The sequence below is a fragment of the Chiloscyllium punctatum genome, chromosome 44 (genome assembly GCF_047496795.1).
Source record: "Chiloscyllium punctatum isolate Juve2018m chromosome 44, sChiPun1.3, whole genome shotgun sequence".
Taxonomy (NCBI): Eukaryota; Metazoa; Chordata; class Chondrichthyes; order Orectolobiformes; family Hemiscylliidae; genus Chiloscyllium; species Chiloscyllium punctatum.
In genome coordinates this window covers 59,328,494-59,383,832 of record NC_092782.1, presented here as the reverse complement: position 1 = coordinate 59,383,832, position 55,339 = coordinate 59,328,494, and the positions used below count along the sequence as shown (strand labels likewise).

The window sequence follows — 55,339 nt, the reverse complement described above, 5'->3', positions numbered from 1 at the left end:
TATAGTTTTTAAAAAGTACTTGGATGACCACTTGAAATGGCATCCTAATGGAGGCTATGGGCCGAGTGCTTCAATGGCAGATGTGGGAATGAAGACAGGCTTAGCTATGATGCCTACTGTAGTCGAATTGCCAGGAACACTGGCTGATCCAAAGGGTATGAGAGTGTATATGTGTGAGAGAGTGTGGGGAATGAATGTATGTTTTAAACAGGGTGGACCAAAGCAGCAGTTCGAGGGTGAACACAGTGTGGAGTGTGGGATGAAGAGGCTGCTCAGGGGGAGGGGAGTAGCTGCAGGTTGTAGGGATTATGTGGGGAGGGGGTGGGACCGTTTGTGCGGCGGGGCCGCTCCATGTTTCCCCCCGGAGCCGCGAGGTGGACGGACCCCGGACTCCGGCTTCCGGTGAGCGGCCGCCGCGCTCAGGGCCTCGCGGGGCAAAGGGACAACAACAACCCCCCCCACCCTCACCCCCTGGGGGGGACAGACACAGACACAGACCCAGACAGAGAGGGAGCGGTAGCACCCGGTGGGTGAGGGCCAGCGCGCGGCTCCGGGGGTGGGGAGCGGCTGGAACTTTCCGCCCGGGCCTCAGGCCTCAGCGCGACCCGCGTCAGACCGACCCCAACCCCCCCCCCAACCTTCATAAACTTACCCCCCCTCCCCCTCTGTCCCCCCCTCCTCGATTCCCCCCTCCCCCCCTCATCGATTCCCCCCTCCCCCCCTCATCGATTCCCCCCCCCCTCATCGATCCCCCCCTCCCCCCTCATCGATCCCCCCCCTCCCCCCTCATCGATCCCCCCCTCCCCCCTCATCGATCCCCCCCTCCCCCCCCATCGATCCCCCCCTCCCCCCCCCTCATCGATCCCCCCCTCCCCCCCCTCATCGATCCCCCCCTCCCCCCTCATCGATCCCCCCCCTCCCCCCTCATCGATCCCCCCCTCCCCCCCTCATCGATCCCCCCCCTCCCCCCCTCATCGATCCCCCCCTCCCCCCTCATCGATCCCCCCCCTCCCCCCTCATCGATCCCCCCCCTCCCCCCTCATCGATCCCCCCCCTCCCCCCTCATCGATCCCCCCCTCCCCCCTCATCGATCCCCCCCTCCCCCCCTCATCGATCCCCCCCCTCCCCCCCCTCATCGATCCCCCCCCTCCCCCCCCTCATCGATCCCCCCCCTCCCCCCCCTCATCGATCCCCCCCCTCCCCCCCCCTCATCGATCCCCCCCCTCCCCCCCCTCATCGATCCCCCCCCTCCCCCCCCTCATCGATCCCCCCCCTCCCCCCCCTCATCGATCCCCCCCCTCCCCCCCCTCATCGATCCCCCCCCTCCCCCCCCTCATCGATCCCCCCCCTCCCCCCCTCATCGATTCCCCCCTCCCCCCTCCCCTTCATCTATTTCTGCCTCCCCCCTCATCGATTTCTCCCCTCCCCCTTCATCGATTTTTCCCCCCTCCCCTCTTTCCATTGATCCTTTCCCTCCTCCCTTTCATTAATCCCCCCTCTCCCTTCCTTCATCCCTCTGCCCTTATTGATTTCCTCCCAATCTACTCCTTCCCAATACACCACCTCTCATCATCTAGCCCGTACCTGACTTAACCCCTCTCGATAACATTTAAAACCCCTATTAGTCCACCTCCTGTTCCTCAAACTACCCCCAGTGCTGTCTCCCTCGCTAATCCTTTTTCTTTTGTGTGGATGTTTTGAATAAAAAACAACTTACCTATTATTTACTATCTATGCTACTTAACGATGTGATCTGCCTGTCTTGCTGGCAAGGCAAAGCTTTTTACTGCGCCTCGGTACACATGGCAGTAAATTCAATTCAATTCAATTCTTAACTACTGAGAAAACTGACGTTTTCTTTATTTTTAATCTCAAATTGTACAACCCGTTCGCTATATCTGAAAATGATTGAGATTGCAGGTGTCAGTAAATCAACTAACACTTGTAGTTTTTATTGCTTTGAGTGCAGTTACTGAGTGTTGTAGAGAATTATCTGCTTGGGTGATATGGTTCCAGACGGGCCTTGAAACCAAGACTTTGTGATCTGGGACAAGTGCTTCCCATTCCAAGTGCTTATTTCCCCCTTTAACTCTTTTGATTCTCTGCTTCTCTCTAGTTGTGTATGCACTTCATTTCTAACCTGTAACTTTTTTCTGATTCCCACCATAACAATTTCTGTGCTATTCTCCATTTGTGCTCGTGGTATTTTCTCTCCCTCCTCCTCCTCTTAGTCCTGATGTTCCTTTTAATGTTTTTTGTTTGTAATGTGTTTCAGTTCAGGTTGTTGGTGAAAGCTCAGCTAACTTTGATTAGTTTGACCAATCGCCTTAATTTGTTGGATGTCTCTAAGGCTTTGTGTTTTTTTTCAGATTTATAGCAAATATTACTTTTCCTTCGTGTTCTCATCTTCCCTCAACCAGTCAGTAATGAATTGACTCCTGCTGATATGCGCTGTTCTTTTCCACACCAGTAAATGTTAACCATAAATAAACTCTTCCTTTCTCTAGGGCCAGAAACAGATCACTTGAATTTGTAGGAGGGGAATAGAATGTGAAATGCTGCCCTGAATGTTGAAGTATTGCTTTAAAAAAACCCTGAACGTGCCAGATTTGCTGGCTTGCTTGCTTACTTGTTGAATTTGTCATTTGATGAAAGTGTAACTTTTATATTCTGTTTATTGCAGTTGTGAAGGGAAGGTAAAATGTCCCTGTACGACGATTTGGGTGTTGAGACCAGTGACTCAAAGACGGAAGGCTGGTCAAAAAATTTCAAACTCCTTCAGTCTCAGCTGCAGGTGAAGAAAGCGACACTTACACAAGCAAAGGTAAAACTTTTTATTTTTCACCTGTTTATGTACAAGCTAGGCTAGAAGTGCAGCAAACTCCTGTTGCTGTTGCTAGATAGTGAAAGATTGGTGGCACACTCCCTCAGAGATATTGTTCTTAACCTTCCTGTGTTGTGCACCTTCCTTGTCTGAGCAGGGAACCTCTCCTGCATTCAGCTTTCAAGATCTTCTCCAGTTAAAATGTGCTGCAACTCATTGTAGATTCTTTGTCCTTCTCTTGTAACTAATGCCCACTCAACACTCGATACAACCGCTCAGGTGAAACCACAATGTGAGCTGAACCCTGTGTGGTTTGGCTCACAAAGTTCCACACTCTGGTGCCCGATCTTCATCAGCACTTTGCGATTGAGATGAAGGGAAAGTTAACATCAGTTTGGCAGAATGTTGGCTGCTCCTCTGACCCCTCCTTTTGTGTCAGGAGCAAGGTGCATAACATTATTGAAGGGTGAAGAGAATCAAAAATTATTTTAAAAAGCAAAATGATGCGTTTGTGATAAATCACTTTTATCACTTACCAGTTATTCACACAATTTATTGTTTGTGAAGTTCTGTTTCTGATAATGTTTATCAGCAGAAGGTATGTTACCGTTGAGATATTGTGGGTGGAATAATTTATTAAAGATTTATTTTCTTTTTGAGTTTGCCGTCTTTTCAGTTGGAAGACTTTGTTCTTTTGGCAGGAAGTGACACTGGTTCTAATTCATGTTTGCTATTGTTTGTAGACCCAGCGCTCAAAGCAGAGCACAGTTTTAGCTCCGGTAATAGACCTCAAGAGAGGCAGCTCTGGAGATGACAGGCAGATTGTTGACACACCACCACATATAGCATCCGGTTTAAAGGTAAGAACCTCTTCAGCGTTTCATGAATTGTGTTGTTGTTTGGTTTTGAATATTTTATTTGCTGACTGTTTTGGTCTTGTGTTTACCAGGACAGAGGCAAGAAGGCAGTTTGACTATGGCTGCTCAACAGGTTGTCAGAGTATGCACTGGGGAATTATTGTTCATTTAGGAAAAGGTGCAACATGTGGGCATGTTCTTTTTGCTTCCGGGATAGTGGTCTCTGTGTATGAACATATCTAACTTCTAGCAAGTCTAAGTGAGCACTTTGAGACAAACTCAGAGAATGCAGGAGAAACTCGGCAGGTCTGGCAGCATCTGTAGGGAGAGAAGCAGAGTTAACATTTTAAATCTCAGCGGTTGGAATGTGTGACTTAAATTCTTGGCATTGCATCTACCATTCTGAGTCTACTTGCTAGCCAACCCGCCCCTTTCTTATGCAGGATAAAATGTCAGTCCCTTTGAAATCTGGCATTCTTGTGTCTATCCTGATGACTGTAAGATGCAAAATTCAACACCATGTCTATTTCTGTTTTAGTAGTATTCAAATTCAGTTTGAGCAAGTGGCATTTGATACTTTCATTCCTGATTCCTGTGGTTGTCTTTGCTGGAATTATGGTGATGGCAGATATACTGCCCTAGTCTACAAATCTGTGGGATCTCTCTGGTGATTACCAAGGCCACGACTAATTCAGCTGGATGGCAATTGGAATCAACGCTGTCAGTAATGATTGGTCCATCTTTAGGCATTCAGCATAAATTCAGCAATCTGGCTCACAACCAATAGAGAGTGATTGCGTTACATTCTACTTTGAGTTGAAGTCAAGAATTGTGCATTAGTTTCTTTGATTTCCCTACTTAAGGTTTACCTGTAAGCTGCAACTGCGGGTTACATGGTAACAGTTTAGTGAATGGTTTGAGTTTAAAAGGAAAATCAAAAATTCTGGAAGTCAGAATTCATACTGAAAGGTCTGGAAGTGGAGGATGAGGTCATGCAGCATGTAATTGCGACAAGTTATACCGTCACTTATAACAACTAGAAATGATCTGGCATTTCACTTTATAGAACTGAAACGTTTGTAAAAAAACGATTGCTTGAAACATAATCAGTGGCAGTAATTAAAGGTGTAGCATTTCTGTTCAAAAATCGAAAAGTATTCTTTCCATAATGATGTTACTACCAGAGTGATCTTGATCCCAGCAGGTGAATTGGGATATTCATTGAACATTTCTTTTTTATGTATGTCAGGGGGTTCTGCTGTGAAGGCTTTGACTCTAGCTCCAAGGTGGTTGTGTTCAGCAAGCTGTCATCAGCCCACCAGGATAATCTTGGTTAAATGATGTAGACGATGGTGTAAAGGGTGGAATTTTAAAACTTGTAGATGACACAAACTTTGGAAGTATTGTGAATTCTGAGGGGGATAATGTTAAATTGTAAAAGATTTCATGGATGCCTTGGTTGGCAATTATCAGCTGAAATGTAATGCAGAGAAGTGTGAAGTGATTCCTTTTAGTAGGAAGAAAATGGAGGGAAATATAAAATCAGGGATATAGTTCTAAAGAGGGTGCAGGAACTGAGAGACCTGGGGGTATATTGATACAAATTATTGACGGTGGTAGGGCAAATGAAGAGTGTAGTTACTACCTAAATGTGCTTTATAGATGGACATTAAGAACAAAAACAAGGAAGTTACAATAAATCTCTAGATAAGGCACTTAGGCTGAACCAGTGTTTTATCATGAGCTAGAAAGCTTTGTTAATGTCTGAGCTCCACACTTGAGGTAGCTGGAAAGCATTAGAGAGAGAGTGTGTTGAAAAGACTCATGAGAATAGTCTCACAAGTAATGAGGATCAGTTACAGCTATTTTGCTCGAAGAGAAGATTTGATGGTGATATTCAAATATCAGACGGGGTCAGGGCAGAGGTTGATGGGGACAAACAGCTCCCGTTGTTAGAAGAATCGAGAACCAGAAGATGCCAACCTAAGGTGACTGGCTAAAGAAGCAATAGCAATATGAGAAAGAACCTTCACTTACTGAGTGGATAGGGTCTCGAATGCACCATCTGAGAGCATGGTGCAGGCAGAATCAACCATGGCTTCCAAAAGAGTTTTTAATCCTAATCTAAGGAGGAAATATTTGAGGGTTAAGGGGAAAAGCGGGATATTGGTACTAGGTGAGATGCTCTGGCAGAGAACCAGCCGAGATGCAGACGGCCAAATGGCCTCTTTCTCTGCTGTAACCATTCTATGATTCAGTTCCTTGATTCTTCGTTTGTGATCTAGGCAGAATATATCCCTAAGGAGGGTCTTGTGTATAAAACAAAGTGCTGTTTTGCTTTATTATTTAGCATATCAAATGTTGTTACTGTTTCCAAGGACCCGGTACCAAGTGGATTCTCTACAGGAGAGGTTTTGATCCCACTGGCTGATGAGTATGACCCCATGTACCCAAACGACTATGAGAAAGTTGTGAAACGACAGCGTGAGGACAGACAGCGACAGCGTGAGCTGGAACGACAGAAAGAAATTGAAGAAAGAGAAAAGTAAGTGTTTTGAAAGCTCTGGATGTTTTTTTCTGTTTTTGAAGGAGGATTGCAAGAATACTACTTTGCCAAAAATGTGCCTCAAATAGTTTAAAGTTTGAGGTATTGAACATAAGTTTTGCTTAGTGGGGCAGCGCAGTGGCTTAGTGGTTAGCACTGCTGCCTCGCAGCACCAGGGACCCGGACTCAGGCGACAATCTGTGTGGAGTTTGCACATTCTCCCTGTGTCTGCATGGGTTTCCTCCGGGTGCTCCGGTTTCCTCCTACAGTCCAAAGATGTGCAGGTTAGGTGAATTAGCCACGCTAAATTGCCCATCGTGTTAGGTGCATGAGTAGGAGAATGGGTCTGGGTGGGTTACTGTCTGGAGGGTCGGTGTGGACTTGGGCCATAGAGCCTGTTTCCGCACTGTGGAATCTAATCTAATCTAATAACAGGTCTCAACATCAGCAATAGCATTGGCAACATGAATTGATATGCCAAATTATCTAAATAGGCCACTTTCAGTGTTTAATCTTTGCTTTTATCTTCACTCTTTTTTTTTGCAATTTGCACCATGTCACCTCGAATTCTATGTATCGACCTCTGAACAGCAGCTTAATTTCAGCATTTTGTAAAAGGCAGTTGGGACATGGAGTGTGTTTGGGTGAATATTTTGCAGAGTAATGGATTCAGGAGAATGAGAGTTGGAGTCAAGGATGACAAGAGCTCAATTTTTTGGCTTTAGAAGCTAGTTCTCCCTGTTGGACAGACTTCACGGACTCCTGTAACATTTTTAAAAATTCATTCAACTATTCAAATACAGTTACAACACCTAACATTTACTTGACAATGTGGAAAATTGTCCAGGTATATCCTGTACACAAAAAGCAGACAAATCCAACATGGCAAGTTACTGTCTCAATAATCTACTCACGATCATCAGTAAAAAGATGGAAGGTTTCATCAACAGTGCTATAGTTCAACAATAACCTGCTCAGTGATGCCCGGTTTGGTTTCTGTCAGTTGCACTCAGCTCCTGACTTTACTGCAGCCTTGGTTAAAACGTGGATGAAAGAGCTGAGTTCCAGAGGTGAGGTCAGAGTGACAGCATTGATATCAAGGCTGCATTTGACTTGAGTGTAGCATCAAGGAGTCCTAGCAAAACTGGAATCAATCAATCAATATTAAGAGGCAAATTCTCCACTGGTTAGAGTCATACTAATTACATAGGAAGGTGATTGTGATTGTAGGAGGTCAGTCTTCTCAGCTCCAGGACATCTCTGCAGGAGTTCCTCAGGATAGTGTCCTTGGCCCAACCATCTTTAGCTGCTTCATCATAAGGTCAGAAGTGGGGATATTTGCTGAGTCCATGTTCAAATGCAACAAGATCTGGACAATATCGAGGCTTGGGCTGACAAGCAGCAAGTAACATTTGTGCCACAGAAATGCCAGGCAATGACCATCTCCAATAAGATATATTCTTACCACCACTCCTTGACATTCACTGGTGTTACCATTACTGAAACCCCCACTATCAACATCTTTGTGGTTGCCATTGTCCAGAACCTCAAGTGGACTATCAAATAAACACAGTGGCTACAAGAGCAGATCAGAGTTAGGAATACTGAGTGAGTAACTCACCACCTGCTTCCATAAATTGACAAATCTGAACAGCAATTTAATCTTTTCCTTGCCTATCAAACCCAGTCATATTGGCTGCCAACTGAAGGGGAATTACCCCTGTATTGATTTACTGCCTCTGCATAGTCCAATCTGAGGTATACTGTACTTGTGACATTTAAATTAAGACAAATGAACCAAAAACTGAAACTACACTTGATTTGAGATCTTTGTAGCTGTAATTTCCAGTAGAGTCAATGGGTGGCAGCACCATTCCTTGTACAATCAATGACATGAAGCACCAGTTGTCATTTGAAACCTTCGAGTGAGTCCCCTCCCCTGGTGTCTCCTTCTCCCTCTCTCCGGTCAAGAAGCCGTGACAAATTGGCCGTTGAACATTGGCACTGATGACGTAAAGTTCAGCACTAGTGTTGCTCTCTCTCTATAGTTTATTTTCCCTATTTGAAGCAAGTTGATGGATCTGTCAGTCTGTTGCAGTCAGCAGAAACCATACTGGCAGCAGTTTGTAAATTGCAGTAGACACATTGACCTAATTCCTTGTGCAGAAGTTTGTGTTGCACATTTACAGTAGTGAAAGAATCATGGCAGCTGTGCACTCTCTACCGGCAGAGCTGTGTGAAAGGTGCCAGTGATCCATCCTTGTGGAAAATCTAATAGCAGCATTGGTATTACTCAGTCTTTTCTCAATGTTTGGACAGACTGATTGTTCCAAGTGGTTGGCAAATATAATTTATTCTTTCAGTGAACTTCCCCACCCAGCTTTGTCTAACCATATCAGTGTAGCTTTTCACCCTTGTGCACTTATCTAGCATCACCTTCAATGCATCAATGCTGTTTGCTTCAACTGTTGTTTGTTGTGAGCATGTTTCACATTCTAACCACTCTGCATGAAGAAATTTCTGCTGAATTCCTTACTGGATTTATTAGTGGTTATCTTACATTGATTGTCTCAAGTTTTGATTCCTCCCCCAATGCATGCACACACACACACACACACATCTTTACTCAATGTTTCCAAAGTTGTTTATTTTTCCACTCCTTATGATGCTCATTCGAAGACATCGTGTGCTGAATGGATTCCCTTTGTATGTAACCATTACATGATTATCCTGACAGAAAACTAAAAGTTTATAATATAACTTTGTAAATGTAGAATTCGGGTAACGTAATAAAAATTGAATGAAATACATAACATCTGTAAGGGTAATGATGTAGGTTGTTGTTAACTGTGTATAGATGATGAGCGTTTGCCGGAACCCCAATAAAAAGCGATAAATGGAGCACTCTTGTGGCACAGTGGCATTGACCTTATTTCTGATCCAGAAGCTCCAGATTCAAGTCCTGTTCGCTCTGAGCTGTGTCAAAGAATAGCCAAACTGGTTGATTTAAAATAACAAATTAAAACTGGTTGTTAGTTTAGGAGATGTATGCTTGTACAGCATAGCTTGACATTTTTTTTCAACTGTGTATAGACTGGCTCTGATTACATCCTTCAGTGAGTAGTTTTCTTGAATACAGATCTTTTGTTGGAATAAAATTCAAGAAGATCTGCACAATAAATGTTAATGTCTTTTCAAGTGCTGGCAGACCTTTTTCCTGAATTTTCTGTTTTTATTTCATATTTTCAGCTGCTTCTCTTTAGGTGACTAAAGCTTAACTTTCTCCCTCACCAGAATTGTGAGGATGTGGCTGTCAGGAAGCAATGAGCTGACTTGGATTCTTTTATGTAAATAGGCTGATTAGAGGGGAGGCTGTATTAGATTTGTTCTTGGCAACGTATCATGCCAGGTGTCCGATACCTCTGTGGGAGAGCATTTCGGTGATAGTGATCACAACTCCATGACCTTTGCTATAGTCATGGAGAGGGATAGGAGCAGACAGTATGGCAAAGTATTTAATTGGGGGAGGGGGAGTTACAATGCTATTAGGCAGGAACTGGGGTACCTAAATTGGGAACAAATGTTCTTAGGGAAACGCATGACAGAAATGTGGAGTTTGTTCAGGCAGCACTTGCTGATAGTGCTAGATAGGTTTTTCCCACTGTGGCAAGGAGGGGATGGTAGAGTGAAGGAACCTTGGGTGACAAGGGATGTGGAACATCTAGTCAAGAGGAAGAAGGAAGCTTATTTAAGGTTGAGAAGGCAAGGATCAGACAAGGCTGTAGAGGGTTACAAGGTAGCCAGGAGGGAACTGAAGAATGGACTTAGGGTAGTTAGAAGGGAGCATGGAAAAGCTTTGGCAGGTAGGGTTAGGGAAAACCCCAAAGCACTCTGCGCTTACGTGAGGAACAAGAGGATGGCCAAAGTGAGGGTAGGGCTGATCAGGGATACTGGAGGGAACTTGTGCCTGGAGTCTGAGGAGGTAGAGGAGGTCCTTCATGAATACTTTGCTTCAGTATTTACTAGAATTTAAATCCCTACAGTGTGAAAACAGGCCCTTCGGCCCAACAAGTTCACACTGACTCTCTGGAGAGTAACCCACCCAGACCCATTCCCCTACATTTATCACTGACTAATGCCCCTAACCTACACACCCTGAACATTATAGGCAATTTAGCATGGCTAATTCACCTAACCTACACATCTTTGGATTGTGGGAGCAAACCCACTCAAGACATGCAGAGAATGTGCAAATTCCCCATAGGCAGTTGCCTGAGGCTGGAATCGAACCTGACCCCTGATGTCGTGAGGCAGCAGTGCTGACCACTGAGACACCTTGCCATACTAGTGAAGGGGACCTTGATCTTTGTGAGAACAGTGTGAAACAGGCTGATATGCTCGAACAGGTTGATGTTACAAAGAAGAATGTGTTGAAGATTTTGAAAAACATAAGGGTGGATAAGATCCCTTGACCAGGAAAGATATACCCAAGATTTTGACGTGAAGTGAGGGAAGTGATTGCTGCGCCTTCGGCGATGATCTTTGTATCCTCGTTGTCCACTGGAGTAGTGGTAGATGATTGGAGGGTGGCAAATGTTATTCCCTTGTTCAAGAAAGGGAATAGGGATAACCCTGGGAATTACAGACCAGTCAGCCTTACATCGGTGGTGGGCAAATTGTTGGCGAGAATTCTGAGAGACAGGATTTATGATTCCTCGGAAATGCATAGTTTGATTAGCGATCATCAACATGGCTTTGTGAGGGGCAGGTCATGCCTCACAAGCCTTATTGAATTCTTTGAGGATGTGACAAAACACATTGATGAAGATGGTGCAGTGGATGTGGTTACATGGATTTTAGCAAGGCGTTTGATAAGGTTCCCCATGGTAAATTCATTCAGAAAGTAAGGAGGCATGGGAAACAGGGAAATCTGGCTGTCTGGATACAGAATAGGCTGGCCCTTAGAAGACAGAGGGTGGTTGTAGATGGAAAGTATTCAACCTGGAGCTCAGTGACTAGTAATATTCTGTCGCGACCTCTGCTGTTTGTGATTTTTATAAATGACTTGGATGAGAAAGTGGAAGGGTGGGTTAGTAGTTTATCGATGACACAAAGAGTGGTGGATCGTGTGGAGGATTGTTCTAGGTTGCAGTGGTACATTGACAGGATGCAGAGCTGGGTTGAGAAGTGGCAGATGGAATTCAACCTGGAAAAGTGTGAAATGATTCATTTTGGAAGGTTAAATTTGAATACAGAATACAGGGTTAAAGGCAGGATTCTTAGCACTGTGGAGGAACAGAAGAATCTTGGGGTCCATGTCCATAGATTCCCTCACAGTTGCCACCCAAGTTGTTAGCATTGTTAAGAAGGCACATTGTGTGTTTGCTTTCATTAGCAGGGGGATTGAGTTTAAGAGCCACCAGGTTATGTGCAGCTCTGTAGAGCCCTGGTTAGACCACACTTGGAATATTGGGTTCAGTTCTGGTTGCCTCATTATAGGAAAGATGTGGAAGCTTTAGAGAGGGTGCAGAGGAGATTTACCAGGATGCTGCCTGTACTGAAAGGCACGCCTTATGGAGAAAGGTTGAGGGAGCTAGGGCTTTTTCACTGGATGAAGAAGGATGAATGGTGAGGTGTACAAGATGATGAGAGGCATAGATAGAGTGAATAGTCAACAACTTTTTCTCAGGGCGGAAATGTCTTATCATGAGGGGGCATAATTTTAAAGTGATTGGACGAAGGTATAGGGGAGATGTCTGAGGTAGGTTCTTTACACAGAGAGTGGTGGGTGCTTGGAATGCACTGCCAGCGGTGGTGGTAGAGTCAGATACATTAACAACATTTAAGTGACTTTTGGATAGGCACGTGGATGGTAGTAAAATGGGACTGTGGGTTAGTTTGATCCTAGAGCAGGATAAAAGGTCAGCACAACATTGAAGGCTGAAGGGTCTGTACTGTGTTGCACTGTTCTATGTAGAGAACTGAATACTAAGGAGACTTCGTAGATCATTATGCTTTCTTTTATGAAGATGCTTTATATTTACTGTTGGTTAGATAGTTTCCATTTTGAAGAATTGTAGAAAATAGATTTATTTCAAGTTTTGTAATACAAGGAGTGGTTTCTTTAAAAGAGGTCATTGCAAGTTCACTGTGGGCAATGAAGTTGTTTTTTTTTAATCGAGACTTCCTGTAAACCGCATGACTGATAACTGCTTGCTTTATTGTCGACCCTGCTGGGGTTCTTTTCAACAGTGACTGGATTGGAGAGATGCTTCTTCTGTCTGGTTCAGTTGGAGGGAAACTTGTTGAAAATATGTTGACTTGGAAGAAAGCTTGTAAACTTTTATTTCTGAGCATAAGAGTTCAGGGTGAAACCTATTTGCCCTTGGGAAAGTGTGATTGCAGAAACATCTCAAGATTGTGTTTCTGAAGCAGTCGTGTCTGACGTTTTCAGAAACAGTCGTGTGTGATGAGTTACTTGACCACACCAGCCAGACCATCAGAGGTGTGGGCTCTGAAACATTCTGCATTTTATTCTTTTGCTATCAAGAATCACCCATTGACCCAAGTGTTTCTGTTTTCAGAAAACCGATCTTTGCAGAGAAATATCTTTTTTTTATTCTCCTGAAGAGTGAGCAAGTGTGTGAGTTTGTGTGTATTTGGGGATTTCAGTGAGATCAGCATTTTTGCTTCTGTATTCATGAAGTATATGCCAACCAGTTATAGCATCTTCAGTGAATAAGTTATTATTAAGTTGATATTAAACTTGCAGTTGTGGCTATAAAAAAAAACCCGATTGTTTAAATCCCAAATATTTAGCATCTTGGTAACTGGAATAAGTATTTTTTTAACCCTCCAGCCTCAATTCAGTGAGGTGAATGTGGTGAAATTGTTTCCACTGGTTTAAAACAAATGGAAATCAACATAAGGTAGCAGCTAACACTTCAAATAAAAAGGAAGAGAAGGATGTAAAAGTACAAACATGTGGCCACATGGATTGATTGATTGAGGAGAAGGTGGCCTAGTGATAATGTTACTGGAACAGTGATCCAGAACCCCAGGCTAATGCTTTGGGGACAAATTCCTGATGAAGGACGCCTACCTGAAACGTTGATTTTCCTGCTCCTCAGATGCTGCCTGACCGACTGTACCTTTCCAGCAACATTCTAATCTTTTCTTGAATGCTCTGGGGACTTGACCTCAAATCCCACTGTGGCAGCTGGTGAAATTAAGCCTGAACTTCAAAACTAGACTCAGTAATGGTAACTGAAATCATTTTTAAGAAACAGATACCATTGTTATATTTAAGAGGACAATTGGCAAATACATGAGGAAGATTGGTGGTTGCGGGGATGGTAGAAATAAGTAATTCAGTGAAAGGAAGTTCATGTGAGCTAGCTGGTTTTATAATGTGTTTTTGTTATTTAGTGATTTCTCCCTGAATACTAGATACAGCAGCAGTGTGTACTTTTGTAAAATAATGTGTGATTGTTAGCGTGTACTAATTTATCTATAAAAATATCCAGGCGAAGGAAGGAAAGACACGAACAACCCAGTGGGTTCTCGAGAAGACCAGATCCAGAGTCAGACGAAGATGATGATGAAAGAGAGAAAGAAAGGCGAAAACGAAGTAGGTGCCAGCACAGTGTCATGACTGTTATTTTCAATTTCTTTTTCACTCAGATCGCCAGTTGTTTCTGCTTAGGCAAAAGGTTTTCACCAGTTGAAAATTCTTTATTTTATTGTATTTTAGGTATGGGAGGAGCAGCTATTGCCCCACCTTCATCACTTGTTGAAAAGGACAAAGAACGTATGTACAATGAATGTCACTGTAGCTAAATTTGTTTTTATTATCAAATACCTTTCTCTGATGCTAGCTAAACATGTAGTAAATACGTACTTCCTCCAGTGCAGGTATATCAGTCACTTGCAGCTGGTGATGTTTCTGAGCACTGGTTCCTTTACTTGTCCTTGGTTTTGTTTGTTTGGGATGACATATTTTTTCATGACTCACTTTGGACACATTATGACTCCCCTCCAAGCCAGCTGAGGTTTGAATCTGGATCTCCTGGCCTGGAGGTGGACATTACCACAATGCTACAAGAGCCCTTACAGAATTCTTGTGTATGTGGTTTCAGAATGATTTGGAAGTGCCGGTGTTGGACTGGGGTATACAAAGTTAAAAATCACACAACTCCAGCTTATAGTCCAACAGGTTTATTTGGAAGCACTAGCTGTGTGATTTTTAACTGATTTCAGAATGTTTGTGTCAGGGATCTTGCTTCTAATGTGTTTCGGGATTTCTTGAAATTTCGGTTGGTGGCTTGTTCCAACTAAAGTGGAGATCCTTCCACTGATGGGCTCACGGATATTCCACTTTCCAGTTTTTGTGAAGAATCATCATTGCAAACATTAACTTGTCTTTACAGATGCTAATGAGTTTGCTGTGCATTTCCTGTTTGTCTTTAAGGTTTCCAGTGTCTTTAGTTTATTTTTGCTTCAAAGCAAATTCTTACCTGATCTCAAACCTTGCTTTCTCGACTCTATTTTGAAGATCTCTTACATTGAAAAAAAGTTATGTCTCATTAACATGCAGTAATTCAAACTCTTCAACATGCAGAGAGGTTTATTCACAGAGAAACATCTGAAAAACATGCTGTGAAATTGCTCGACTACCTCAAACTTCAGTCAAAGCTTCAAAGAGGCAGTTCAGTATAAAACAAAAGGGAACTTGAGTTTTGCAGAATGATGAGGTGATGATCTAAGTGAACTGTTCAAGGTTGTTAAAGAATTAGATTGACCGGATCATGAGGCGGTCTTGTAGTGGCAGTGTCACTGGATCAGTAATATAAAGAACGAGGCTCATGCTGGGAATATGAGCTCAAATCCAACCATGGCAACCTGTGGAATTTAAATTCATCTAAACAATAAATTCACTCGATTGATAGATTTAAAAAAAACCTCTAATTGAAAACTTGGCCCAGTAATGGAGTCATGAAACAATAATTGATTGTTGTAAAAACCCATTTTGCTTTCTGATGTCCTTTAGTGAAGGAATCAGTCATCTTTACCTGTTCTTTCTTCCATGTGACTTCAGAACCCCAGCCATGGCCGTTTACGTGCCAAACCGCAACAGAAAAGGCAGAAGAGGATGAACACTGACACTCAGTTACACTCGGTTAACATCAACTTGGATGCCAAAAATGGCAAAGACACATACCCAACCCAATTGGCCATGCAAAGTTTTCCTTGCTAACATCTGAGGGCTTGTGCCAGAATTGGGTTGGCTAGCCCACAGATTAGTTAAGGGCAGCCTAAAATAATCATACCTGCAGTTACTATCCCAGACACCGTCTTCACCGATATATCTGATCCCATCATCAATTCTGACACGCGAGAAGTGACTGTGCCAGTTGGTATATACAGTCAGGAAGGAGCTGACCTAGTTGTCTTCCACATTCACTCCAGACCCCCTGAGGTTTCATGGCAATCTGTCAAACATGAGAAAGGAAAATTCCTGATGATCGCCATGCACCCCCTTCCAGGAAAAAAGCAGCACCATTGCTCGCCAAGCTGGCTGGATCACAAAGGATGTACCTGCCAGACTTGACCCATGGGCAGGTGGGGAGGGAAGTAATGAGAGGGGAATACATGACCTCATCTTCACTGAGCTACTTGTCCCAGTTACATCTATTCTTGCCTGGAGGGAGAGACATTCTGTCTTCGTATTAAGGATTCTTTCCCTCTTGCGCTGTGGCACTAACAGCGTGCTAAATGGGATAGGTTCAGAATAGGATGAGTTGCTCGAAACTGGGCAAAACAAACTTCTGAAATATTCTGAAGACTTTTATTCAGAAACAAAATTTCAAACTGCAATTGTTCTCTATACTTTATAATAAAATATGCAGGATTTGCATTTGGGTGTGTTAATTTGCTGTTTTCCTTTTTTCTGAAAGTCATTCCAACTTTCCAGTATGAGGATGAATCCAGATCTCGTAGTGCACCTAGCAAGGCTGCGATTCCCCCTCCGATTTACGAAGAACCTGAGAGACCACGATCCCCACCTGGTCCCACCAACTCTTTCATTGCAAATATGGGGTAAGTGCAAAACGAAGCTAATCTCTTCCATCAAATTTGTACTGTCGATTTTCATCTGAAACTCTCATAAGCAGGATCGATATTATGTAACGTCCTGATTTTATTTATATGCACTGTCAAGAGTATGCATATTCTAAAACCCAGTACACTTGATGTGCAATTCAGACTAAATGTTACTTTAAAACTAGCTCTTCTCTGGGCTCCCCCTAGCCAGTCTACCATGTACAAGTCACAAGTTAGGAATCTAATGGAATACTCCCCACTTGCCTGGTTGAGGTTTGCTCCAACAACACTCGAGAAAAAGCAACCTACTTCATTGGTACCCCTTCCATTAATTTAAACATTTACAGCCCGACCTCCAGTGACAGCAGTGTGTACCAGATCTCAAGATACCATGCCAAAAGTTTCAGGGCGGTGATGGCATGGCGCCAATGTCATTAGACTAGTGACCAGAACTCCAGGCTAATGCTCTGGGTGGGGGGAGGAGTTTGGGTCCCATTGTGGAAGGTCACAAGATTCGAAATCAGTATAAATCTGGAATAAAAAGCTCGTCTAATGGCAACCATTGTTAACTGGCATTCAAACCCTGTCTAATTCACGAATGTCTTTTAGTGTTATGATGTTATCTACAATTCGGCAATGTGGTTGACTCTTAATTGCTGTCTGGACAATAAGGCAACACACCCCATAAACAAATAGTTTAAAAAGTTGCCATGGGTTATTCAATAATACCTTCCACACCTGTGACTTGAACAAAGGGAAACAGGTCCCTGAGAATGTCACATACTGTATACCATCTTAAAACAATATTATCATTTTCCTTGTCACTGGGTTAATGGTTAAAGTTGCCAGGATTGGCTTAAAGTTGGATTTCATCACATCTGCTGCTGGTGCCCATCAAAGAATAACATTGGGCCGGTGTTTAAATTTTTAAATTTCCTTTGATTTTGTGGGTTTCACCTGATGGGTTAGGTTACATTGCTCTCAATATTCCCAGAGCTGCAAGGATGGGATTGTTATAGTAATTGACTAATCCAACAACAACTGTTCCTGTTTCTGCTCTCACCATTAGGTGGCAGTGTTAATCTCAAAAATGCTTTCCTCCAAAACAGTTATAACCCATGCTAGGGAATCACGTAGAATGCAGACAAACATATGTCACATTTAGCCTTGTACTACGGCAGTTATATTTTTCTGATTTTAGTCTAACTTTTGCAACATTTGTTTGCTTGCCTGCATTATGGTGTTGCATGGTTACTGCTACTCCTGCTGGGATTTATATATTTCCCACTGTCCCTGAGAAGCCACTTTGCGAATGGAAATTCTATCATAACATCAATCACACAGAGCGGGCGGGATTGGAATTAATGGGGCGGGGGGGGGGGAACCCACGCAGACACGGGGAGAATGTGCAAACTCCACATAGACAATCACCCGAGGGTGGAATTGAACCCTGGCAGAGCTAAAGGCAGACATTGTGGGCAATAATTTTGAATGAGTAGTATGTCTTGGAGGCTTGGACTAGACATGCTTGGTAACTTGGTGCGATGAAATATCATGTCTGACCACTGAGTTGGACTATTGTGAATTCAGTTGCTGTTGTCATGATCCCATAACAACCATAACAACAAATGGTGGCCTCACTTACAAAAAGCATGATGATTGCCAGTGAGGGAGCAGGGGCAGAGACCTTTAGTGCAGATGGGAAAGCATTTTGAACGCACTGGCAGCATATATTAGTGGCTCAGTATTTAGCATTGCAGCCTCACAGCCTGTGGAGTTTCACATTCTCCCCGTGTCTGTATGGGTTTCCTCTGGGTGCTCCAGTTTCCTCCCACAGTCCAAAAATGCGCAGATTAGGTGGATTGGCCATGCCAAATTGCCCATAGTGTTAGGTGCATTAATCAGTGGGAAATAGTTGGACTGATCTTCAGAGGATTGTTGTGGACTTGATGGGATGAAAAGCCTACTTCCACACTGTAGGGATTCTATGATTTTTTTGATTCTATGAAATCCTACTTCTTTAAATAAGCTTTTAGTCATTTATCTTTTCAGAGGGTTGGTATGGACTTGTTGGGCAAATTTGCCTGCTTCCACACTGTAGGGAATCTAATCTATCTAATTAGTCTTCAGAAAAAAGGGGTAAAACATCTTAAAAATTGCATTTGCCAATTCCAGTAGCTGGATTTTGAGTTCACAAGCATCTTTTTTTAAAACTAAAAACAGGGGCACAGTGGCACACAAAATTATGCAGAAATATGGCTTCCGCGAAGGACAAGGTCTGGGGAAACACGAACAAGGATTGAGCACTGCATTGTCAGTGGAGAAGACAAGCAAACGGGGAGGAAAGATTATTGTCGGTGACAGTGCAGAAAAAGGTACTTGCTCACACCAGGCTGTAAGACTGATTATACTGCTTTACCTGCAATTAAAGATACAAAATGAAAATTATTAGCTATAATAATTTTAGGATAATAACTCCATGTAGCTTTTAAGGTTTGCGATTGGATCTCCTGTGTTTATTTAAAACTGTCTCCTGTCAAGGTTGTGACCGTTCATTGTGACATAAATTTGAGTCAAGTTATAATTAGCATTTGAATGTTCTCTTCTGTCTTCCATATGCAAACTTCACAGGAGAACAGAAGGGCTAAATCAGTGGGTATCAGCAATGATGTAAAAATAACAGGAGCAGTGCTTTGTAAGTTCAATTTGGAGAAAGGTGTTATGTATCTATTAAAGGGATGTTTTAACTTTTAACTTTTCTTCCTGAAAATCACTTTTTCAGCATTGGAAAACTTCTTTGTGAAATATTTCCCTGACTTATAAACCTTTTTTTTCTCTTTTAATGTCCACAATTTGATCATTTGAATTACCCAGTTCTCTGTAATTAGCTTTGAACTTTATTTAGGTTTTTCGAACCAAGCCATCTCCAGAAGTTGCTGTTGTCAGTAAAGTTCTTCAGCACCACATCTTGAAGTGCTTTATATACAAGAATGAATGAAGTAGAACTCACCTCAGTATAAAACAATAAAATCACTTGCGAAGAGAGGAGAGGGAAAGGCCTGAAACGGTTTGTCTCAGGTTTTTAACGATAAATATATTGAAGTAAAAGCAAAGTATGGCAGATCTTAGCGAATTGAAATAAAAACATGAAACTGCTAGAGAAGCTCAGCAGGTTTGGCGGCACAGGTTTGGCAGGGAGAGAGAGAACAGGGTGAACTATATTTTAAGACCATAAGACACAGGCGTAGGAGCAAGTGATTCAGCTTATTGAAGGGTCTTTTTCCATGCTGCATGAGTCCACTCAGTCATTCAGTGTGATCATGGCTGAGCTAATAATCCTTAGCTCCATTTTTTTGCCTTTTCTCCCTAACGCTTACGATTAAAAGCGCTACGATTAAAACTCAACAAGCGTTCCCAGTCTTGCTCTATAATTCAGCACCAACACCGAAGTGAACCATGTGATTTGCCCTCTAAGTTGTCTTTTGTGGAGACCAATTCATAGAATTATCCTTTAGTTGTGATTCTAACATAGAAGGAGGCCATTCAGCCTATAGTGTCAGCTGGCTCTGATGAATCATTCTGCCATTTGCCCGCATTCTCCCTGTGGAGCTGTACATCCTTTTTAAATAGTGATCCGATATCCTCTTGAATGCCTTGATTGAATTTGCCTTCAACACCCTCACAGCAGCATAATGTGAGGAGGTTTCTCTCATTCTGCAGTTGCTTATTTTGTCACTTACATTATATCTGCATTCTTTTGATCTCGGTTCTTCCGCCAATGGGTGCAGTTTCTCCCTACCTCAACCCCATGTGATTTTGCCCTTGCACAGGCATTCTGGCTGTTCATAGAGTTTGGGGCATGAACTCTTCCTGTGGATAAAAAACGCAGTGCATTAACTTTCACAACTTCGCTTTATAGACTAAAGTGTTCCTCAGTAAAATTTAGAAACAGTCTCAATGTGTGAATTTATTTTATTGATTTACTAACAGTAGAAATGCCAGCCACTACCAAGAAATCAGAAGCAAACCCACTGACAGAGATCTTGAAAAATCCCACAAAAGTGGTCTTATTACGGGTAAGGAATGAAAGTTTTGACCTTTTTTGCTTTTATAACATTTTTGCTTAGAAATTTGCAAGTTCATTTAAAAAAACATGCATTTTTGTCGCCAGTCTTTAAATGCATGTGGTTAGTTCAGGTTTCATATATTCTATACCTCATTCACATGCAAATCCTAAATACTAAATGTATTTTCAGTGTAAAAAAAGACCATTCTGTAAGTCTTACTGCTGTTAAAACCTACCACACCACCCTTTGCATTGACAACCAAGTGGCTGACACTTGCTTGTGCTGGAGTATCAGCTACTGTTCGGTTTTGCAAATGATTAAAATTCTCTGAATCTGTGACACATTCAGATATCAGGGTGACTATAGTTCTTTTATCTCTTATTCACATTTAACTTAAAGCAAGTAATAGAGCTACAGATTAATGGAGAGTCACTTGGTTCATTTATATTTTACATAGAATGTTTCATTTTTCTGTGGAACTTATTAAATGATTAACCATTGTTCACTACCAGATCTGCAAGCAGTAGAGATGTAATAGTTTGTATGTCATATTATTGGTAAATATTTAACTATAACTTCCTGCTGTGTGAAACCTCTATTCATATTGCTGAGTTATTGATTTTTATTGATTGTTATTTTGTGTTGAATTATTTTCCATAACTATAATTGCTACTGAGGATATGCTTTATAACATCATTAATATTTAACGGTATAGTACGTGCTGGTTGCCAAATGGGAAGACTCAGTTTTGTCATGATTGGGAAAGTTTTTTTTATTCGAACAACAAAACAGCAAAAGCTTTGACATCCAAAAATGTATCTCAGTTTTTGCCAATGAATGTTAATTTTTATGAAGTGCACAGATTTTGCAAAGCAGACTGCATTTTTGAACAAGAATGTTGCTGGTGATTTTTTTTCTCTATTTATTTATTTATCTGTGGAACTTGGGCGTCACTGGCTGGCCAGCACTGACAGCCCATCCCTGTTTGACCTTGAGAAGGTCTTGATGATTGCTTAAAGTTTAATTGATTTTGTATATTAAGTCAATGAAGAGGAAATTGAATTTAAACGTTATTGCAGATATATTTTAGTAAAATGTATGATGTATGAATCAAACTTGATGCTGTCCTCACGTGTGTAGTCCAGCACCATTTCATATTCACTAGTTTGTATTTGGTTAATTATTTTTAGAACATGGTGGGGGCTGGAGAAGTCGATGATGACCTGGAAGGTGAAACCAAGGAAGAGTGTGAAAAGTATGGGAAAGTGTCCAAATGTGTCATATTCGAGGTAGGAACTTTGCTGATGTGTGCCTGATAGTATTAAGCAGGAGGGCACTACAAATCCTATTTCATGTACCTGCGAGGCGATTCTTTCCTTCATCAGGTGTGAGCATTGCTGGCCAATGCTGACTTTGGTCGTCCTTGGAGGTGCTGGTGACAATAGGCGCATCTTGCTAGGTTGTTTCAGGAGGCAGTTAAAAGGCAAACGTGTTTCTGTGGGTCTGGATTCAAGTAGCCCAGTCTGGGCAAGGACAGCAGGTTTCCCTCCCTAAAGGACATCAATGAGCTGTTTAGTTTTCACAATAATTTAGTCGTCTCATGGTCACTATTATTGGTTCTAATGCTCTTATTCTAGTTTTATTTTGTTCACTGAATTTTCATTCCCTTGCTATCATAGTGGGATTTGAATTCATGGTTCCAGAATATTAGCCAAACTCTGAATTACTTGTCCAGTATTATAAAAGCTGTGCTTCCATACACATAAATTCGGTTTTATCTCTAATTGAGTCAAAATGATTACAGTTTCTGTTATTAATCAGGCTCATCAGCATGGGAGAAGTTTCTTTCTCCAGTGGAACTGGCCCCAGTAACGTGATGTTTTATTAGGCAATCGAACAGTATGTTACTGCAACAGCACATTAGACCACAGTGCCAGACTTATTTGAATGCTGGTGAATCTACAAAAGGGAAGGAAATGGTTAAATTAATATTTCAAAGAAATATCTTTCCCTGTTATTTCTTTATTATCTTGTACTCTCACCACTCGCTTTCCAACACAACTGACTGCATTTCAAAGTAATTCATCTTGGGTGGGTACACCACATTGGGTCATTTCAGAGAGATATGGGAATTGCATAAATGACAGCACTTAGCGAGGCCATTTGGCCCAGCCAGCTGGTGTTTATCTTTCACATGAGCAGTGCTCTAGATCTCCACATGTTGTCCTGTGTTCTAATGAAAGCAGCTCTAAATTTTCAAAGGCTGTGTTTGCTGTCAATGCAACTGTAGGGATGCACACACCACGTGTGCAAGCCCTGCTGTTAATCACAGTATCTTTTTTCAATGCACTTGAAGAAGTAGTCAGTGTCTTTGGAAATAAAACAAAGAACTGTAGACACTGAAGACCTGAAATAAAATTAGAAATTGCTGGAGAAACAGAGCAGGTCTGCAGCGTCTGTGTAGAGAATTGAAGAGTCACTGCACCCACAGTGTTAACACTGCTTTCGCTCCACAGATGCTGCCAGACTTGCTGAGTTTCTCCAGCAATTTCTGTTATTTGTTTTAAGTCAGTGCCATTGTATTGTTCCCCTACTCCTCCACAGTCCTGTACTCTGCTCCAGGCATGGTGGCTTAGTGGCTAGCATTCCTGCCTCACCGCACCAGGGCCCCAGGTTCAATTCCAGCTTTTGGTGACTCTGTGTATGGAGTCTGCAAGTTCTTCCTCTGTCTGTGTGGGTTTACTCCCACAGTCCAAAGATGTGCAGGTTAGGTGGGTTAACCATGGTAAATGCATGGTTACAGGGTTGGGGTGGGGATACTGTTCGGAGGGTCAGTGAGGACTTGATGGGCTGAATGGCCTGCTTCAACTCTAGAGGGAGTTTGTGGAGTTTTACAGTAATATAATTTACTCTGATAACCTCTGGATACTCTCTACGTACATTGTTCTTCCACATCCAGCTGCTAGTATAATGTAAAAATCTGAATCACTGGAGCAGTGGCTTTAAAATGTTTTTAGTTGAAAGTCTCCATTTTAAATAGAATAATAACCATTAACCGCTCCCCCCTCCCATCTCAACTATAATGTACAGTACTCAATATGAAAATACTGCCTATAAAGAAAGTTTGAAGAGTGCTATTAAAATAGGAAATTAAAATTAACTTACTGCTGTCAGTGGAATGAGTGTGCCTGCTTCTCATCGCACAAGCTGCAGTAGTTAAATACTAATTTTAATAAGCTCCCCTTCTCCTTGAACACTGTGTTGAGCTCACCTGGATCTCAAAACTCTTAACTACAAGTGTTGCTGGCAACTTATCTTCTGGTGTCAGTGCAATTTTCTGAAGACAAGACATATTGTGCGCTATACACAACAGAAAATCTGGTCATGTATTGTGTTGTGGAAGTTTGCCAAATGCTAATGGTTACATTACAATGCTTTTTACATTACAATAATGTCTACACATAAAGAAGAATTTCATTGACGTTGAATGCCCCGAGGTTGTAAACTTGCTATATGCATGTAACATGTAAAAAGGCAGACTTGGCCCTCTGCCAGTGTCTAGAATGATGTAGCTATTCCCTTGAGATGAGTTAAAATTTTACACATTTTTCAATTGGTTATTAATTTTCAGAATCACAGGATTTTTTTCACATCCATCCGACAGGGCAGGCAGGCCTTCCTTTTAACATCACATCTGAAAGCCAAGCAATAACCTTTAACGTTAGCAGACCATGTTTAATATTTCCATGGATGGAGAAAGCCTTTCTTTTGTGATTTTGATGAATTGTGTTTGGTTCTAGTGTATGCTCCAAATACTAGGCAGATATCAATATTTTCCATGTGCATGCTGACTCTTTAGCAGATATATAGTAAACTAGTAATTCCAGATTTGACAGAGTTCCAGTTTGGCAAATAATTGAGCTGTCATTGTGAAATATTTATATTTCTTGGTTCGCATGTAAATGGAAGAAATATTACTGTTTAATTTCAGATGTATTATATTTTAATGTCTTTATCTGTACTTGCATTTAGCTTGACTTAGATGAGCTATCTGTAATGCAGTAATATGCTGAACTCCAGAAAAGTCCCTTCTGCTATTGTTTCAGGTTTCATCATTACTGTAAGCACTTAAATGCTTTTCATTGCTTCTAACCATTTCCTGTAGTTTCCTTGAAGAGACTTATTCTGAAAGAGCTATGACGCAACCACTTCAACCCCTTCTTTCCAGGAGCAGGTGCAATTTATAGCATTATGAATGTAGATATAGAACTCAGCTGTGTTGTATTAACTGCAACTTATTGGTCAGCTAGAGGTCTTTAGATTGATCCCAAATCTCACCATCTCCTCCAGGGACACTGCTATTCAGCCAAAAGTCTTAACTACAGTCAAATTTTTTCCACAGTAGTTTAACTTAATACATGTCGTAACAAACTGGAGCAAACAAAATGGTGATTCCGCAGCTCTTAAATCCCATTGGACATTCTACATTTGTAACAGCTGCATGATTTTTACTTCCCTTTTTTTTCCTTTGAACATCAATGACTGACTGATCAGGCACTACCAGTTACAACCCACCTTGGACGTTAATTTTTTTAATCTCAAAAATACACTTCATTATCTGTAGGTGAATTTAAGTATAAAACAAACTCCAGACTTTGCAGAAAATACAGTGGAGTTTTGACCTTTATCCGTTGCAACAAAAGAGGCGTTTTTCTGAAGTTGCTTACATTCCCATTAAAGCTACAAGATTATCTCAAAGTAACAGGCCCATATGTTTTTGGCAGAAAGACCTTAGCCAGTCGTCTTCCTCCACTGTGCCTTGGCAGCAGGTCTCTCTGCGTGCAGTCCTGGACCTTGGAATGTGCCAGTTTGCAACTGGTCAGCCCTGTGCAGTGGAAGACCAACAGTTTTGGGCAGAGCAAAGGGTGTCTTTCACCGAGTTGATGGTCCCCTAGGCACATATGACGTTTATCTTGCTGTGCATCCCAGGGAACAACCCATAGAGTGCACAGAGTCGCGTGTCATGGAGCTATTCAGGAGGAACCTCAACAAAAACCACTGCATCTCCTGTACACACTCTTTGCAAAATCCCATTCCAGAAGGAGATGTGTGACTGTCTCTTCACCACTGTAGCCACTTCAAAGGTGGCCTGTTGGGCCGGAGACACTATGGGGATGCATGTAGGATCTGATGGGCAGTGTCCTTCTCACCACCAAGCTGCGTCTTGATGCTTGTTAGAAAGTCCTGGCATTGAGGCATTCTGCCAAATGACTTTGACCGTCTGCACAGGAAACCACACAATAGGTTCCACCCTGTCCTTTTCCTGCATGGTTTCTGGTCGTTGCATGCTGACCCCCTCCTCATCGACCTGTGGTCAAAGGTCTTTTCATTTGCAAAGCTTTCCAGGAGGGGCAGGCAATCTGGAACTGTCCAATGACTTGGAGCATTCTATAACAATGAGGCTAGACCCGTCCTTTGCAACACCATCTTGGACATTAAATGTAGGGAGAAAAGGTAGGGGCTATACAGTGTTCTCATCTAATATCACCTCAATAGACCTTTTAGTAGAAGTGACAAGATGGTAACAAGGGGCATAAGTCTCTTTTAATCCTCTCAGCTCTTTCCCAGAACAGATAGAAATTTTATCACTGCATTAGTTATGATGAGCTCATTCAGAATTGGACCTTGGATATGTAACTTGGTATTGGAATATTTGGAAAATAGAAGCAAAGTTAGGCTATTCAGCCTGTCAGACCTGCTGTTATTCATTATCTTCATATTTTTAACCCGATGCTCTTCTTTCCCATGCCCTTAAGTATAGTATTGTGACAGAATATATTCATCCACCAACCCATTAGGGAAGCATGGTTCATTTTAAACTAATTCCTTACGAAATGTTGTTTTTGTTCCAGCTGATGTCATTAATGGACGTATCAGATCCCTGTCTGAAATCTGGCTCGATAGATCATATTTAGTTTTTTTGATTTAATGGAGTGGTCTTTCACTGGAACACAAAAACGCGATGCTGCAGATTTGAGTTTATCAATAAAACAGAAGTCTATTACACAAAAGAAGTGAAGATAAAATAGAATAAACCAAACTATTTACATACAACAAGCATTTAAAATTTTGAAACACAGTAAAAGTATAATCTCAATCCCAGCATCATCCCATTACAGTAGTCATACACCAGAGAGAACACCCTTCTCTGTCCCACAGTGTCTAACTTGGCTATGGCTGCAGTTATCGGTTGTGAGAACCCAAAAACCTTTTCCTTTAACCTCTTTCTTGATTCACCATAAAGTCAGAAGAATTAGAAACAGAAACAGGCTGTTTAGCCTCTTGAAATTGCTCCAGCATTTGACAGGATCATTGGTTGATCTGATATTCCTCATGACAAAAGTGAGGACTGCAGATGCTGGAAATCAGAGTCTAGATTAAAGTGTTGCTGGAAAAGCACAGCCAGTCAGGCAGCATCCAAGGAGCAGGAAAATCGACATTTCGGGCAAAAGTCCTTCAGCTTAAACTTTCTCAGCTTCACACAAGCCCTTCTGGGCTTTAACTACATATTTCTGGTCTGGGACTTTTAAACTTACATAATTTTACAATTCCAAATTAACTTTGCCCTTTCTTAGGAGCATCTGCTTGACACATCCAGCTTTAACTAAGTATCCTGCAGAGCAATGGGTGTCTCCCTTAAGCCCCCTCAAAAATTCCAGACTCTTACATCTGAAAGCACAATGTGTTAACCTGTTTAGTTTGTTTGATTGTAAAATTCTCCCAATGTAAGCAAAAACCCATTAGCCTCCAAGGCACATCCTCTCAGACATTTTAATAAATAAATCATCTACAGAATTACTTGCATGTTAATTATTAAATTCCTTGAGGTATACTGAAAACTCGTACGCCAAACCCATTTTTGTCTCCATATTTCAAATTTAAAAATCCAAACACTCAAATGATATTGTAAAAGTATACAAATCAGACAATATGCATTCACAATACGTTGCCCTTTGTAGTATCCCAGGGTGTAGCATATTTGCTGAAAGTCCAACATTTTAAAAAGAAAGGGCTGAAGTGACAAATGCAGATGCCAGTGATGTTGTAGTTTGGGGTAGTTTAAATGCATATACAAATTCTCCTGTGCTCTCCGTTGATTGGAGCCTGTTCGGAATTTCTTGGACAAATCTAAGTGAATGCGTCCTTACTGCTCTTTGAGAGTATAAGGACAATGGTGCCTGTGTGTCAGAACACAGGCTGCCTGCTGTCCCTACATTGTTCCTGCTCACCTTCTTGAAAAGCTTTTTAACAAGCAGGATGTTTATGGGATGAAACATCTTTTTGATACTTTTAACAAATGACTTAAAATATGTCAGTTACACAATTAATGGTTCAAGGCCCTACCTCAAGGAGTTGGGTGGAAATATGCACAGATGTAACTTTTAAACCTGAGGTTCTTTGGACTGTTAAATCTTACTGCTGCTTTTAAAAACTGTCGAACAGTCCTGGGTGTCTATGTGCATATTGTTATGGTTCCTGCTGATGGACAAGTCAGATCATAGACTGAAACTTAGTTATTTTAATGTGGTGTTTTCATTCACTGAAATATAAACACAAACAACCCATGATTCTCTTATAAGATTATGAGACATAGGTTAAATTGCCAGAAGAATAAGCCATCTAAATTAGAACAATTTTTTTTAAAAGGTATTACACAGCGAAACACATACTTCGAGTTAGTCCCCATCGCTTTACGGTCGAATCCAGAAAGTTTACCTCCTCTAGCTCATATCTTTAAGTTTGATTTAACTGGTTGATTGTTCTCTGTTGTTTCCTGTGAACAGTGAAGTTTTCTTGCATGAATACCTTCAAAACTGGAAGCTTACATGTTCTCAGTATTTTAATAATCTGCAGGTTTCTAACTAAACACTTCTGGTCTGGAAATTACTCAAATTTCCCTCCTACTCCGATAAGTTAATTCCTGAACTGGTTTGTACTCCTTTCTCGAAGGGACGTTACACAGTGATTCAAACCCTACTAAGGCTTCCTCCAAAAATTGCTCTAAACTTCCAGTGTCTTGAGTTTCCTTGGTTATCATGAACCAAAATTAAGCTAATGGCCCTCAATGTTTACACTCTTGGTCATAAAGTCCATATAGTTCTAACAATCTTCCATTAAGCTTGAGGCATTCCCAGCTCTCTGGCACATGGAGTCACATAAATGTGCAGCACGGAAACAGACCATTCTGTCCAACTCGTCCATGCCAACCAGATATCGTAACCTAATCTAGTCCCATTTATCAACACTTGGCCCATATCCCTCTAAACCCTTCCTATTCATATACCCATCAGATGCCTTTTAACCTATGACTCGAAATGTTATAATTGTGCTAGTCTCCACCACTTTGGCAGCTCATTCCATACATGTGCCACCTTCTGTGTGAAAAAGTTGCCCCTTGGGTCTCTTTTATATCTTTCCCCTCTCACCCTAAACCTATGCCCTTTGGTTTTGGACTCCCTGACCCCAGGGAAAAGACCTTGTCTGTCCTTTTCACGCCCTTTGTAATTTTTTATAAACCTCTATAAGGTCACCCCTCAGCCTCTGAAGCTCCAGGGAAAACAGCCCCAGCCTATCCAGTCTCTTCCTATAGCTCAAATCCTCCAACTCTGACAGTATCCTTGTAAATCTTTTCTAAGCCCTTTCAAGTTTCACAACATCCTTCCGATAGGAGGGAGACCAGAATTGCACACAATATTCCAACAGTGGCTTAACCAATGTCCTGTACAGCCGCAACATGACCTCCTAACTTCTATATTCAATGTTGTGGTTCTGTTCGCCGAGCTGGGAATTTGTCTTGCAAACGTTTCGTCCCCTGTCTTGGTGACATACTCAGTGCTTGGGAGCCTCCTGTGAAGCGCTTCTGTGCTGTTTCCTCCGGCATTTATAGTGGCCTGTCTCTGCCGCTTCCGGTTGTCAGTTCGAGCTGTCCGCTGGAGTGGCCGGTATATTGGGTCCAGGTCGATGTGTTTGTTGATAGAGTCTGTGGATGAGTGCCATGATGGCACTCCCAAATCTTCTCCCAAACTTCTCTCTTCAATGCTTTGTCCAATGAAGGAAAGCATACCATACGCTGCATTGACTATCCTAATCTCCCTGCGACTCCACTTTTAAGGAGCTATGAACCTGAACTCCAAGGTTGCTTTGTTCTGCAACACTCCCCAGGACCTTCCCATTAAGTATATAAGTCCTGCTTTGATTTGCCTTTCCAAAATGCAGCACCTGACATTTATCTAAACTAAACTCTGCCACTCCTCAGCCCATTGGCGCATCTGATCAAGATCCCATTGTACTCCTACTGGATTAGATTATAGTTCTGGAAAGGCTGACTGCCTAGTTACTTTTAAAATCCTTCACAAAATTAACCAAAACCCATATGCCCCTAGTTTAAAGTTCAAATTCTAAAAATGATATTTATATATTAAATATCTTTAATCACAGCATGCCTTAATGTGAATCTGTGGAATGAAAATTAAATATGTAAATGTTCTGGTGGGGTGTTGCCATCTGTTGTCTTTGGAAAGTAGTGACCCTGGTTTTAGCTGCTTGAAATATTCATAAAAATCCATTGCCCTCCAGAACTACTTCTGTGTCCCATAGGTGTTGTTATTTCACACAATTTATACCTTTGTTTAATTTTGCAGATTCCTGGGGCACCAGATGATGAGGCAGTCAGGATATTTGTGGAATTTGAGCGGGTAGAGTCTGCAATTAAAGGTAACAATACATTTATCATTTAATGAACACTTAAACTGCAATTCCCTGGGCATTTCCTGTGAATACATGAGCCAGATAGAAAACCAGAGTGACAGGTTTTTATCTCTGATCAGTGCTCAGTTAATCTTAGCTGAACTGGCCAGAAAAGTACTCAGTGGCATTTGCTGACTCTGGGCAAGGGAAGGTAATCTTAATTCAGCAACTCTTGGAGAAAGTGTGTGTGAGAACATGATTGGAATTGGCAATGATGCTGCTATGGTTGACTAGCTGTACTGTTCAGGATAATCCTGATCTGCATGTCACTTTTAAGCCTGCACCTGCTGGCTTCATTCAGCAACTCACATGCCCATATGATGTGAGGAACACTATTGTGGCTGTGGGCCATGCTAGCGAGTGTTTCCACCCAGTTTGTAACATATGGACGTCTGATTCATGAATGGTTTTGTTGGCAATGAATGCATAGTGCAAAAAAAAGGTGAATAAATTGGGCCAAAGTTCACTGTCGCTGAGGAGAATGGGAGGTGATCTCGTTGCAACGTTCTGAATGGAGCTCGATAGAGTAGATGTTGAGAGATTGCTTCCCCTGACTGGGTAATCGAAAATGAAGTGGCACAGCCTCAGGATGAGAAACTGATCATTTAGAACTGAGATCGGAAAAAAGTAATTCACTCAAAGGGTTATCAGTCTTATGAAATTCTGGAGGGTTGTGCTTACTCCATCATTGAGTATATCGAAGGCTGGGAGAGACAGAGCTTTAGTTTTTCCAGGAATTGAAGCATAAGGAGGCTGAGTGGGAATGTGGAGTTCAAGTTGAGATCAGTTGTAATTGTATTGAATGGTGAAGCATGCTCAATTGGTCTCCTCTTCCTATTTCATGTGTTCACTGCGAACACACTAGTGTGTGAAGTAATGGAGAGTGAGTGACATCTGGTGAAACACAACCCCAAAACAGAGTCAGTATCTTGAGGTGGAATCTCACAGGAAAAAGTTGCATTATGAAATATTAGTATTTAGAGGCATATGATTATTTTTAATATAATGAGGTTAGAGTAAGGGTCTTCCTCAGAATTTGGTCTTGAAATGTTGGTGAATTAATATATTTACTCTGAAACAAACTTTATCTTGTAGTTCAAGACTTGAGGAATAGTTTGTAATCTTCGCCAAGTGATGACAATGGTATTTGCTGATTCTGGATGTAAATTTGCTAGCTGAGCTGGAAGGTTTGTTTTCAGACCTTTCGTCACCATACTAGGTAACGTCTTCTGTGAGCCTCCGAATGAAACACTGGTGGTGTAGCTCGCTTTCTATTTATATGTTTATGTTTCCTAGGGTTGGTGATGTCATTTCTGTGGTGACATCATTTCCGATGGTGATGTTATTTCCTGTTCTTTTTCTCAGGGGGTGATAAATGGGATCCAAGTCAATGTGTTTGTTGATAGAGTTCTGGTTGGAATGCTTCGAGGAATTAGATTAGATTAGATTCGGCCCAACAAGTCCACACCGACCCGCCGAAGCGCAACCCACCCATAACCCCTATATTGACCCCTTACCTAACACTACGGGCAATTTAGCATGGCCAATTCACCTGACCTGCACATCTTTGGACTGTGGGAGGAAACCGGAGCACCCGGAGGAAACCCACGCAGACACGGGGAGAACGTGCAAACTCCACATAGTCAGTCGCCTGAGGCGGGAATTGAACCCCGGTCTCAGGGGCTGTGAGGCAGCAGTGCTAACCACTGTGCCGCCCACTTCTCGTGCATGTCTCTGTTTGGCTTGTCCTAGGATGGATGTGTTATCCCAGTCAAAGTGGTGTCCCAAGGAAACACTTGACTTCATTATTAGAAGAACCAAAGACACATACACCAAACACCATCAACTTCATCAGCAAGAACAGTATCGTCAAGATAGTGGGCCTATGCTTTACCACCCACTTCACTTTCAACAACAAAACCTACAGACAAACGAATGGAACACCCATGGGATCTTGACATTAGGGTTCTTAGCAGAGGCAGTAATGCAGAGACTCGGAAAAACAGCACTGCCAACCATCCAACTCAAACTTTGGGTCCGCTACGTGGATGACACAAATTAGAAGAAACCTTCAAGACCGTCAATAATATCTTTACTGGCATAAAATTCACTAAAGAGGAGGAAAACAACAACAAACTGCCATTTCTAGATGTCACGGTAGAGCGAACAACCAATGGGGAATTTCAAACCAGCGTCTACAGGAAACCAACATATACTAACCAATATTGAACTACAGAAGCAATCATCCCAACATCCACAAACGAAGCTGCATTAGAACATTATTTCAACGAGCCACCACACACTGCAGCACAGAGGAACTATGCAGAGCAAAGGAAAATCCCGATGTAGTGTATTCAAAAAGAACAGGTACCCAATGAAGACCGTCCGCAGATTTCTGAGCAACAAACACAAGCAAGTAGACAAAATATGTCCAGATACCCTAGCCATTCTCCCCTACATCAAAGACACCTCGGAAATGACTGCCAGACTATTCAAACCCCTTGGCATCATGGTAGGCCACAAACCCACCAACACACTAAAACAGCAGCTAATGAACTTGAAAGACCCGATACAGACAACAAGCAAAACTAATGTCATTTACAAAATACCTTGCAGGAACTGTGACAAAGAGGCAGAAAACTAGCCACCAGGATACATGAACATCAAGTAGTTCAAAAATACATGATCCTCTCTCACTAGTATCCTTACATGTGAATGAGGAAGAGCACCACTTCGACTGGGAAACACGTCCATCGTAGGACAAGCAAAACAGAGACACACACAAGAATTCCTAGAAGCATGGAATTCTAACTGGAACTCTATCAACAAACACATCGACTTGGATCCCATTTACCACCCCTGAGAAAAAGAACAGGAAATGATGTCACCACAGAAATGACATCATCAACCCTAAGAAACATAAATATATAAACAGAAAGCGGGCTACACCACCAGTGCTTCATTTGGAGGCTCAGTGATGATGTTACCTAGTATGGTGACAAAATGTCTCAAAATGAACCTTCCAGCCCAGTGTGCTACATCCAGAACCTCAACCTGTACTACAAATCTTCTCAAAACCCACATTTGTGATTGTTGAGAATGGGTTTGTAGTGAAGTACTTAATAGTCAATGCTATCTTTGCTTAAAATTGTAAAGGTTTGTATCTACACCAATGTGGCACAATGAGTTTTTCAACATAAAAAATAAACAGTGTGCTGGTCAGGCCTGGCAACCTCTGTGGAGGGAGAGTTACTGTTTCAGGTTACTGAGCTTTAGTGAGAAATAGAAAAATATTGAGAGGTGTTAACAGGTTTTGAGCAAGTAGGGGAATGTAGTAAAAGAAGAAAAGAACAAAAAGTTACGTCAGTGATGGGGTGAAAGAGAGGAGAGATTACAAGGCAGAAGAGATGATGGTGCAAGACAAAAGGAGGGCAATGATAGAACAAGGAAGAAATAATGTTTAAATGAAGAATTAATGGGAAAATATGCCATTCCCGGCATCTGTCATCCAAAATCCAACACACATTATGGGAGCAGAGGTTATGATCTGAAATTGTTGATCCCAAAGTCCATCATGCCCAAAAACATGAGATATTATATTGTGTGAAGCATTACATTAGACTCTGTTCAAAAACCTCCACAATTTTCATGTACCTTTGTCATTGATTGTGGTTTATGATTTTGCATTTTTAAAGCTATCAGTTGAGTCAATTTTCCAAATTGAAGATACTATTTATTAGGTGTTCCTTCTATATATTGTGTCCAATGTGTCTGTTGAATCCCTTTTTAACTAAATGATGTGGTTAACTCCCTGGCGGCAATTATTCTGCATGAGTCACTTGCTACGATAATAACAGTCTTCCTGTTAATGCTGATATTTTATTTTTAATAATACAAAGATCTAGTTGCTGGAATTGTTGAATCTTGCATATCTTATTGCAGCTGTTGTTGACCTGAATACAAGATACTTTGGTGGCAGAGTGGTGAAGGCCTGTTTCTACAACCTGGATAAATTCCGCCAGCTGGATCTTGGTGACCTTTTCTAAAGACATGAGTTGAAAATGTTACTCGGCAGCAGCTTTCTGCGTACAATGTAAACATCCCTGAGGTGTGCAGTGGTGAAGAATTGGAAGAAGAATTGTATTTAATTCTGAAATGATGCAACCATCTTTAATTGTAGCTGGCATTATAGTTCTCCTTATCTTCACATCCACAAGATCAGATATTATTTCTTCTCATGGATGCCAAGAAGGTTTGGATTTAACATCAAAGTCACCCAAGAATTTCTGTTCACTGGCCAGTGTGACATGTTTCCAATATGCTTGTTTCTTTTTGTTTGGGAGGACACTAGAGTTATTCTGTAGTGTTTTCCACCTGAATTTTACTTTGACTGTCAAAGTAAGAGTTTACTTTTGGAAGTTTCATCGACTAATAGATGGGTGATGACCTGATCTGTAGACAAGTTGCATTTTTAGAAAGTATTTTCGTTCATCAGCTTGAACTCTTCGGGATCTTGTTGAAGTTGGTGGTGATGGCAGGGACATTATTATTCCAAACTGTTCAGTCACCCCTTCCCTTCACCTGTGACGAACTTGTAAAATGTTACAGTTATTCAGCTTTCAGTGAGGTGATATGATTCTAAAGAAAATAATACTACTCAACCTATTATCTGATTAAATAATATGCTCATAAAATATGGGTATCTGGTTGGAGGCATTGCAGTTTCTTGCTTAGTTGTCATTATTTCTTTTTTCTTTTCAGAATTCATATGCAGCTGGTATATATTTGATGGTGTATCCATGTTGACAAGAAGCAGAAAATCGTAAATGATTGTAATAATTTCTGTAAATTAAGTTGTGTTTTAGGTATGGGTATTTGGATTTTCATCTTTATACAGTGGTTATGATGAACTGTTTTATGATCATTTGTTACAGTTGTTCAGAGCTAATGAATGTACGTTTTTACACCGTGCATGTACTTTGTCTTGCAACACCATTGGAACAGAGATGCTTATTTGTTTTTGTATCAAATTGAAGCAGTGAACAGCAGTCATCACAAGAACTGTTGAAAATCTGGTGATGGAAACATAGCAGTGATATGGGTCATATGCAAGTTGCTGTTTGCAAACAGGAGATTTTTATATGTGCTAATTGACATAAGAACGAAGAACCTCTTAATAAAGAGTGTGTAATCTTTGCCACACTTCACTTTTGAATTATAAGAGTTAGTTGTTTTCCTGTGTCTTTCCCTGGTAAAGATACACAACTAGGAGAAAGTGAGGACTGCAGATGATGGAGATCAGAGCTGAAAATGTGTTGCTGGACACACAACTCCCATACTCAATTCCATCAATGTCCCATAGCGAAGAGTAACCTCCCCTCCTGCATCAGTTGGTGGTGTTAACAGTGGCAGCAACAAGGCATATGACAGCAACATGAGATCAACTCTCCCTCCTACTTTGGCATGTCAAAACGTATGGTTGTATGAATTAGGAGCGGGAGTAGCCCACTTAACACCTCAGGCCTGCTCCAGCATTCCGTAAGATCATGGCCAATCTGATTGTGTTGCCTTGACACGCTTGCCTGAATATTCCCTCAAATCATTTTTTGTTTGATCAAACCATTGTCAATTTAAGTTGTAACATATATAGGTGTTTGGCCATTTCTTTAAATAATGATACATTTACCTGAAGCACCAGAATGTGGTCCAACATTTCTTAGCAGAACTTATTAAGAGTACCAGTATGTCACTGTGAGAGTCACGTATCTTTCAGAATGGTGAAAATGTGTTTAATTTTGGTGACTGGGCCTTTGTCCCATCGCTCCCTGAAACAGCTACTTACAATTTTCAAAACTAGGCTTGGGTGGATGGTACCCACTTTGTCAGGCATTCAGTTACAATAGTAAAGATTACTACTGCTCAAACAGTGACTTATCACTTGCTTAGCTGTCACTTGATGCATTGATAAGGGCCAAGCTGTAATCTGTCACAAAGAAAATTTCAGGTTACTAACCACCGATGGGCTTTTAAACTTCAGGTTTGATTATGGTGAGAGTGCTCTGGGAGGGCTTTCTAATGAATTCAAAATTGTGCTGCCAATTTCCCTTGTTGAACTATTAATGCTTCCGCCAATACATACAAAATAACAATAGTCCTGCAAAATAACATCAGGTGCTCATGATATTTTACTCAGTTTTGCATTTCAGCTTGTGGTAGTGGTTAGTGTTTCTACCTCTGAGCCAGGAAGCCGGAGTTCAAGTCCCACCTGCTCCAAAGGTCTGTAACAACATCTCTGAATAGGTCGGTTAGAAAGTTTTACATTTCAACGTAAAGTGTGTCAAATTAGCTGCTGGATTGGGAGAAATCCACCCATGAAAATGTACTGTCAGAGGGGGGCATGCTTCTATGTGTGCTGCATGTTTCCAAGCCTTGCCCAACCAACCCAAGACAGTAAATCAACAGTCTGTCCTAACCCCATTCAAGTCAAATAAATAATTATTAACATGGGGGAAACTTGTGGACAACTTTCTGTCTGCTTCACCTTAAGGACTTTGAGACCAGTCACTGCACATCCACTACTGCATCGGCTGAAATTGGCTTAATTTGCCATGGGTTATGTATCAAGTCTAGGATCCTTTCTCCTGATCCTGTGCTCAGTTCTGTCTCCCACATTCGGATTCAACCTTTTACAAATAGAACTTTGGGGCGGCACAGTGGCTCAGTGGTTGGCACTGCTGCCTCACAGCACCAGGGACCCGGATTCAATTCCCACTTCGGCAGCTATCTGTGTGGAGTTTGCACATTCTCCCCGTGTCTGCGTGGGTTTCCTCCGGGTGCTCCGCTTTCCTCCCACAATCCAAAGATGTGCAGGTCAGGTGAATTGACCATGCTAAATTGCCCGTAGTGTTAGGTGCAGGGGTAAATGTAAGGGAATAGGTCTGGGTGGGTTGCTCTTTGGAGGGTCGGTGTGGACTTGTTGGGCTGAAGGGCCTGTTTCTACACTGTAGGGAATCTAAGAAACTTCCAGAATATTCTCCCGCAGATATTAAAGCTCTCTTTTGCGTATTCAGTTTGTTTTGGTGGTCTTTTTATTTGGTGATCCTGCGTAAAATGATATCGTTCACGAAGGAGACGGATGCAAAGTGCTGGAGATCTGGAATAAAGATAACAAATGCTAAAACTGCTCAACAGTCCAGTCAGCATGAGGGAGAATAGAAGTGTCAATCGTTTGTCAGATCGTCATGTCCACTGCCCAGTTGTTTAAGCATCGTTGCTTTCTTCACTTAGGTATTACAGGTAATCCATTTTGTAATGTTTTGGTGTCAGCTGTGTAACACACTCACCTCTGAGTTAAAGACCCCCTCTATTGACTTGAGCTCAAAAATCATTTGGTTGACACTTCATTATAGAAGTGCTGCTTTGTTTAAGGTGCTGTCTACTAATGGAGGCCTTGACCCATGTTAGACAAAGTGGCATGATTCTGAAGAAGAACAGTGAGCTGATGTCTGGTTTCCAGACCAATATTTATTCCTTATCTAACATCGATGCCTGTCTTTGTCATGTTGCTGTTTATGGCAGTTTACTGTGAAAATCTCCTGCATTTACAAAGGGTAATATCATTAAATGGGTAATCCAGAAAAGCTGACTAATGCTGTTGGGGAAAGAGTTCAAATTCCATCATTACAAGGTGAAGATTGAATTCAATAAAAGAAAATTGGAATAAAATGTTAGCCTAATGGCAATGTGTGTAACCACTGCCAGTTGGTTGTTAAAAAACACCCATCTGGTACATTAATGCCCTTTAGTAAAAGAAATGTACCATCCAAACCTGGTCTGGTTGACATGTGACTCTAGACCCACAACATTAGTGTTTGCTCTGAGCTGCCCTCTGGCCAATTGGGAACGGGCAGCAAATGTTGGCTTAGCTGGCCGCACCCAGATTCCACGAATGAAATAAAACTTTGTTTGTAAAAGGTGGCAGATAAAAGTAAGTCTGTTTATGTGTACACATACAATTATGTATTGATCTGATCTTGAAAGCAACTCACCAGCAATTTTCCAGGGCAATAAAGGATGGCCAAGCAAGCAATGCCCACATCCTGTGAGTGAATAAAAATAAATCTTGAAAGATCGTTGCAAATGAATTTTATGTACTGATGAATTCAAGTATAGTAAGGAAAACCTTACTACGATATGTACAGTATAAAGTTAAATTCTGTGCTTACTTCTTTAGCTAATGCATGGTGAGTTTATTGGAATAGACCTTAGAGAAACATATTTGACAATGTTCACGTTTCTGTTCACTATCTGTTAAGTTTTCTTGGAATGTCTGAGTATTGACATTGGTGAGAAATGGATCAGGTTTCATGCTTTACCTGTTGGCACTCGGGTGGAAAAGAATTGAACCATATGGCACGTTAATTGCTGAAGTACAGTCTCGAAAAGAAAATGTAGACTGGCAAGTGCCAGTGCCTTTAGGGAAGGGAAAGGCAGTAATCGGAGGACTAAGGGAATAAAGCTGAAAGATGTGCACGGCTACAACCGCTCAGTTAAGAGTAATGAGATTTCCCTTTTTTTTCTGTTCTTCACATGTTAACAGCCCCCCCCCCCCCCCCCCCACACACACACACACACACACAAACACTAGGTTGTCCTCCATTTCATTTGGCCCTGGGTAATTGTATTATTTTGCCTTGACATTATTGAAACTGTTTCACCATGTGACTCCAGGTCTCTCCTGCTGCTGCCTTTATAAAAGCTCCAGAGCTTGTCTTTTGCTGATTTTTATGTGTCTTATTGTTTTTTGTCTTCTGAGTTTCTGCAGCATTTTCATGTCTTGAGTTTGCAATGTTTCCATCAGCACTGAATATCGTGCAAAGCACTATACGAAAGAAAATAGTGCAGGAGGATCCTTTTGATCAGTAGTGTGTGTCAGTGCTAAGGAACTGTTCTAACTTTTCTAATCTCTCCTCAAAACTGAGGTCCCTTATTCCTGCTGTCATCCTCTGTACACATCCCTATGCACATCTTATCTGAAATGGGGTGCACAGAATTGTCCTTTTATTATAGCTGAGGTGTAACTAGTGATTTATAATCTTATATCATCTCTGCTTTTTTGTTTTAATACTCTGTTTCAGTACACAAATATCTTGTGTCGTTATCCTTCTGTGCACCTTGCCTGTTCACTCTGGCTTGTACATCTCACCCTCTCATCATGCTCTTTCTCCTCTCTTTCCCAGTGCTCTCTCCTCAGATGTGTTTCTGCAGTTATGTTTTGCTAGGCTTCTGTACAGGGCCTTCTGGAGACCACACCTGGATTAGTGTGTGCAGTTTTGGTCTCCCTAAGAAAGCATATATTTGCCACAGAGGGTATGCAGCAGAGGTTACTGGGAATGGCAGGATTGACATATGAGGAGGGATTGGTTCGAGAAGGTTGAGAAGGGATTTCAATGGGACATTATAATATTCTGACAGAGCTGGACAGACTAGAACTGAAGTTTCCCCTTAGCTGACAAAAGATATTGAACATTGAGTCAAGAGGTGGGGGAAGTGGCATTTCTAATCAGGGATAGTATCACAGCTGCAGAAAGGGAGGTCATCAAGGACACTTAGTAGACAAAGTCAGTATGGGTGGAAGTCAAAAACAGGAAAGGAGCTGTCAGTTCATTGGGAGTTTTCTACAAACCCCTCAATAACAACAGAGAGATGGAGGAGCAGATTGGGAGACAGATTTTGAAAAGGTGCAGAAGTAACAAAGCTGTTGTCATGGGTGACTTCAACTTCCCTAATATTGATTGGAACCTCCTTCGTGCAAATAGTTTGGATGGAGTGGATTTTGTCAGGTGTGTCCAGGAAGGATTCCTGGCCCAATATGTAGATAGGCTGACTACAAGGGAGGCCATATTGCATTTGGTGCTTGGCAACAAGCCAGGCCAGGTGTCAGATCTCTCAGTGGGAGAGCATTTTGGTGATGTTGATCATAACTCCCTGACTTTTACTATTGTCATGGAGAACAATAGCAGCAGACGGTATGGGAAAGTACTTAATTGGGGGAAGGGGGATTGCAATGCTTTTAGGTAGGAACTATGGAGCATAAATTGGGAACAGATATTCTCATGGGAATGCATAACAGAAATGTGGGAGTTGTGTAGGGAGCACTTGCTGCGAGTGCTGGATAGGTTTGTCCCACTGAGGCATGGAAGGGGTGGTAAGATGAAGGAACTTTGGATGACAGGAGATGTGGAAAATCTAGTCAAGAGGAAGAAGGAAGCTTACTTAACGTTGAGGAGGCAAGGATCAGACAAGGTTCTCGAAGGTTACAAGGTAGCCAGGAAGGAACTGAAGAATGGACTTTGGAGAACTAGAAGGGGGCATGAAAAAGTATTGGCGAGTAGGATTAAGGAAAACCCCCAGGCATTCTGCACTTTTGCGAGCAACAAGAGAATAGTGGAGGGAACTTATACCTGGAATCAGGGGAGGTCCTTGATGAATACTTTGCTTCTGTATTACTACTGAGAGGGACCTTGATGTTTGTGAGGACAGCATAAAACACACTGATATGCTTGGAGAAAGTGAGGATTGGAGATCAGAGTTGAAGAGTGTGGTGCTGGAAAAGCACAGCATCCGAGGAACAGGAGAGTCTACATTTTGGGCACAAACTCTTCATTAGGAACCACAGACCAGTCAGTCTTCCATCGGTGGTGGGCAAATTATTGGAGAGGATTCTAAGAGACAGGATTTATGATTATTTGGAAAAGCATAGCTTTGTGAGGGGCAGGTCATGTCTCATGAGCCTTATTGAATTCTTTGAAGGGCTTGTGCCCAAAACGTCAACTCTCCTCCTCGGATGCTGCCTGACTGGCTGTGCTTTTCCAGCACCATACTCTTTGACACTGATGCACTCGAACAGGTTGATGTTAAGAAAGAAGATGTGCTGAAAATATTGGAAAACATGAGGATAGGTATGAAGAAGGGAAGCGATTGCTGCACCTTTGGCGATGGTCTTTGCATCCTCACTGTCCACTGGAGTAGTATCAGATGATTGGAGGATGGCAAATGTTATTCCTTTGTTCAAGAAAGGGAATAGGGATAACCTGAGGAATTACAGACCAGTCAGTTTTACATTGGTGATGGGCAAATTCTTGGAGAGGATTCTGAGACACAGAATTTATGATTATTTGGAAAAGCATAGCTTAATTAGAGGTAGCAAGGCTTTGTGAGGAGTAGGTCATGCCTAACAAGCCTTATTGAATTCATTGAGGATTTGACAAAACACATTGATGAAGGTAGAGTTGTAGATGTGGTGTATGTGGATTTTGCAAGATGTTTGATCAGGTTCCCTGTGGTAGATTCATTCAGAAAGTAAGGAGGCATGAGAAACAGGGAAATTTAGCTGTCTGGATACAGAATTGGCTGGCCCTTAGAAGAAGAGGGTGGTAGTAGATGGAAAGTATTCAGCCTGGAGCTTGGTGACCAGTGGTGTTCTGCAGGGATCTGTTCTGGGGCATCTGCTCTTTGTGATTTTTATAAATGACTTGGATGAGTAAGTGGAAGGGTGGTTTGCCGATGACACAAAGGTTGGTGGAGTGGTGGGTAGTGTGGAGGGTTGTTGTAGATTGCATCCTGTCAGTGAGCCATTGCAGAGCTGGGCTGAGAAGTGGCAGATGGAGTTCAACCTGGAAAAGTGTGAAATGATTCATTGTGGAAGGTTACATTTGAATACAGAATACAGGGTTAAAGGCAGGATTCTTGGCACTGTGGCACTTGGGGTCCATGTCCATAGATCACTCATATTTGCCACCCAGGTTGGTAGGGTTGTTAAGAAGGCTTATGGTGTGTTGGCTTTCATTAGCAGGGGGATTGCATTTAAGAGTCGTGAGGTTATGCTGCAGCTCTATAGAGCCCTGGTTAGACTACACTTGGAATATTATATTCAGTTCTGGTCACCTCATTACAGGAAGGATGTGGAAGCTTTAGAGAGGGTACAGAGGAGATTTACCAGGATGCTACCTGGACTGGAGGGTATATGAAAAAGGTTGAGGGAGCTAGGGCTTTTCTCATTGGAGTGAAGAAGGATGAGAGGTGACTTGGTAGAGGTGTAGAAGATGATGAGGCGTAGATAGAGTGGATAGCTAGAGACTTTTTCCAAGGGTGGAAATGGCTGTCACGAGAGGGCATAATTTTAAGGCGATTGGAGGAAGGTGTAGGAGAGATGTCTGAGGTAGATTCTTTGCACAGAGAGTAATAGCAGTGTGGAGTGTATTGCCAGCGGTGGTTTTATATATTAGGGACATTTAAGTGACTCTTGGGTAGGTACATGGATGACAGTAAAACGTAGGGATATGTTGACTAGTTTGATCTTAGAGTAGGATAAAAAGTTGGCACAACTTTGAGGGGGCTGAAGGACCTGTACTATGCTGCCTTGTTTTTTTTACCTTTATCTTTCTTTCAGTCCCCATTCCGAACACTGTTGAACACTGTTCCAGTTACCTCAGAGCCAGCTCTTAGAATGTCAGGTTGTCTGTCTGTTCTATGCTGCCTAATTTGTTTTTAATTAAATCCCCACACTACCGCCTAACTGCGGTAGCGCTTATTTTTTCCCCAGCATCCATGTGTGTGTGTGTGTGCAGGTGTGAGGCACAGTGAGAGACACAAGGTGTACGAATCTTTATTCAATTTCCACCACCAGGAAGATAGGAAACACCCGAGTGGCCAGTGACAAGCAGTGCCCTTCACATCAAAGGGCAATGCTATGTGAGCAAAACAGTGAAGGGAAGGGTAGGGACTAAATCAAAATAGAGTTGGAGGAAGAAATGATGCACTCCACTCCCTGCGGTGCCCACCTCTCCCTGAACAACTCCAGGGTGTTGGACATCGCGTGCTCCTTCTCCAAGGACACCCGGGCATAATGTAACCACGGAAGAGGGGCAGGCAGTCGGCCCTAACGACCCCCCTCCACGGCCCGCTGCCTGGACCTGTTGATGGCCAGTTTGGCCAGGCCCAGGAGCAGACCCATGAGGAGGTCTTCGGACCTGCCCTCCCTCCTCCGTACCGGGTGCCCGAAGATCAGGACCGTGGACTGAAGTGCAACCAAAAGCAGAGGAGAAGGTTTTTAAGAAAATGAAAAAGGGAGTGCAAACGCCCCCACCCAATATATACATGGTCCACGGACTCCACAGCGCCACAGAACAAGCAGTTGGGCTGGGAGTCCGTGAACCACCGCAATCTGCGGTTGCAGGGGACTGCTGCGTGCAGCACCCTCCACCCCAGATCCCCGAGAGAAAGGGGGAGGACTCCCGCGTAGAGAGCCCTCCACTGGGGATCCCCACCGCCCGGTGGCAAATGGGCACGCCAAGGCGTGTCCGGACGGTGGATGAGGGAGAAGAGGTGGACGGTGTGCAGCAGCAGTCGATACAGGGCCTTCCTTTTTATATCCCTTAAGGGGACAAAATTAAAATTCCGGAGGCGGCTCAGGTTGTGGGGCACAGGCTCCCGCGGGAAGTACGGGACCTTGGGGCCAATGTGAAATTCCGTCCGGGCCGGGGTGAGCGTGGACGGGATCCCACCGCACACCTGAGCGTCCTCCAACCGGTGCACTACGTTGGGTCCGAGCACCGCCGTTTTAAGGCGTCGGATGGCGGTGGCCACGTACCGGACGTCTACCGCTGCCCTGCTAGCTATGTCCTGCGGCAGCGTCCAGCCCAGGCCCCCGGAACCCAGCACGTCCCGACCCTGGTCGCCCTCGCCGCCACGGCCCTCCCCTCCGACAGCCACTCGAACCCGCGAGTACGGAGGTGCGGATTCCTGAGCAACGGCTCCCTGACGACAGCCGCTACTCCAGCCGGAGGGTAGGCGCGACGCGATTCGACCAAGTTCCAGACAGTGATCAGGTCCTGGTAAAAGACAGGCAGCACCTTGAGGGCGACCTCCAAACCGTCACGGTTGACGAACAGGAGCTGCGTGTCGTAGTTGAGGTTACGCACCTGGCGGAAAAAATACGTCGCCAGGGCGCACCACCGAGGAGGAGGCTCGACGTAAAGGTATCGCCGCAAGGTCTGAAGGCGGAACGTCGCGACCTGGGTGCGGACGCACACCAGTGACTGACCGCCCTCCTCAATAGGGAGACTCAGAACCTGCGCGGCGACCCAGTGCATCTTTTTGTCCCAGAAGAAGTCGACCAACGTTCTCTGGATGTCAGCGACAAAGCCAGGAAGAGGGACCAAAGTGACCAGCCGGTACCACAGCATGGCGGCCACCAGCTGGTTTATGACCAGCACTCGACTCCTGTAAGATAGCACTCGGAGCAGTCCCGTCCAGCGGCCTAGGCGAGCCGAGACTTTGGCCTCCAGCTCCTGCCAGTTGGCCGGCCAGGATTCCTCAGCCGGGCTGAGGTAGACCCCCAGGTAGAGGAGATGGGTGGTGCTCCAGCTGAACCCCCGTAACTCCTCCGGCAGAGAGTCCACCCGCCACGGACCGACCAGTAGTCCGGAACACTTGGCCCAGTTGATCCTGGCGGAAGACGCCGCCGAGTACACGGCCTGGCACTCGCGCATCCTCCCCAGGTCAGCCGGGTCGGTGAAAGTGAGGAGCACGTCGTCGGCGTAGGCCAAGAGGACCAACCCCGTGCCCGCACCGCGCAGAACCAGCCCAGACAACCTCCTCCGCAAGAGGCGCAGGAAAGGCTCCACGCACAGGGAATACAGCTGGCCGGACAGGGGGCAGCCTTGACGCACTCCTCTCCTGAAGCGAAGGGGCGCCGTCAGGGACCCGTTAACTTTAACCAGACACTCTGCGGCGGCGTACAAAAGTCGGATCCGGGCGACGAACCGCGTCCCGAACCCGAACGCCCGCAGAGTCCCGAGCAGGTACTCGTGATCGACCCTGTCGAACGCCTTCTCCTGGTCGAGAGACAGGAAGGCGCTCGGCAGACCAGCCCGTCGACAGAAATGGATCAGGTCCCGGACCAGGTGAACATTGTCGTGTATCCTCCGGCCCGGGACCGTGTAGGACTGGTCCGGGTGAATCATGTGGGCCAGCACGGAGGCCAGGCAAGAAGGCAACACCCTGGCGAAGATTTTGTAGTCCATGGGGGGGGGGGGGGGACCGGACGCCAGTTCTTCAAAGAACGAAGGTCCCCCTTCTTCGGCAGCAGGACGATGACCGCCCTGAGCCAAGAAAGGGGCAGCTGTCCGGCATTTAGACACTCCCCCAGGACCTGTGCGTAGTCGTTCCCCAGGACGTCCCAGAACGCCCTGAAGAACTCCACAGTCAGCCCGTCCAGCCCCGGGGTTTTGCCCCTCGAGAGCCGGTCGAGGGCGCCGGTCAGCTCCTCTAAAGTGACGGGAGCGTCGAGCCTTCCGGCGTCCTCCAGGCCAAGCTGCGGCAGGTCCTCCCACAGAACTCTGCGAGCATCCTCGCTGGACGGATCCGGAGAGAACAGAGCCTCGTAATAGTTCCGGACGTGGGCCCTGATACCCTCCGGATCCGAGACGAGGGACCCGTCGTCGGCCAGCAGCACAAGGAGCTGCTGACGGGTGCCGTGCCTTTTTTCCAGCGAGTAGAAGAAGGGGGAGCCGCGGTCCAGGTCCTGGAGGAGCTGGATCCCCGACCTCACGTACGCGCCCCGAGCCCCGACGAGCTGCAGGTCCTGGAGCGTGGCCTTCTTCTCTTCGTACACCCCGCGCAGGGCCGGGTCCGCGTCGGGCTGACCGAGGCGTGACTCCAGGTCGAGCATCTCCCTCTCCAACTCCACGATCCTGGATTTCCGCCTCTTGGTCGACCCCCTCGCGTACTCCTGACAGAAGACGCGGACGTGAGCCTTGCCCACGTCCCACCATAGCCTCAGGGAGGGGAAGCTTCCCCGCTTCCTTCTCCAGCCGGCCCAGAAACGACGAAACGAGTCCCAGAACCGCTCGTCCTCCAGCAGCAGGTCGTTAAAGTGCCAGTACGCGGAGCTGAGCCTGGCGCCGAACGGAAGGAGTTCTGCCCACACCAGGTGATGGTCCGTGCAGGGGCCGTACGCCCGCGAAACGTACAGGCGGTCGATTCTGGACACTCCGACCCCAGGCCTCACGAAGGTGAAGGCGATGGAGTTGGGATAGAGATTCCGCCAGACATCCACCAAGTCGAAGGACTTGACCAAGTCCCCCAACCTCCTCCCCGACGCCCAACCCGTGCGTCAGGAAGGAGGTTGGGGGAACTTGGTGTGGTCCCTGCCCTCGAGGACGCAGTTAAAATTTCCCCCGACGATGACGCACTGGTTCTCGTCGATGGAGGCGAGATGAGCGGACACTTCTCCGAAGAAGCTCTCTTGCCTTGGCCCGGCCAGGGGAGAGTAGACGTTTACCAAGTGAAGCACCGCGCCCCCCAGCCGAACCGTCAGGTGAAGCAAACGGCCTGGCACAGGCTCCCTGACCCCCAAGATCTCTGGCTGAAAATGCGGGGCCAACAGGATAGCCACCCCGCCAGATCTCCGGGTGAGGGGACTCATGTAGACCCCCCCCACTCCCACCCCCCGCCACTCCAGGAGCCAGGTGGCTTCGTCTCCCGGGGTAGTGTGGGTTTCTTGCAGGAAGCACACCACATACCTCCCGTCCCGAAGGACCGAGAGTGTCTGGAATCTGTGCTGTGACTCCCTGCTGCCGTTGATGTTGAGGCTGGCTATAGTTGTCTCATGTCGGAAGCGTTGTGCAACCACCACCGGTAATTAAAAACTATATACTGTTACTGGGCGGATGAGGGAGGGGCACAGGAGTCCCTCACCTTCACTAGGAGTGCCCCCAGGAAGTTCCTGACTCACTTTCCCTCGTTCATGTCCAGCTCAGGTGCCTGGTGAGCAGCGTGGGCCAACCAGTAAACTCTTTCAAAGGAGGTCCAGTGGTCGAGCGCCAGTTGGGCTCTATCCCGGCAACTCCGAGTTTCCTTGACAAACTCCCAAAGTTCCTCGAGGGGGATGAGGGGGAGATTGGTGGGGGGCACCTGGGAACTCGAAAATATCACTGGAGACAGACTCCGCATCGTCCCCAGTGTCCACCACCGATCCTGAACCCTCCTCCGGGTGGTCACCCTTGGTCACCAACCACCCCTGCTGTAGCCCCTGGGGTATCAGGCAGGTCAGGTCAGGTCAGGGCAGGCCAGGCCAGGTCAGGTCAGGCCACAGGATAGGCAAGAGACGCCATAGGCTCATCCCCTGGAGAGGGACAGCTCCGCCAGCACACTGCTGGAGTGTCTCTCCCCTCCAAGGGCCAGCACCTCTTCCCTAGAGCGGCAGGGGGAATTTATGGGCCTTCCCCTCCCAACCCGCCTTTGTGGTCATTGGGCCCGAGGTGCTTCCCCCCCCCAGCCTTTCCCAGAATACTATTGGCTGGGGGAAGGCAGGGGGTGTGGCCAGCATGGGGAGGGTCAGCCATGACACTTCCGGCCCTGCCCCTGGTTTATTGGGCGATGGTGGGGTCCAATTCCCCCTCTGGGGCCCAGAGACACAGTTGCTGCAGGAGGTGAGGCAGCGGTGGTTCCCCCCAGGTTAGTGCCAGGGTGTGGCTCGGGCTCAGGGGCCCCCCGGGCCAGGTGTTGTAGTGCTAGGAGCAGGTGTTGAATCCCCAGGGGTTTCTGTAAAGGGGCGGGGGCTGGGTGTGGGGTCATTGGGTGCGGCAGGGGCAGGATCAGGTATGGGTCTGGGGGTCAGGGTTCCCGCACTGGGGCGACGCAGGCATGGCTGCAGGGGCATTGTCGTGCCGGGGCGGGGCAGGTCGTGGGCTAGGTGTCGGGGAAGGTGATAGGGTGGTCTCCCCATGGGCGGGCCTGGCGCGTTGGGTCTTCTTGGGCGCCTTCCTTCCGGCCGGATGCTCCCCCCCCCCCACCTCCCCGCCAGAGGCTGAGGCTTTGGAAGCCTCTGGCTTAGCCCTCACTGCCAGGGCTTGTGGTGTTGACTTCGGTGGAGGGGGAGTGGGTGCGGCAGCGTCACCCTCAGCCATTGGTAGGGGCTGGGCAGCCTTCTGGGTGGGGCAGTTTTTTCTTATGTGCCCCACCTCGCGGCACAGGTGGTACTGCATGCCGTCCGCCATCCAGAAGGCACGGTAGGCCACGCCCTCGTGGAGGAGGGTGAATGACCCCTCGGTGACCTCCTCCCGGGCCAGGCAAATAAACACCTGGCATCGGAAGGAGTATACATGCCAGAGGGCGGGGTCCTTCAGACCGAGCAGGAGCGGTTGGACACCCGACCGGATCTCCCCCAAGGTGTTCAGGTGGGGAAGAAGGAGCTCACTGGCAATGAAGGGCGGGACGTTGGAGATCACGACCCTCTGGGCCGTAACCTCCAAAGGGTCGATGGGCAAATGTGTCCCGCCCACAGTGAGCCCCCTCTCCACGGCCAGGTGGACCGCCTGCTCGGTCCTAAGGAAAAATATGGCCTTCCCGTACATCCGGGCCGCAGCGACGATAGCCAGTGGGCCGACCACACTAGCCATGGCCTTGCTGCAGGCCTCGATGGTCATGTTGGGGTGGGGATAAGCCTTTACCCCCAGGCGTTTAGTCAGGTACCTGAAGGGGGTCGGGGTTGCAGCTGGGGTTGGAGCAGCTGCCCCTAAGGCAGTGGCTACCCCGGCGTAGGTGCGGCTGGGCCCTGCAATTTTGGGACTCGCCATACTGTGCTGCTGAATGTTGGTAGGCCCAGGAACCAGCTGTGTGTTTTGAGTCCAGTTGAGGCTTCAGGCAGTGTCAGCAGCAGGTGGAAGCAGGCCTCAGGTCGCAGCAGTGGTGGAGGTCTTGGGGAGGGGCCCAAGGCGAGTCCCAGGCAGCAGCAGTGGAGGTCCTGGGGAAGGCCCCAAGGCGAGTCCCAGGCAGCGGTGGTGGAGGCAGGTCTCAGGCAACAGCAGCGATGGAGGCAGGCCTCAGGCAATTCCCAGGCAGGCCCTTGGTCACAGCGGTGGGGGCAGACCTGTCGGGAAGGGTCCCCAAGGCAAGTCTCAGGCAGCGGCAAAATTTAGTCCCAGGCAGCAGTGGTGGAGGTGGGCCGCTAACAAAAGCAGCGGTGGAGGTCCTGGGAGGGGCCCAAGGTGAGTCCCAGGCACCAGCGGTGAGGCAGGTCAGGGTTGGGTCCCAGCCAGCAGCGGTGGGAGTGGGCCCCAGGTCAGCAGCAACACTCCCTTGACCTGGGTGAGGCCCGGGCTGCAGCTCCAAAAGCAGGCCCAGGACTCAAAGCTCTCATCTCCTTCTGCCTCTGCCGCCTCCTCGTTCCTCTTCTTCTTCTACCTCCTCCTCCTCTTCCTCCTCTTCTTCTTCTTTCAGCTCTCCCAGAATCAGTTCCCCCTTCCTCCCAGACACCTTCAAGGAGGAGAGTCCTTGCGCACGTGCACACACACTGATCCAGCTCTTAGAATGTCAGGATGTCTGTCTCTCATACGCTGCCTTTTTTTTTTAACTGATCCAATCTCCAAAAGGAAGGAAACACTCGAGTGGCCAGTCACAACTCCAGGGTGTTGGTGGACACCACGTGCTCCTTCTGCAGGGATTCCTGCTACATTTTTTTTTCTTTTTTAGGCAAAAACACTCGAGTGGCCAGTGACAAGCAGATCTCCTGCTTATTTTTTTTTCTGTTTTTTTTTATTTTTTACGCTGCCTTGTTTTTTTTTCTTTTTTTTTTATTCTTTTCTTTTTTTTTCTTCCCCCACACTACCACCTAAGTGCGGTAGTGCTTATCTTTTTCCCCAGCACCCATGGTGTGTGCGTGTAGATGTGAGACACAGTGAAAGACACAAAGTGCACAGATCTTTATTCAATTTCCACCACCAGGAAGATAGGAAAGACACCCGAGTGGCCAGTGACAAGCACTGCCCTTCAAACCACAGGGCAATGCTATGTGAGCAAAACAGTGAAGGGGAGGGTAGGGACTAAATCAAAATAGAGTTGGAGGGAGAAATGATGCACTCCACTCCCTGCGGCGCCCACCTCTCCCTGAACGACTCCAGGGTGTCGGTGGACACCGCGTGCTCCTTCTCCAAGGACACCCGGGCTCTAACGTAACCCCGGAAGAGGGGCAGGCAGTCGGCCCTAACGACCCCCTCCACAGCCCGCTGCCTGGACCTGTTGATGGCCAGTTTGGCCAGGCCCAGGAGCAGACCCACGAGGAGGTCCTCGGACCTGCCCTCCCTCCTCCGTACCGGGTGCCCGAAGATCAGGAGCGTGGGACTGAAGTGCAGCCAAAAGCAGAGGAGAAGGTTTTTGAGAAAATCAAAAAGGGAGTGCAAACGCCCCCACCCAATATATACATGGTCCACGGACTCGACAGCGCCACAGAACAAGCAGTTGGGCTGGGAGTCCGTGAACCACCGCAATCTGCGGTTGCAGGGGACTGCTGCGTGCAGCTCCCTCCACCCCAGATCCCCGAGAGAAAGGGGGAGGACTCCCGCGTAGAGAGCCCTCCACTGGGGATCTCCGCCGCCCGGTGGCAAATGGGCACGCCAAGGCGTGTCCGGACGGTGGATGAGGGAGAAGAGGTGGACGGTGTGCAGCAGCAGTCGATACAGGGCCTTCCTTTTTATATCCCTTAAGGGGACAAAATTAAAATTCCGGAGGCGGCTCAGGTTGTGGGGCACAGGCTCCCGCGGGAAGTACGGGACCTTGGGGCCAATGTGAAATTCCGTCCGGGCCGGGGTGAGCGCGGACGGGATCCCACCGCACACCTGAGCGTCCTCCAACCGGTGCACTACGTTGGGTCCGAGCACCGCCGTTTTAAGGCGTCGGATGGCGGTGGCCACGTACCGGACGTCTACCGCTGCCCTGCTAGCTATGTCCTGCGGCAGCGTCCAGCCCAGGCCCCCGGCACCCAGCACGTCCCCGACTCTGGTCGCCCTCGCCGCCACGGCCCTCCCCTCCGACAGCCACTCGAACCCGCGAGTACGGAGGTGCGGATTCCTGAGCAACGGCTCCCTGACGACAGCCGCTACTCCAGCCGGAGGGTAGGCGCGACGCGATTCGACCATGTTCCAGACAGTGATCAGGTCCTGGTAAAAGACAGGCAGCACCTTGAGGGCGACCTCCAAACCGTCACGGTCGACGAACAGGAGCTGCGTGTCGTAGTTGAGGTTACGCACCTGGCGGAAAAAATACGTCGCCAGGGCGCACCACCGAGGAGGAGGCTCGACGTAAAGGTATCGCCGCAAGGTCTGAAGGCGGAACGTCGCGACCTGGGTGCGGACGCACACCAGCGACTGACCGCCCTCCTCGATAGGGAGACTCAGAACCTGCGCGGCGACCCAGTGCATCTTTTTGTCCCAGAAGAAGTCGACCAACGTTCTCTGGATGTCAGCGACAAAGCCAGGAGGAGGGACCAAGGTGACCAGCCGGTACCACAGCATGGCGGCCACCAGCTGGTTTATGACCAGCACTCGACTCCTGTAAGATAGCACTCGGAGCAGTCCTGTCCAGCGGCCTAGGCGAGCCGAGACTTTGGCCTCCAGCTCCTGCCAGTTGGCCGGCCAGGATTCCTCAGCCGGGCTGAGGTAGACCCCCAGGTAGAGGAGATGGGTGGTACTCCAGCTGAACCCCCGTAACTCCTCCGGCAGAGAGTCCACCCGCCACGGACCGACCAGTAGTCCGGAACACTTGGCCCAGTTGATCCTGGCGGAAGACGCCGCCGAGTACACGGCCTGGCACTCGCGCATCCTCCCCAGGTCAGCCGGGTCGGTGAAAGTGAGGAGCACGTCGTCGGCGTAGGCCGAGGGGACCACCCCCGTGCCCGCGCCGCGCAGAACCAGCCCCGACAACCTCCTCCGCAAGAGGCGCAGGAAAGGCTCCACGCACAGGGAATACAGCTGGCCGGACAGGGGGCAGCCTTGACGCACTCCTCTCCCGAAGCGAAGGGGCGCCGTCAGGGACCCGTTAACTTTAACCAGACACTCTGCGGCGGCGTACAAAAGTCGGATCCGCGCGACGAACCGCGTCCCGAACCCGAACGCCCGCAGAGTCCCGAGCAGGTACTCGTGATCGACCCTGTCGAACGCCTTCTCCTGGTCGAGAGACAGGAAGGCGCTCGGCAGACCAGCCCGTCGACAGAAATGGATCAGGTCCCGGACCAGGTGGACGTTGTCGTGTATCCTCCGGCCCGGGACCGTGTAGGACTGGTCCGGGTGAATCATGTGGGCCAGCACGGAAGCCAGGCGAGAAGACAACACCCTGGCGAAGATTTTGTAGTCCGTGCTGAGGAGGGAGACCGGACGCCAGTTCTTCAAAGAACGAAGGTCCCCCTTCTTCGGCAGCAGGACGATGACCGCCCTGCGCCAAGAAAGGGGCAGCTGTCCGGCATTTAGACACTCCCCCAGGACCTGTGCGTAGTCGTTCCCCAGGACGTCCCAGAACGCCCTGAAGAACTCCACAGTCAGCCCGTCCAGCCCCGGGGTTTTGCCCCTCGAGAGCCGGTCGAGGGCGCCGGTCAGCTCCTCTAAAGTGACGGGAGCGTCGAGCCTTCCGGCATCCTCCGGGCCGAGCTGCGGCAGGTCCTCCCACAGAACTCTGCGAGCGTCCTCGCTGGACGGATCCGGAGAGAACAGAGCCGTGTAATAGTTTCGGACGTGGGCCCTGACGCCCTCCGGATCCGAGACGAGGGACCCGTCGTCGGCCAGCAGCACAAGGAGCTGCTGACGGGTGCCGCGCCTTTTTTCCAGCGAGTAGAAGAAGGGGGAGCCGCGGTCCAGGTCCTGCAGGAGCTGGATCCGCGACCTCACGTACGCGCCCCGAGCCCCGACGAGCTGCAGGTCCCGGAGCGCGGCCGCCTTCTCTTCGTACACCCCGCGCAGGGCCGGGTCCGCGTCGGGCTGACCGAGGCGTGACTCCAGGTCGAGCATCTCCCCCTCCAACTCCACGATCCTGGATTTCCGCCTCTTGGTCGACCCCCTCGCGTACTCCTGACAGAAGACGCGGACGTGAGCCTTGCCCACGTCCCACCATAGCCTCAGGGAGGGGAAGCTTCCCTGCTTCCTTCTCCAGCCGGCCCAGAAACGACGAAACGAGTCCCGGAACCGCTCGTCCTCCAGCAGCAGGTTGTTAAAGTGCCAGTACGCGGAGCCGAGCCTGGCGCCGAACGGAAGGAGTTCCGCCCACACCAGGTGATGGTCCGTGCAGGGGCCGTACGCCCGCGAAACGTACAGGCGGTCGATTCTGGACGCTCCGACCCCAGGCCTCACGAAGGTGAAGGCGATGGAGTCGGGATGGAGAGTCCGCCAGACGTCCACCAGGTCGAAGGACTTGACCAAGTCCCCCAACCTCTTCCCCGACGCACAGCCAGTGCGGGTACCGCCGTGGTCCCTGCCCTCGAGGACGCAGTTAAAATCTCCCCCGAGGACGACGCACTGGTTCTAGTCGATGGAAGCCAGATGAGTGGACAGTTCGTCGAAGAAGCTCGCTTGCCTCGGCCCGGCCAGGGGAGCGTATACGTTCACCAAGTGAAGCACCGCGCCCCCCAGCTGAACCGTCAGGTGAAGCAAACGGCCTGGCACCGGCTCCCTGACCCCCAAGATCTCGGGCTGAAAATGCGGGGCCAACAGGATAGCCACCCCGCCAGATCTGCGGGTGAGGTGACTCATGTAGACCCCCCCTCGCCACTCCAGGAGCCAGGTGGCTTCGTCTCCCGGGGTAGTGTGGGTTTCTTGCAGGAAGCACACCGCATACCTCCCGTCCCGAAGGACCGAGGGGGTCTGGAATCTGCGCTGTGACTCCCTGCTGCCGTTGATGTTGAGGCTGGCTATAGTAGTCTCCATGTCGGAAGCATTGTGCTACCACCACCAGTACAGTTAAAAAACAAGTACAATTACTGGGAGGACGAGGGAGGGGCACAGGAGTCCCTCGCCCTCACCAGGAGTGCCCCCAGGAAGTTCCTGACTCGCTTTCGCTCGTTGACGTCGAGCCCAGGCACCTGGCGAGCAGCGTGGGCCGACCAATAAACTTTTTCAAAAGAGCTCCAGCGGTCGAGCGCCAGTTGGGCTCTATCCCGGCGACCTCGAGTTTCCTCGACAAATTCCCGGAGTTCCTCGAGGGGGATGAGGGGGAGATCGGCGGGGGGCACCTGGGACTCAAAAACGTCACTGCAGACGGAGTCCGCGTCGTCCCCGGTGTCCGCCACCGATCCCGAACCCTCCTCCGGGAGGTCGCCCTCGGTCGCCGACCCCTCCCCCACCGAGAGGATGGGGGCTGGTCCGGCGCCGCCAACAGGCCTCGAACCCCCGGCGACCCCACCCCCAGGGTCACCGGCGGTACCTTCCTCGGCGCACCCCGTCCCGGAACGCCCCGAGTTCGGGTCGTCGGGCGGCGGAGGCTCGGGGCCCCGCTCTCCTCCCGACACCGGGACGCCTGGCTCCTCGGGGAAAAGGTCATCCCCCAGGAAAAGATCGTCCCCCAGGGCCAAGGCTCCCGGAAAAACAGTCTGGGAGGGAGGAGCGGGGATAACACCTACCTCCCCTCCGCCGCTCGGCGACCCAGTAAAGGGTCCTTTGTCGACGCCCGCACCGCGGCCCTCGTCATCGTTGTTGGGCAGGTCAGGCCGCGGTGCGGGATCGTTGGAGGGTCCCGTGGGCCCGTCCCCTGGAGAGGGGCAGCGCCGCCGGCGCGCTGCAGGACTGTCTCTCCCCTCCAAGGGCCAGCCCCTCTTCCCCAGAGAGACAGGGGGGGATTTATGGGCCTTTCCCTCCCCGCCCGCCTTGGTGGTCATGGGGCCTGAGGCCCCTCCCCCCCAGCCTTTCCCGGAATACGATTGGCTGGGGGAAGGCAGGGGGCGTGGCCAGGGTGGGGAGGGTCAGCCGTGTCACTTCCTGCCCCGCCCCTGGTTTATCAGGTGACGGCGGGCGGGGCAGGGGCCCAGTTCCCTCTCCGGGGCCCGGAGACACGGTGGCTGCGGGAGATCGGGCAGCAGTGGTCCCCCCCAGGTTAGTGCCAGGGTGTGGCTGGGCTGGGCAGGGCTCGGGCTCGGGCTCGGGGTCCCCGGGGCCAGGTGTTGCAGGGCCTGGGGCAGGCGTCGCAGCCCCAGGGGTTTCTCCGTCGGGGTGGGGGTTGGATGTGGGGTCAGTGGGGTCAGGGTCAGGTACGGGTTCGGGGGTTTGGGGGTCAGGGTTCCCGCGCCGGGGCGACGATGGCACGGCCGCAAGGGCATTGT

The 55,339-nt window shown here is 46.6% G+C and overlaps 1 protein-coding gene across 3 annotated transcripts; it reads left to right on the top strand.

The window, feature by feature from the left end:
* Positions 1-368: 368 nt before the first annotated feature.
* rbm17 (RNA binding motif protein 17) lies at positions 369-35,422 on the top strand. Of its 3 annotated transcripts, none has more exons than XM_072563021.1 (12): positions 369-526; positions 2,684-2,824; positions 3,568-3,684; positions 6,060-6,226; positions 13,753-13,856; positions 13,980-14,036; positions 16,183-16,324; positions 18,551-18,702; positions 20,321-20,403; positions 21,585-21,683; positions 30,096-30,168; positions 34,144-35,422. In XM_072563021.1, exons 2-12 carry the CDS (start codon positions 2,702-2,704, stop codon positions 34,245-34,247), a joined length of 1,221 nt encoding a protein of 406 aa, XP_072419122.1. In that variant the 5' UTR covers positions 369-526; positions 2,684-2,701; the 3' UTR covers positions 34,248-35,422. The 3 variants fall into 3 exon arrangements, with proteins under 3 accessions (XP_072419122.1, XP_072419119.1, XP_072419120.1); XM_072563018.1 differs by having other exon boundaries at positions 20,318-20,403; XM_072563019.1 differs by having other exon boundaries at positions 383-402; positions 20,318-20,403.
* Positions 35,423-55,339: the final 19,917 nt, after the last annotated feature.

Bases quoted from the DNA above. Each gene is read 5' to 3' on its own strand.
- rbm17 (XM_072563018.1), top strand. From the start codon at position 2,702: ATGTCCCTGTACGACGATTTGGGTGTTGAGACCAGTGACTCAAAGACG. The intron at 13,857-13,979 runs GTAGGTGCCAGC...ATTGTATTTTAG, and splicing joins GAAAGAAAGGCGAAAACGAA to GTATGGGAGGAGCAGCTATT. The intron at 20,404-21,584 runs GTAAGGAATGAA...AATTATTTTTAG, and splicing joins CAAAAGTGGTCTTATTACGG to AACATGGTGGGGGCTGGAGA.